Source organism: Ictidomys tridecemlineatus, chromosome X (assembly GCF_052094955.1).
Source record: "Ictidomys tridecemlineatus isolate mIctTri1 chromosome X, mIctTri1.hap1, whole genome shotgun sequence".
In the NCBI taxonomy this organism is placed as follows: domain Eukaryota; kingdom Metazoa; phylum Chordata; class Mammalia; order Rodentia; family Sciuridae; genus Ictidomys; species Ictidomys tridecemlineatus.
In genome coordinates this window covers 76,040,250-76,112,338 of record NC_135493.1, presented here as the reverse complement: position 1 = coordinate 76,112,338, position 72,089 = coordinate 76,040,250, and the positions used below count along the sequence as shown (strand labels likewise).

The following is a 72,089-nucleotide window of genomic DNA, read 5'->3' as shown; positions in this document are numbered from 1 at the left end:
CTGTAGTTTTCATTGTATAAATCTTTCACCTCTTTTGTTAGGTTGATTCCCAAGTATTTTATTTATTTTTTTTTTTTAGGATATTGTGAATGGAGTGTTTTTCCTCATTTCCGTTTCAGAAGTTTTGTCGCTGATATACAGAAATGCCTTTGATTTATGCATGTTGATTTTATATTCTGCCACTTTGCTGAATTCATTTATTAGTTCTAGTAGTTTTTTTTGTAGACCCTTTTGGGTCTTCTAGGTATAGAATCATGTGGTCCGCAAATAGTGATAATTTAAGTTCTTCTTTTCCTATTTTTATGCCTTTAATTTCTTTCGTCTGTCTAATTGCTCTGGCCAGTGTTTCGAGAACCATATTGAATAGAAGTGGTGATAGAGGGCATCCTTGTCTTGTTCTAGATTTTAGAGGGAATGCCTTCAATTTTTCTCCATTCAGAATGATGCTAGCCTGAGGCTTAGCATAAATAGCTTTTACAAATGTCAAGGTAAGTTCCTGTTATCCCTAGTTTTTCTAATGTTTTGAACATAAAGGGATGCTGTACTTTGTCGAATGCTTTTTCTGCATCTATCGAGATGATCATATGGTTCTTATCTTTAAGTCTATTGATGTGGTAAATAACATTTATTGATTTCCATATATTGAACCATCCTTGCATCCCTGGGATGAATCCTACTTGATCATGGTGCACAATTTTTTTGATGTGCCTTTGTATCCGATTCGCCAGAATTTTATTGAGTATTTTTGCATCTAGGTTCATCAGAGATATTGGTCTGTAGTTTTCTTTCTTTGAGGTGTCTTTGGTTTCGGAATCAGGGTGATGTTGGCCTCATAGAATGAATTTGGAAGAGCTCCCTCTTTTTCTGTTTTCTGAAATAACTTGAAAAGTATTGGTATTAATTCTTCTTTAAAGGTTTTGTAAAACTCCGCTGTATACCCATCCGGTCCTGGGCTTTTCTTGGTTGGTAGTCTTTTGATTGCTTTTTCTATTTCATCCATTGATATTGGTCTGTTCAAATTGTGTGTATCCTCCTGACTCAGTCTGGGAAAATCATATGACTTAAGAAATTTATCGATGTCTTCACTATCTTCTATTTTATTGGAATATAGGTTTTCAAAATAATTTCTAATTGTCTTCTGTATTTCTGTAGCATCTGTTGTGATATTGCCTTTTTCATCCCATATGTTAGTAATTTGAGTTCTCTCTCCTCTTTGTTAGTATGGCTAAGGGTCTATCGATCTTATTTATATTTTCGAAGAACCAACTTTTAGTTTTGTTAATTTTTTCAATAATTTCTTTTGTTTCCATTTCGTTGATTTCTGCTCTGATTTTAATTATTTCTTGCCTTGTGCTACATTTGCTGTTGTTTTGCTCTTCCTTTTCTAGGGCTTTGAGATGAAGTGTGAGCTCATTTATTTGTTGCTTTTTCCTTTTTTTGAGGAATGACCTCCAGGCGATGAATTTCCCTCTTAAAACTGCTTTCATTGTGTCCCATAGATTCCGATATGTTGTGTCTGTATTTTCATTTATCTCTAAGAATTTTTTCCCACGTGATATTTAGAAGTGAATTGTTTAACTGTCAGATATTCTTGAATTCTCTGATTATCTTTCCATTATTAATTTATATATTAATTTCATTGTGGTCAGAAAGCCTATTTTCTTATTTTAAATTTATCAAGATATGTTTTATTGTCTATTATTATTGTCCACTTTTGTGAATACAAATTTGAGAAGAATGTATATTTGGCTATTCTTGAATGATGTATTTCATATATGTGAATTGTTACTTGTTTATTGATGGTGCTATTCAGGTCAGTTGTATCTTCTTGACTTTCTGCCTGTTGGATCAGTCATTAACTGAAAGAGGGGTGTTTAAATCTCCAACTATAATAGTAGATTTATTTATTTCTCTTTGTAGTTCTTCCAGTTTTTACTTCATGTATTTTGATGCTCTCTTTTTTAGGAGCATGCACATTGAATATTGTTATCTCTTCCTGGAGAATTTAACTCATTTTTTATCATCTAAAGTCCACTTTCTCTAAGATTAATATAGACACTGCACTCTTCTTCAATGAGTACTAATGTTGTATATCATTCATTTTTTATGTTTCCATTTTTATTTAATGTTTCCAAATATAAAAAGTCAAGATTCTTATCCCATTTATCTCAAATAAGACCATGCCCAGCAATTCAGTGTGTACAGCTGTCACTCCTCCCCTTCAGTTTTGCTGCTTTATACAATGGTGTGATCAATAGGAAATTGGATGGTTGGAAAAAATATCATGTCTTTACAAAAACAACTACATGCAGGCAAGTTTCTACTTTGTGAGTCAATTTAAAATAATGACTTGTTTTTCATGAGGAACATGGAGTTGAAAAATCTAGCCACCCAATTTTATTCAATTACCCCACAAATAAACACTAATGACAGTCTCAACACTGAAAACTTTGGAGGGTTCAGATAGTAGACATTATTTGTTATCTTTAGTATATTCAAGTATTTAACCTGAAAACGTATTTTTCTCTTAAGTAAATCTCCTTGGAGCTTTCCTCTAATGTTGCTAGATTGAGTTCCAGAAGAACAGGAACGAAATTTAACAATGAGAACTATAAAGTACTTTGTAGTATTATAAATAATAATTATAAATAAAAATAAATAATACATTTATAATACAAATTTATAAATTTATAATACTAATATTGATAGTGTTATTAATAAATTTATAAATTTGTATTAAACAAATTTTTGCTAGTTACCTAAAGACAGTTGGTTTGCTAAATGGCACTGAAGAAAATCATGATGGCACTACTTAGACCAAAATGTTTCTGAAAAGAAAATTATACAACAATATTTATAAGCTGACTTTTAAGAGATGGTTGCCATTAATACTGTAAATGTTTACATGTCATAGTCCAAGAGCTTATAAATTCATACATTGCTACCTCTAATATCATGTACAAGATAAATCCCCCCAAGTATCTGTGACAGAATTTCACATAGAAGTAGTCTTATATATAAAAACAATACAGTTTGCCTGGTATGTTACATAAATAATTTAAAGAAATTTCAAAGATTACTGGGGAAAAAATCTTCCTTCTTTGGTGATTGATATAAAGTGTCAGTTTGTAGGATTTTAAATGTTTCCTTTTAAAAAAATACCCAGAATATATAACCTCTGTACAAAGAAAACTATACAAATTCCGGATAATCACATTTGATTATACTACATAATTTAGAACATGTCACTGGTTAAGTTTTTCTACCTTACTCATCCTATTGACAGCATATAATGTTTTTATTTAGTTCTGGCACAATATCTCATTTTCAATATGGCACCAATTTTCCTGTAGTAGAAGAACTCTATTTTTAGCAGTATTATATTTTAAAGGTTAACAGTTTTATAAAGCAAATATTTTAAATATACATTTTCCACTTTATACTCACCAGTTATTGTATTTTAAAAAGGCTAATATCTACATAAAAAGTGATATTTCACTCTCCCAACCCACATCTTGGTCAGTGGTTTTCCTTGCTCCACTCATTTCTGACCTCCTGTGGGGAAGTGCTGGAGTTTTAGACTGGGTACTTATATATTTTGGATGGGATGCCTGATTTGAAGTGAGTATAAAGGACAACATGAAGTAATTCTCAGTTCATATGTGTTCCAGTGCCCAAAAAGTTTTGTGGCAAACAGTACTTATGGACAATCTATAAAAGATGAGACATTCAAAAGTACACTAACAATCTTAAGCTCTGAACAGCTGAATAGCAAGGTGGACATTATACTCCACTATGGTACATCCATCACTGACTGGCCCTGATGGGAGACTCCAATCTTGTGGTCTCTAGTAAACCTGCAAGTTTAACAGAAGATGGAACACTAAATTAGAAAAACTTAAATGCTTTAAGAGCAATTTACATTGAGGGAAACATGGTTCCATGGTATTCTATGTAAAGAGAGATTGTAGATACATATAAAGGAAATTGGCAACTGAGCGTACTAAATAAATTCCATGTAGTCTTCATGATAAGATATAGTTATACAGTTATACATGATAAGATATAGTTATATAGTTATACATGCAGTTTTCTAACAATATTTCCATAAAAATCACCAACTCTATAGAATAATATTTCATGTTAAATTACTATTGAATTTTAGGAGAAATAGCCATATCAGTTGACAGTGACATAATACCAGTTATGAAAACTCAGACAATGAGCTGAAAAATTCCCAAAGTAGCAAACTGAAGTCCTCTGCCAAAATAGTTACTGGACATACAAATATAAGCCAAGTATGCAGTTTATGAATTTAAATTCTCATCCTATGAAACAAGTTTTGGAATGGATGTAATGTTTTAATACAAAGAATATTTTTCACCAATTCTCACCACAGAAAGATTTGTTGAATATGAATTGGGAGGGAAAGGGAGAAAAAAGGGAAATTGCATGGAAATGGAGTGAGACCCTCATTGTTATACAAAATTACATATAAGAGGTTGTGAGGGGAATGGGATAATAAACAAGGAGGGAAATGAATTACAGTAGATGGGGTAAGAGAGAGAAGATGGGAGGGGAGGGGAGGGGGGATAGTAGAGGATAGGAAAGGTAGCAGAATACAACAGTTACTAATATGGCAGTATGTAAAAATGTGGATGTGTAACCGATGTGATTCTGCAATCTGTATTTGGGGTAAAAATGGGAGTTCATAACCCACTTGATTCTAATGTATGAAATATGATATGTCAAGAGCTTTGTAATGTTGTGAACAACCAATAAAAAATAATGCTGCAAATGAGAAAACAATTTAGAGGGAATACACCCACAAGTAACTTAATCTGACAAAAAAATGGATGTCAAATTGCCTAAACCGAACAACAACAACAAACTAAACAAAAAAAATAAGCTGTGAAAAAATACCAATAACATGAGGGAGCACAGTTTAGGCATCTAAAAAAGTTCACATGGCTTTAGCTTATTAAATATGTTATACTAATTTTTTAAAAGAAGTTTTGAAAGTATCTAAAAACCATGCAAATTATTTGAAGTCCCTGCATGGCAAATTCAAATAGTATTTGAACATCATTCAGATGTTTGCCAAATAAAGTGTGGAAAACTCTCCCATGAGATCACACACAGTGGAGAAGGTCCTCCCAATTCTTTTTGTCTTATAATGGACAGCAACCCTACTGTCTGTGTGGCAATAACAAACAAGTTATCATTTGGAAGAGAAGGGGCTGTGGAATTTCTACTGGTTGGGGAACAACCCAGTTTTTATTTTACCAGATAATCTGCATGTACAGGTTTATGACACTGGAGAACTTTGCTTAAATCTTCTCCTTTGAATCACTTTCTTCTTAAGAAAATTTTCCAAGTCTTCTAATAATTTAGTGACTGTAAGAACGTAAACATTTGTTCTGTGCTTTCAGTCTTAGTTCTCAAATATGACCAAGAGTATTCCTAGTTTTCCTTTTCCTCCTCATAAACGTCCCCCACAGCAGTACTGCCAGGCTCCTCCTCGGCTCCATTCCTCCTCCTGGTCCAATCCACTAGTCTGGGTACTGACTGCTACTCACCAATAGCACTTATCCTCCTGCTAGCTTCAGAAGCAAAAGCACACCGCTGATTCTTGAAGCCCTCGTGGTCATAGGTCCACATCTGCTGGGCTTCAACTTCATCATAGAAGCCTCCTCTTGCCGCCTGAGGCTGTTCCTGCTGCCACCACCCCAGGTTGCAAGTTGGTGGCAAGGAGCGCTGATAGGAGAGGCAGAGGTTCCAGGCTGGTCAATCAGGGGTCCTATGGCCACTCCAACGCAGTGCAGGACCGAATGTAGGTCACTGTAACCGGGATGCCAGGATGGACGCGCCCCTGCCCGGGTGTCCGCCATCTTCTTGGAGCCCTCTGCCACTAGCCAGGGCTCCTCCCGCTGCAGCTCTCAGGGGAGAATGGTGCAGACTAGACGGCAGCCCCATGGCTTAACATTGTATCTCTCTTGATCTCTTTACTTTCAATCTATTTCAATCTTTTATTTGAAGTTGTCATATACAACATAGGATTGGGTCTTGTTTTTTTTTTTTCTTGTAACCCAGTTTAAGAGTTTTTAAATAGTATATTTAGAATGTTCATTTAAAAAATGTTTACTGATATTATTAGATTACTATGTACCACATATATAATTGATTTCCATTCTTTATCCCTTTTTTGTCCTTTTTTTGGTTTTCCACTGTTTTCACCCTATCTTGTTTTAACTGAGCACTTTGTATGATTTCATATTTTCTCCTCTGAGCATAAGTGCCATAGTTGTTGTTCTTTAAATATGGATTACCCTATAGTTTGTAATATACATTTACAACTAATTTAAGTCCACCTTCAAATACACTATACTGCCTCATGTGTAGGTACTTGGAGTATTCCTAATTTCTCCCTTTCATCCCATATTATATTAATTTCATTCATTTTACTCAACCATAAATGTGTAATGACCCATACATTGCTTCTATTATTATTTTAAAGAAATAGTTATGTTAAATTGATCAAGAATAATAAGAAAAAATATTTCATTTCACTTGTATTATTTCTCTGTAACATTTCTTTTCTCTGTATAAATCCCATTTTCTGATCCACATCATTGTCATTCTAAGAACATTTTCTAGGTTTTCTTGCAAGGCAAATGTAATGGGTGACAAATTCCCTTGATTTTGTTTGTCTTAAAAAGTGTTTATTTCTTATTCAATGAAGAGAATGATAGTTTAAATGGTAATTTTGTTAGATACAAAATTCTAGGTTGGTGGCTTTTTTGTGTGCTTCTTAATATTTAATTAACTCTTTTCTTCGTTGAATGGTTTATGAAGAGAAGTTCAATTTAATTCTTCTCCCTGTTCCTCTGTATTTCCCCCTGATTTCTTTCAATATTTTCATTTTGTTTTTATTTTCTGCATTTTAGATATAATATATGTAGATTATGGATTTATTTATTTATTCTACTGAAGGATCTCTAAATTTCCTTTATCTGGGACTTAGTGTCTGTCATTAAATTTGGAAACTTCTCAAATATTTCTTTTCCTTCTCTTTTTTCTTTTTTAATTCTCATTTTGCGGATATGACACATTTTCTAATTCTCCTATAGTTCTTAGATATTCATTATCTTTTCTCTTTGTTTTGTAGTTTAGGAAGTTTCTAAAGATATATATTCAAGCTCACTGATTCTTTTCTCAGCCACGAACAGTCCACTGAAGTACCCATCAAAGGTATTCTTCGTTTCTGTTAATGTTTTATAACTTTAGCATTTCCTTGTGGTTATTTTTTAGTTTCCAGTTTTCTCCTTGTATCACCCGTGTGTTCTTGTATGCTGTCACTGTTTCCATTAAAAATATTAGGTGAGACAGGAAAAATATGGTGTTCTGGTGTGAATGTTGCCATTTGCCAAATTGATTAGGCTCTGCCAAATTGATTAGACTCTTGGTAAAGCCTAATCAATTATCTTGAGGATAGGCCTTTGTTAAGTATAATAGAGTCCTCTAGGCTAATTTCAAAATGGTTAGTTTCTCATCAACCAAGAGAAGCACAGGGGAATTTTTCTCAAGTCTTTATCCTGAGAACATGAAAGTAAAAGTCACAAAAAATATGAGGCGCCATATAACAATTAGTCACCATTATTTTTTTTAGTCTCTCAAGCTTGTCTAGTCTCAGGCTCTAGCACTTGGTCAATTACTCTTTAATTGTTTTTTTACCAGACTACAACAACTGCATCTGTTTTGGTGAACTGTGATTCCTTATAATCATGTCTCTCCAGTTTTTCAGTGACAGTTTGCCCTGTGACTTCAACTGTCTCATGGATCTAAGATGAATGTTTGATTTTCAGTTTCATCAGCATTTTCTTGTTGTGAGGATAAGAATGATAGAAACTATTTTTTTTAAATATCAAATCAGTCTTACATTCCTGAAATAAACTTCACTTGGTCAGGTATATTATTATTTTTATTAATTTCTATATTTAATTTGTTAATATTTTATTTGAAAGTTTTGTATGAGTTCATAAGAAAGATTGATCCTTTAAATTTCCCAGTCCATTTCAGGAATGAACTGTCTTTGTTTGGTTCAGGAATGAACATAATATTGGCCTCATAAATTAGTTTTGAGGTGGTCTTTCTTCTATTTTTTTGGGAAAAAGATTGTGTAAATTTGGTGTTCTTATTTTAACATTTGTTAGGATTTCCCAATATAACCATATGGGCCTAAAGTTTTTTTCATGGAAGAATTTGAAATGTGGGTTTGTTTGTTGTTGGTTTTTTTTAAAAAAATTTATTTTCAGATAAGATTTCACTAAGTTGCTAAGGCTAGCCTTGAACTTGTGATCCTCCTGCTTCAGCCTCCTGAGTTGGTGGGATTATAGGTGTGTGCCATCACACTCAGCATGCTTTATTCTGATAGTTATAAGAATAGTCTTTCTTTAAACTTTTTTTTTTTATGTGGTGCTTAGGATTGAACCCAGTACCTCACATGTGCTAGGCAAGTGTTCTACCACTGAGTGACACCCCCAGCCCAAGAATATTCTTATTGTATGAATTTTGATAATTTATGTTGAAGAATCAATCCATTTCATTCAAGTTGTCAGATTTATGTATGTAGAATTTTTCATAGTATTTCCTCATTATTTTATTAGTGTATCCAAAATCTTGGATGATACACATTATTTCATTTTTGGTATTGGTAAATGGATATATTTTTTGAAGGTTTGTCAGTCTCAATAGAGGTTTATCAATCTTGTGAATCTTTTGAAAGTATCAGGTTTTACACTCATTGATTTTCCTATTAGTTATTGATTGATTTATGCTTTTTATTTCTTTTCTTCCTCTGTACTGAATTTCTTTTTCTCTTGTTGTTTTACTATTGTTGTTTTTTTTTTTTTGTACCCAGGATTGAACTCAGGAGTGCTTAACCACTGAGCCATGTCCCTAGCCCTTTTTATTTTTATTTGAGACATGATCTTGGTAAGTTGCTTAGGGACTTGTGAAGTTTCTGAGGCTGGCTTTGAACTCTCAATTCTCCTGCCTCAACCTCCCACATTGTTGAGATTACAGGCGTGGGCCACCATGCCCAACCTGTTTTACTGTTTTTCAGGTAGAAGCCTAGATTATGATTTTAGTTCTTTTGCTCTTGCCTAATATAACCTATGTATAAACTTGCCTTTAAGTCATGTTTTACATGAATCCAATGTATTTTTATATAATATATTTTCATTTATTTCTATATTTAAAAGAAAATTCCTTTGACACTTAATATTTGACTCATGAATCATTTAAAATTGTGTTGTTTAATGTTCAAGTGTTTGGAGTTTTTCTTATTATTTAAATTTTTATTGCCAGTATAATTCCATTGTGACCAGAATGACTTCTATATGGCTTTAATTCCTTTAATTTGTTTAGACTTGTTCTGATACAGGTTATAGCCTGTCTTAATGATGTCTTCATCTTTGGATTAATTATTTCTTAGTCCAACCTTTTGGTTGATGTTGTTTATATATATGTATGTGTGTGTGTGTGTGTGTGTGTATGTGTGTGTGTGTATATATATATATATATATAAAATATACATAACATATGTATATTATATATACATATATTTGTATGTATAATATATAATTATGTACATATTATTCATAGTATTTATATATAAGTATAGATAATATATTTATATACAAATATAAAATAAATTTATATATGTAGATAATGTCTACATAATTAGTCATATTATATAACCATTTTTAAGTGCACAACTCTGTGATATTGATTGTGCTCACAATGTTGGATAACATCATCACTATATATTTCCAATATTTTTCATCATACCAAATAAATTCTATAACCATTAAATAGAATTCTACATTCCACTTTTTTCCCTCAATCCCTAATAATCTACTTCCTGTCTCCATGAATTTGCCTCTTCTAAATATTTCATTTGAGTGAAACTATAGGGTATTTACACTTCAAAGAACATAAAATGCTGACATTTAAAGCAAAATAGATGGAATTATAGGATATTTTGTTAAGTGAAACAAGCCAGACATAGGAAAACAAGTGTCACATGTTTTCTCGCATGCTTGTCTGGAATATTTCAATGAACACAATGTTTTAAATGTACATCCATGTTACAGCATCTATTAAATCTTCATTCACTTTTGTGGCTAGATATTCCACTTTGTGAATATACCACAGTTTTTTATCCATTATTAGTTGATGGACATTTGGGTTATTTTTACTTTTTGGCTCTTGTAAATAATGCTACAATAAACATTAGTAATTTGTTATCTTTTGAGTCCTTATCTTAATTCTTTCTGGTATATGCCTAGGAGTAGAAATTGCTGAGTCAAATGGTAATTCTATGTTCATTTTTAAAAAATTATTTTTTAGTTGTAGTTAAACACAATACCTTTATTTTATTTATTTTTATGTGGTGCTGAGGATTGAACCCAGGGCCTCACATGTGCTAGGCAAGCACTCCACCACTGACCCACAACCCCAGTCCCCTTCTATGTTCATTTTTTTTTGATGAACCAGTGAAGTGTTTTCTGCAGTGACTGCACCATTTTATATTCTCATGAGAAATGCCTAACAGTCAATACTTGCTTTTTTTCCATTTTTTAAAAAATTATATTCTTTCCACTAGATATGAAGTGGTATCTCATAGTGGTTTAGATTGGTATTTCCCTAATGAATAACAATGTGGAGCACTTTTCATGCATTTATTGTCCATTTGTATTTCTTCTTTAGAGAAATGTCTACTTACATCTTTTGTCTTTGCTGTTGAATTGGAAGAGTTTTTCAGATGTCTTAGATATTAAATCCCTATTATATACATAGTTGAAAATATTTTCTCTGATTCTATATATTTTTTCATGTTTTTGATATTCTTCCAAGGAAAAAATTTTCATTTTGATTAAGTCCAAATTATCTTTTTTTTTCTTTGTTTGTGTGTGATCTTAATATATTACCTAAGAATACACTGTCAAATGCAAATTTATGAAGATTAATTTTTTTCTAAGAATCTTAAGATTTTTAGCTTTTATGTTTAAGTCATTGGTCATGTTGAGTTTATTTTTGTACATGTTTAAAGTAGAGGTCCAACGTCATTCTTTTGCATATAGAAATCCAGTTTTAGCACAATTTTTTTAGAGAGAGAGAAGAGAGAGAGAGAGAAGAGAGAGAAATTTTTTTAATGTTTATTTTTCAGTTTTTGGTGGACAAAAAATCTTTATTTTATTTTATGTGGTACCGAGGATTGAACCCAGCGCCCCGCACATGCCAGGCAAGCATGTTACTGCTTGAGCCACATCCCCAGCCCTAGCACAATTTTTAAAAGAGACTGTCCTTTCCATATTAAATGGTCTTGGCTCACTCATCAAAACTTAATTTGATATAGATATATATAGTGCCATGGTTTTATTTGTGGACTTTCAGTTTTTTTCTTTTGCTCTCTATATATGTCATTATATCAGTGTAATTACTGTAGCTTTGTCATAAGTTCTATAATCAAGAAGTGTAGGTATTTTGACTTTGATTTCATTTTTCAATATTGTTATTGCTATTCAGGGCCTTTTTCAATTTCATGCAAATTTGAGGATTGGCTTTTTTTCATTTATGCAAACAAAAGCAGTTGGAGTTTTGATGGCTATTTCATTTAATTTTTATATCAACTTGGGTAGTGTTAATCTCCTAATGTTAAGTCTTCCTCCAACAAATATGGGATGTCTTTCTCTTTATTAGGATCTTATTTAACTTTGTTTTAACATTATTTAAACTTATTATTTTAACTTATTTAACATTGTTTTATAATTTTCAGTGTATAAATCTTTTATATTATTGCTTAGATTTATGCCTATCTATTTAGTTTTTCTTTTTTTTTTTTTTTGAGAGAGAGAGAGAGAGAGAGAGAGAATTCTTTAATATTTATTTTTTAGTTTTTGGCAGACACAACATCTTTGTTTGTATGTGATGCTGAGGATCGAACCGGGCCACACGCATGCAAGGCGAGCGTGCTACCGCTTGAGCCACATCCCCAGCCCTATTTAGTTTTTCTTGTAGTAGGCAGAGCAAGAGAGTAGTCAAGATCCTTCATCTATCATCTCTTCACAGAAACATTAATTTGAACAGCTATTTATGCACCTAACTACCTTCACAAGAACTAAGAAGGTCAGATGTGAGACCATAGTTCCTGGTCTTATAAGAAGAAAAGACATTAAAGAAGGTAGGAAGAGTTGCCTGCATTACTCATCCCTAAACTCCGAACAGCTTGGAGAAATATGCTTCCTACTTGGGGAAGGGAGAAAGAATTAAGCCCAGGCTTTTTTAGAATTGTAAATGAGTACCAAGGCTACCACAGTAAAACCTAGTCTTGGGCATAGTCATATGATCCCAATCAGCCTTGGAGTGTGGCTGGTACAAAATTTCTCCCCCTCCCCTGACATTCCATAGGTCTCTTTAGCCATGAGATTTCTATATGACCCAGATTAGCATCAGCCTTGCTGGCCATAGAACTATCTCCACAGGACTAGCCCCACTACCCATCCCCCAACTTTGAGCAGCATAGATCAACCCAGGCCAGTGTTCACTGACAGAGCATCTAGATTTACCCAGCACCAGGCAGAAATCTGAATCCCAGTGGGAAGATTTATGTTTCAGTCTGTGTCAGTGCTGGCTATGATGGGTCTCAATGCACCCATGAGACTGCATAGGTTCTTGCATCTATAAGGCTCAGATATGATCCATCTTAGTGTCAGCCTTGTTGGCCAAGGGAATGTTTTCAGTGATGGAGCAGCAGAGTGTAGATCAAGACTCCATTCTGTGTAGTAACACAGAATATCAAGGACAGGTCTTCGTCTTGGAACTCAGTGGCAGGCTGGTGAAACTTAACACTGGAAGATCCTAACAGTCTCTATCTTCAGGCCAGTGCCCATGGAATGAGCCTCTGGAACTTCCTCAGTGTCAGGTGGAGACATGGGGGCTCTAGTCTTTTAAACTTTTATTCTGGCCCTGATGGTCTATGACTGGACCATATAATGGTCTGTGACTGGACCATTATTTCACCTCATCCCACAGAATCGTGGGCCTTCATTCTACCCACTTCTGTGCTGATCTTGGTGGGATGTGGAAATCAAGGTGTGACACAACATTACAGCATTAGTGGCCAAGATGTGGCATAGTATCTTGAGGCTGGACTGTTCATGGTGATTCTGCCTAGAGACATACAGAATGCTGTAGTTCCTGACCACAAGCTGCGGACTGTGGTAAAGAGGCTGGGCCTGCCCTGGCCCTGAATGAGAGCCTTAAAGAGACAAGATGCCATTTTTAGACACTCTTTCAGTTCATGATAAACAACCAAGCTGTGAATTTGATACAAAGTTGGGCTTGGAATGCCTGCTACTATTGAAACAGCAACAGTACACTAAGAGTAGACTAGTGGTACATCCAGATTTAGGGCACCATCTAATGCTGACATACTGAAAGTGACTACAGGCTCAGAGAAAGTAAGCAGCTGTCTGAAAAGAGAGGCTTGTACAAGACTGTCTTACCAAAACTGGAAAAAATCCAACTTCTTCAATGTGCAGATGGCATTACACAACAAGCATTAAGAACTTTTAGGGAATCATGTCCTTACCTCATAGTTAAAAACTTAACCAGAAATTGACCAGATAGTAATGAATATGTGAAAATTCTAAGATGGAGAATTTAAAATAGCTGTAGAAAACACAATAAGATTTTTGAAGAATGCAGAGAGAAGACTGAGTAATCTAATAGAATTTTTTTACAGAGACCTGAAAGTAAAAAAGAAATAAACAGAAATCCTCCAGCTGAAAACAAAACTAAGTAATATAAAAATATGATAGAAGGCATATATAGGATCAAATAGAAGAAATAATTGGTGAGATCAAAGACAGGCGATTTGAAAATACAGTGTTGGAGGATAAAAAAAATGAAGAGGAATGAAGAAAGTTTACGTGAACTTTGAGTCAGTATTAAAAGAACAAATATTTGGGTTATTGGGTTCAAGAGGAACTTGAGAACACCAAAATGTTAGAAAGCTTATTCAAAAAATATTAATTTATATCTTAGAGAAGGATACAAATATCCAGGTATATAGGAAAGTAAAAGGTTACCTCAACCTAGTCTCCCCCAAGACATAATTAAGCTATCAAAAGTGAAAGATCAATATAAGATTCTCTTGGTAGTAAAAGAAAATAAATAATACATAATGGTGTCCCAATTCACCTGATTGCAGACTTCTTAGTGGAAATCTCACAGGGTAAGTGATACTAGCATGAGATTTTCACAGAACTGAAGGCAAAAAGTATTACTTCCCCCCACATCCTCACTAGCATTTATTATATCTATATTTTTGATGAATGTTATTCTATCCAGAGTAAATCTCAGCATAGTTCTGATTTGCATTTCCCTGATTGGTAAGAATCTGAATATTTTTTCATATATTTGGTGGCCATTTATATTTCTGCTGTTGAGTAATGTTTGTTTTGTTCATTTGCCCATATATTGATTGAGTTTTTGTTTATTTGTGTGTTAGGCTTTATTGAGTTTTTTTTTATATATTCCAGATATGAATCCACTACTAGTAGACTGGGTGGCAAAGATTTTCTCCTGTTATGTAGGCTATCTATTTGTGCTTGAAATTATTTCAAGCTTTTTAATTTAGTTTCATCCCATTTATTAATTGTTGGTTTTATTTCCTGAGCTTATTTTTTCTTCTATTGAGAAAGTTGTTGCCTGTGCCTATTTGTTGGGATATCAATCCTGGTTTCTTCTAGCAAAGTTTCTGGCCTAATTTCTAAGTCTTTGATACAACTTAAGTTGACTTTTGTGTAAGGTAAGAGATAGGGATCTAATCTAATTTCATTGTACATATGGATATCCAGCTTTCCTAGCACAATTTGTTAAAAAGCTGCCTTTTAATTTCCCAGTAAATAGATGGAACTGGAGAACTTAATGCTGAGTGAAATAAGCCAGACCCAGAACATGAAAGGTCAACTCTTTTCTTTCAAAGCTAGAAGCTAGAGCAAAGCAAGGGGGAAAGGGGAGGGGGAGCCAAAGATAGAGGGAAGATCAGTGGAACAGATGAAGGAGATTGAAGGAGATGGAGGAGGAAAAAGGAAAGGGAAGAAAAGGCTGATTAGATTTGACAAAATTATACTATATATGTGTATAAATATACCACAGTGAGTTCCACCTGCATGCATATTTAGAAAGCACCAATTAAAGAAATACTAAGTAAGTAGAAGGAATACCAGAAGAGTAGAGGATAAGGAATAGGGGGAGGGAGGAAGGGTAGAAAATGGCTGCCTTTGCTCCAACATAGATTTTTGGTGCCTTTGTCAAGGATCATATGACTGTGTGGGTTTGTCTTTGGGTCTTCTAACGAATTGGTCTATGTATCTGTTTTTTTAAAGAGAGAGATAGATAGATAGATAGATAGATAGATAGATAGATAGATAGATAGATAGATAGAATCTTTTTTGTAGATGGACACAACACAATGCCTTTATTTTTATGTGGTGTTGAGAATCGAACCCGGGTCCCGCCCGTGCTAGGGGAGCGCTCTACCACTGAGCCACAATCCCAGCCCCTATGTATCTGTTTTAATGCCAATACCATGAAGTTTTTGTTACTTTAGTTCTATAGTAATCAGATATTTTGATGCCTCCAGCATTATTCTTTTTGCTCAGAATTTCTTTGGCTATTATGGGTCTTTTATTCTTCCATATGCATTTTAGGACTTTCCCCCCCTAGTTTTATAAAGAATATCATTGGTATTTTGTTGGGGATTACATTAAATATGCAGATTGCACTATGCTATTTTAACTATATTAATTCTGCCTAAGAACATGGAAGGTCTTTATGTACTCTAGTGTCTTCTTCAATTTCTTTTTTTTCAATACTTCATGAGTTTAATATAGAGGTCTTTCATCTCCTTAGTTAGGCTTATTCCTAGGTATTTTATTTTTTGAGAACCATTGTGAATGGGGTTGTTTTCCTGATTTCTTTTCCAGTAAAGTCATTATTGATGTTTAGTAAAGCTTTTAATTTTTGTATGTTGATTTTGAAAGCCTACTACTTTGTTGCATTTTTCATCAGTTCTAGAAGTTTTCTGGTAGAGTTTTTTGATCTTCTAAGTATGGGATCATATCATCTGCAATGAAAATCTAACTTCTTCCTTTTCTATTTGTATCCCTTTTATGTCCTTCTCTTATATAATTTCTGTAGATAAAAATTTGAGTACTGTATCGAATAGGTGAGAAAAGAGCGAACATCCTTGTTTTGTTCCTGATTTTATGGAAACAATTCCAGTTTACCCCCATTAAGTACAATTTTGGCTTTGGGTTTATCATGTATAGCCTTTATGTTGTTGAAGTAAGTTATTTCTATCCTTAATTTCTAGTGTTTTGACATGAATATGTACCAAATTTTGTTGAAGGTTTTTTCTGTGTCTGTTGTGATGATTGTGTGATTTTTTCCTTTAATTCTGCTCATGTGATGTATTATATTTTTTGATTTGTATATATTGTACCAACCTTTCATCACTGTGATGAAACCAACTCGATCATGCTGCATAATATTCTTAATGTGTTTCTGAATATAAATTTGTAATATTTTATTAAGAATTTTAACATCTAGGGCTGGGGATGTGGCTGGAGTGGTAGTGTGCTCGCCTAGCATGCATGAAGCACTGGGTTCGATTCTCAGCACCACATACAAATAGAATAAATATATTGTGTCCACCTAAAGCTAAAAAAATTAATATTTAAAAAAGAATTTTAACATCTAAATTCATTAAGGATACTGGTCCACAGTTTTTCTTCCTTGAAATTTCCTTATCTTTTTTTGATATAATGGTAATATTGACTTCATTTAATGGATTTGTGAGTGTTGTCCACTTTCTTTTTCTTGGTATAATCTGAGAAGATTGGATTTAGTTCTTTAAATTTCTGGTAGAATTCAGCTGGGAATCTATCTGGTCCCAGGCTTTTCTTAATGATAGCCTTTTATTATTGATTTAATCTCATTGCTTGTCACCAGTCTGTTTGTTACAACAATAAAAATATATGTAACAGTAGCTATAATTGAGTTTTTAAAATATTTTTTGTAATTGTAGATGGACAGAATGCCTTTATTTTGTTTACTTTTACGTGGTGCTGAGGATCGAACCCAGTGCCTCATGCATGATAGGCAAGAGCTGTGACACTGACCTACAGCCCCAGCCCCTAAGTTATCTTTTAATAGGATCATTTTGGCCTTCAACCATTCCCTCCCCACTCCCTTCTCTCTAACTTCAGTCCATTGGATAAGTATAGGCATATGTAATGCTTAAAGATGGTTAAAAAAATTCATATCCAAAAATCATTTACAGAGGACAAACTTTCCTATGAATTTCAACACAAAATGTATAAAATGTGCTATTTTACTACTTTGTCATACATTGACAGTCTCTTTAACATGTAGAGACTAGATGTTGCAAAATTGGAACTCATTTGTTTATTACAGACACATCAACACAAAATGAACAAAACATAAAAAAATGATGTCTGGGGGTTGGGTTATATGTAGCTCAGTGGTAGAACACTTGCCTAGCACGTGTGAGGCCCTGAGTTCGATCCTCAGCACCACATAAAGGTAAATAAAATAAAGGTATTGTGTCCAACTGCAACTAAAAAATAAATATTTTAAAAATTATGTCTGAAAATGTCCAAATATGAACACACTAACATATTCCCTTTTGCAACTGCTTTCCTCACACCTCCTCATTATTGAACAAGTGTAGATGATATTATACTGCTCAGAGAAATAGTTTAATAGTTCCATTACCAAAATACAATATTTCATATGAATTTTAGCAAAAAGATATTTACAAACTGACATTTGACCATCTCTACATTTAACATACATTGGACACTTCTAAACATCTAGACAGACAAGATGTTTCAAGTAAGGACTTAATTTGTGCACTGTGTACACAATATTCTTGAAACTGCACACATATAACAATAGTTCTAATTTGAAAATTTCATTTCTCTAAAATGAAAGCATTCTGATAAAACTCAACTCAAAGTGGATCAAGGACCCAGGAATTAGACCAGAGACCCTGTGCCTACTAGAAGAAAAAGTAGGTCCAAATCTTTATGTCAGTTTAGGGCCTGACTTTCTTAACAAAACTCCTAAAGTGTAAGAAATGAAATCAAGAATCAATAAATGGTATATATTCAAACTAAAAAGCATCTTCTCAGCAAAGTAAACCATCAATATTGTGAAGAGAGTACCTACAGAATGGGAGAAAATCTTCACCATTTACATATCAGATAGAGCACTAATTTCCAAGATATATGAAGAACTCAAAAAACTTAGCACCAAGAAAAAAACAAATAACCCAATCAATAAATGGGCTAAGGAGCCAAACAGACACTTCACATAAGAAGATATATAATTGATCAACAAATATATGAAAAATGTTCAACATCTCTAGCAATTAGAGAAATGCAAGTCAAAACTATTCAAGATTTCATTTTACTCCAGTCAGGATGGCAATTATCAAGAAAATAATAAATGTTGGCAAGAATGTGGGGGGAAAGGTACACTCATTCATTCATTGCTGGTAGGACTAAAATTGGTGCAACCATTTTGGAAAGCAGTATGAAAGCAGTTTGAAAGGACTTAAAATTAGCATACCACAGTGATGCAGTCAATGTTTATAGCAGCTCAATTCACAATAGCTAAACTGTGTAACCAACCCAGATGCCCTTCAATAAATGAATGAATAAACTATGGTATATATAACCAATGGAATATTACTCAGCTTTAAAAAATACAATTATGGCATTTGCAGATATATTGATGGAGCTGGGGAATATCATGTTAAGTGAAACAAGCCAATCACCCCAAAACAAGAGGTCAAATATTTTCTTCAATGTGGATATTGATCCATAAGTGAGGGACAAGGGAAGAATGGAGGAACTTTGATTATGCAGAGGGGAGACGTATGGGGGTAGGAAGGATGGTGGAATGAGATGGACATTATTAATCTATGTACATGTATGATTGCACAAATGATGTGACTCTGCATTGTGTACAGCCAGAGAAATGAAAAGTTGTGCTCCATTTGTGCACAATGAGTTGAAATGCATTCTGCTTTTATATATAGCTAATTAGAAGAAATTTTAAAAAATGAAAGCATTCTGGACCTTCATCAACCCAGTAGGGTATAATGCTAAAATTTTCAGAAGAAAATCTTTCTTAGGAATTTAACATAAAACATACAAAATTGTTTACTAATTCTACTTTTGTCAGACACTGGCAACCTCTTTTAATATCTAGAAAGACTAGGTGTAGATTTAGACTCATTTGTCCTTTATAAACCTTATGTACACAGTAAAGTGAAACAAAATGCATAGACATAAGGAACTATGGTTTCTCTTGCCTCATTATATGTACATCAGTATGGTGTTCTTTCCCTTTCCTTCTCTGGAGAACTAGCACACAATGTGTACTACTCAATAGGGGTTTGGGCTACTCCCCTAAAAAAATTTCATAAGAATTTTAACAAAATGAAATTTACAAAATGTGTTATATTTTATCACTTTTAATTTTGACATGTATTAGGCTCTTTAGAATAAAAACTAGATATTTCAAAAAAATACTTAGCATTGTCATCTGTACATACAATAATGGGGAATAAAATAGACACTCAAAATAATGGTTATAATACGAAAAATATCTTTTACATCTGACCAGCCTGGCACAGGACCTCTCTTCCTTTTCACAATCTTCTGCTCCATGTCCTCTAACCCACTAAACAAACATGATGTGGCTGCTAGAGGTGGTCTACCTAACAACTCCAAAGTCTCTTCCAGAATGTGTTTCTGATTTTTTAAAACAAATGGGCATTTATAAAACACGTTATTTTCTCTCTCTACTTTATCATGTTTTGTCAACGTCTTTACATCTAGACTGTCCAGATGGAGCAGTTTTCTTTTAAGGGTTGGGGAAAGTTGAGAGCAGTGTTCTCATTCTGCAGAAACACGCCTTCTACAAGGGCCAGTGAACCTTCCCCAAGGCGGTGGCCACTGAGCCCAACGTGGTGCCTTCCTCGGCTGTTTCTCTCTTGGCCAGAACTCACACCAGCAGAACAGGGTCTGCTAACCCTTGCACCCCATGGCTGCTAACCACCCTTCCCCCACCTGGACCCCCAAGTTCGCCCTGATGGCTGCTATCCGTCCCCACCCCTGCCCTGTCCCAACTCACTGGCCTCTAACCCGTCCCTGCCACTAACGGTTCCACCCAAACACTGCCAACCGTCTGTGGGCCACTAAGTGCCACCCCAAGCCCCTAACGGTCCCCGCCATGGACCCCAACAGGCCACCACCAAGGCCTGGTTTCCGCACCTGCCAAACATCCCCAGTGAACCGCTCGGTACCCCCAGCCTCTAACCGTTCCCCCATGGACCCCTAACAGCCCCCACCCTCTGACAGCCTCTAACGGTCCCCCCAAGCTGCTAACTGTTCCCTGATGGCTGCGAACAGCCTCCCCCACCGCCCTCTAACCCCCACCGCCCTCTAACGGTTTTCCCAACGGCAAATCAGTCCACCGCTGGCCTCTAGCCGTTCCCCCGCCTGGTCAGCCTCTAACAGTCCCCCAGGGACCGCTAACCGTTCCGGCCTCCCTTATGTTCTCCCCGTTGGCCACTAACTGGTCCCTCACCGACCGCCAAGTCCCTGCCGCCCCCACCGGCCCTCGACGGCCTTAAACTCCCCTTGTCGTCGACGGGGACTTTACTCACCTTCCTGAACAGGTGTTAGGTAACGCCTTTTCCTCATCAGGACGATGTGAGGTCTCGTTGAAAACCACAGTGGTCACCCACGGCCCTGATCTGGGCGGCCCCAGGTCTAACGCCTGGCCGAGCTTTCCAGCGTCCACCCACCCTCTCAGGACCTTGAGGGCCCTGCCAGCCTCTATGGCGTTCTGGCGGGGGCCATTCTTCTTGCTACGCCACGCCACGCCACACCACGCCACGCCACGCTACGCCACGCCACGCCACACCACACTACACCAAAGGCACCACATCCACAATGCGGCCTTCGCCAGGGCTGGACAGGGGTGGACCATGAGATCTGGCAGTCCATGGGGTTCTGACCTGAAACAGGCCAGCGAAGTGGGGCGATGAGAGAGGGTGACGCATCAGTCCTTCATATCCTGGGCCCTGCATAGCCGCAGTCGCGGCTCCAAGTGTTTATAGGGCAGAGGCCAAGGCCAGTCCCTGTGGGCCCTCCAACTGTCCTGCCAACTTGGGGCTAGAGACACCCAGCAAGCCACGCTCCTTTTCTCACCACACTCCTACTGTTGATTATTTGAAGCAAGTCTCTCCAGTGTGTTTTCTTTGGACACGTTTTGATATCATTTTGATCATATGATATATATAATGTAGTGTTTTTTATAATGACATATGTCATAAGTGTGTTTACATGTTTTTTAAATTCTTTTTAAAAGGCTTTATTAAAAGATTTAAAATATTTTGTTAGATCATTTTAATAACTGGAATAATCTACCATATGGATGTGCTGTAAGTTATGATTTCCTTTGAAATGAGGTATTAACATTGTTTCAAATACTGTTATTTTAAATAATATTTCTACTAACTGAGTAAACTAGGTGATTCTGGGGATCCCACAGGACACAGCTGCCTTCAAGTCATCTACACAGCAGGAGAGGCTCGCCTGCCCTTCACAGCCTGGTTCAGGCCAGTGTGCAGCCTCAGAAGGGGCTCCGGATGTGTGCAGGGAAAAGGTCCCCTGTTCCCTGTTCCCTGGGGGCCCTCCAGTTTAGCAGCCCGGGTTGAACCCTGTTGGAATTTCAAACTTGAAATTCCTTATAATTTCCTTTTATAAGGAAATTACTCCAACAAGGTGGGAGGTGTAGGTAGTTCTTTCTCTAGGGGATTGAAGAGTTAACTGAGATGAGATAGTTGCCTCCTAGGGAAAACAGTAATATCTTTTAATTTTTATAATGACACAGATAACGGTAACTGCTATCAGATTTCCCTTCAGGCATGGGACTATAGAGAGCAATGAACATTGAAGGATCATGGGCTAAGCAGACAGTGAGCTTAGGAAACATAAAATCTCTAATATTGAAGGAAAGCAAAGAAATGTATTGGGTCCAATTTGTCAGTGAGGAATAGAAGTCACTGATACTGCTGGGCTAGAGCTTTTAGTGTCCAGAGTGTAGTTATCTCCATCACAGCGTTTAAGAGCCACTTCAAGTAATAATATCTTGGGCTGAGGTAAAGTCATCTGATAGAATATCATCTCTATCAGTGAAAACCTGGACCAGGATAAAGTCATCTGAGGTGGGACTAAGATATCTTTTCCAGGTCAATACCCACTTGGCTTTAATGTGAATGCTTATAACACACCAGAGGGTGTCACTGTGGTATTATAACAAGGCTGGGTTGCTTGTGTAACTTGAAGGCAATATTGGGCCTGGAAATTTGACCTGTAAATATATGTTAAGTCAAGAAGTTTGTGTGTACACAGCTAGTAAAAGCAATGTTGGAATTGGTGATGGTGTTGTAACTGAAAAAAGCACCAGGACATGTGTGGCACAAAAGATTCCATTAAATGTAGCTGAATCTAAAGTTTTCAATAGTCCAAGATTTTTTCCCAGTTGCATAATGACAGGAGTTCTGTTGTAAATAGGTTTTAAATTATATGGTTCCCTGATTTGGGTATATGATATTGATAGAATATCAAGTTGTTTTCTAATTATTGTATCTGTGGCTAATGTTGGGGCTTTAGCCTTAGCCTACAGGCAGGCCATCTAATTTGGCCAATTACAATGAGCCCTCTGCCTCCATTTGGTCTGGTCCATGACAGGCAAACCAGTGAATTCTTTGAGTGTGGGGTTTGTATTAGTCAAACTTAATGGCATGTGGGCTTCAGTATTTACCATGTTTGGTTGAAACAATGGCTTGCTCAGAGGGATTGGGCCTCTACATCATAAACTAATGAAAAACACCCAGACCTATTATGAGACCTATAATTATCAGAATGTTGACTGTATATTCAGCTGTATAGTCAGGCTATACAGCTATACTTGACAGGCTTTTGTTGTCTAATTTTTATTTTCTTCTAGCATGTTTTATTATATGCTTTATATGGTTTTCTCATAATGGGGTATGGTAATGATTTTATTATTATCTCTGAATGTGTTTTTTATATACTAAGTAGAGTTTTCTATTTCTTTTTAGGTAGTCCACACTGTGGGAATGGCTCTGAGGTACTAATTTTAATTTCTTGAAAGGGGTAAGATAAAGCCTAGATTTATTGTCCACCCCTTAAACATGAACATTTTGGAAGCTTTTTTTAGGAAGTGAAAGTTTAGACTTAAGTGGGCTTCATATCAGATAGACAGCTGTGTGGTTTGTACGGTAATTTATGGTTAATGGATTCCAGGAGAGTACATGTCCTTGATCTGGCATCAAGACCTTGTAGGATTATGGCATGATTGAAATTATGTAAATATAGAGGCATATATTACTAAAAGACCTCATATATAATGATTTTTTTACATATTTGTAGGTGAAATATATCCCCCTTTAAATATAGGAATGGGCCTTAGGAAACGTTTTTAAAGTTGGTATGAGATTCAAGTCACCAAGGGATCTTGAATTAAAGGAGATTAAGTTCTAGAGTGAGAGAGAAATCCATTTGTAGTTCAATTTACCAGACTGCATGGAATTTGAATAGGTATTGAGGAGACCATTATATCTCTTAATTAAATTGGTTGTCTGGGACTTCTCAGTGACATGAACATTTTCTTGAATGTCTTTTCTGAGGAGGCAGCATTGTGTATTTTAAGAAGTAAAATACATGCCTTGGTTACTATCAGTGATGTTTATAACTCCAAAGAAGATAAGGAGTATTCTGTCGAGGCTTTGTACTGTGGCCTTACTTGGTATAGAGACAAGTGATTGTGACTTATATTTTGGGTATCTGTGAGGCAAGATATTCCTAGAGTTCTTCACCCTGAATGGGAGAATTCTAATGCAGTGGACCAACCTTTGTAACAAATGTGAACATGAAACCACTTTAGACCAATACATTCTGTGCTAAGGTAAACGCCCAAAATATGGGCAATTGTGCTGTCCTTTGGGTATCATCCATTATCATAGAAGATAGATGCTAGAAGCTAGAAAGATAGAAGATAGAAAGCAGGAACATTCAATTGAGCTCCATAATTTAGGATAGTGATAATGTTATTCCTATAGTATACAAAATCCCATTACTGTTTATTTTATTAATTCCAAGGAATTGTCCAGGGGGCCAAAGGATATAGGGCAGGGGTGACATCTTCCAGTATTATGGCATGTGGCAAGGGACTGAAGACAGAGAGGCCATCCCCTCCTGCAAATGGAGTGTGTCAGAAGGCCCAGGTTTGTCTCCATCTTGTATTAAGGAGGCCTTGATAATGCCAAGCTTGCAGGGTGATATTTCTGGGGCCCAGAGAATAATGGGCAGCTGGATATAGAGAGTCAGAGGCTCAGGGTTTGTGAAAGTCTCTATTTCTAGAAGAACCCAGAATATAGTTGACATTTCTGTTTTAAAGGTGTTTAGCATGGAGATAAGGGTGGCATTTTTCCATTAGAAGCCCTTGGGCAAATTATAATTGACCTAAGTGGCCAAGGACTCTGAGAGACGTGGGAAGAATTTTTGAAAGCCTCAACAATGAAGGAATCCTCAAAAGTGCTATGGGAATGTCTATTGATTTTAATTTGGAAAGATGATAGAACCTTTTATTAGAGGGGGTTCAATTTGGGATAGACTGATTTGAAACCATTGGCATCAGTGAAGCTAAATAAAATTTGTATGTTCTTAATGAGTGTATCAAATGAATCTCCTTGGAAGAGAATGTCTTATTAATGTAATGACATATGTGTTCTGGAGAAAGGCAGAAACAGTTAAATTCTTGCGTGCAAAGATTTTGTACTAAGGCAGAGCTGTGGAGGTACCCCATGGATAACATAGAAAATGTGTGTTGTCTCCTTTTGGAGTTGGAGGCAAATTGCAACCAAGAGGCTGTTAAAATAGGCACTAAATAGGGTATATCCAAATCTATAATAGCAAAAAATTACCAGTTATTACTTGGGTAGAACTTTAATAATATTTGGGTATGGTGGACTTTTGAATATGGTGAACCATCAGTAAGGTGGTAGTAATCTTATTTTTTCTAGGTTTAAGACCAGGAAAAAGTGGGCAATTGAAATGGAGAAGTAGTGGGAATCATTACCCCTTTAGGTTTTATGTACCAATTTTTAATCCCCAAGGCCTTGCTTTTTTGTTTTAAATTTTATTGACATATAATATTTGTTCATATTAATGGGATACAGTGGGATAATTTGATACCTATATGCAAAAATGTGCAATGATGAAATCAGGAAAATTAACATTTTCATCTTTTTAAACACTTATCATTTCTTTTTTAAAATATTCTTTTTTAAAATATTTATTTTGTAGATGAACACACAGTATCTTTATTTATTTTTATGTGGTGCTGAGGATCGAACCCAGTGCCTCACACATGTGAGGCAAGCAGTTTACCACTGAGCTTCAGTCCCAGCCCCATCATTTATCATTTCTTTCTCTTAAGAAACTACAAATTCCACTCCTCTAGTTCTTTATGTAATGTATAGTAAATCACTGTGCATTATCATTACCCTACTGTGCTGTAGAACATTAGAATTTACTCCTCACATATAACTAACTGTATTTTGGTACACATTAACAAACTTCCTTCTATCTTCTTATAATGCTACCCTTCCTGATCTCTAGCTACCACTATTCTACTCTCTACTTCTATGAAATCAACTTTTTTGCTTTAACATATATGAAAGAATATATAGTATTTATCTTTCTGTTCCTGACCTATTTTACTTAACAGAATGTTCTCCAGTTCCATCCATGTTGCTTCAGATGGCAGGATTTCATTCTTTTTTGTGGCTATATAATATTCCATCATATGTATTTTGGTATATGTGTGCATGTGCATATAACATTTTATTTATAAGTTAATTCACTGATGGACACTTCAGATGATTCCATATTCTGTCTATTGTGAATTTGCTTCACAATATGAAAATGTAGGTACTTCTTTGACTTCATTTCCATTAGATATATACCCAGCAGTACGATAGTTTTCTGAAACAACTCCAAATTATTTTCGATAATGTCATTACTAATTTATCATCCTACCAATAGTACATGAATTTTCCCTTTGCATCCTCACCAATATTTGTTATTGCCTTTTTAATTATAGCCATTCTCTCTCACTGGGATGAGATGATAACTTATTTTGTTTTTTTTATTTGCATTTTCTTGTTTATCAGTGACATTGAGCATTTTTAAATATACTTGTTGGCCATTTGTATACCTTGAGAAATGTTTTTTCAAATCATTTGCCCATTTTAAATCAGATTATTATTTTACCATTACGTTTTGAGTTCCTTATAGATTGTGAATATTAATCCTTTGTCAGATTAATAGTTTGAAAATATTTTCTCACATTTTATACATTATTTATTCTGTTGTTTCCTTTGCTTTGGAGAAGTTTCTTAGTTTGCTTTAACCCCATTTGTATTTTTGCTTCTGTTTCCTTATCAAAAAAATTACCTATACAGATGTCTTAAAGTGTTTACTTTAAATTTTCTTACAATAATTTCAGTTTCAAGTATGAAATTAAGATCTTTCATCCACTTTGAGTTAATTTTTGTATGTGGTGAAAGGTAGGGATCCTGTTTCATTTTCCTGCATATGCATATCCTATTTTCCCAGTACTATGTATTAAAGAGACTATCTTTTATACACTGTGTTTTTGGCATCTTTGTCAAAGATTGGTTGGCTCTATCTATAGAATGGGAGTAAATCTTGGCCAGCTACTCCTCTGGTAAATGATTAATATACAAAAGGTATAAAGATCTCAAAATCCTTAACACCAAAATAACAAATAACCCAATCAATAAATGGGCAAAAGAACGAAACAGAAATTTCTCAAAAGAAGAAACACAAATGACCAACAAATATATGAAAAAAAATTCAACATCTCTAATAATCAGGGAAAGGGAAATCAAAACTACACTAAGATTTCATCTCACTCCATTTTTTAAACAATGATTTAAAATATGAATGTAATATGAATACAATAAATACTGGCTCTGAAGGAAAATGTACACTTGTACACTGTTGATAGGACTGTAGACTAGTACAACCACTATGGAAAGCAGTATGGAGATTCCTCAAAGAAATAGGGATGGAGTCTTACTGACTTCTGTGGAGCCCAGGCAGGCCCAGGACAGTCTTGCTGACCAGCTCAGAGCCCAAGCCCAGGCCCAGGACCACCCCTTCAGCTCGTGAGGAGCCCAGGCACAGGCGCTGGCACAGGACTGCTCATGGCACTGAGGACCATGCCTATACACCATAGCACTGCATCTCCAAGAGACTGCTCAAAGACATCTTTCAGCTTGCCCATTCAGCCATATCTCCAAAAGTGGTCACTGCCATCTTGGGATACCTCCAACACCCTCTCCAGTGACCTCCACTGCTGCTATCATCATCTTTAGTTGTAGCAGCTTCTATCTTGGGACACTGGTCCACGGCTGGAAGCCCAACACTAAGGTACTTATAGGATTGACACTACCCTGCCATCAAGTACAGATGTGGCTGCTTTCATCTAGGGATAACAGCCAGGATCCAGAATACCATCCCCAAGGTACCTGCAGGATTAGGTAAACTAGTGGTATCTCTGGTAGGTGTGTTAACAGCTACCATTTTGTTGCAGAGGCAGAAGAGAGCCTTGCACTTGGCCACCTCCTTCTATCTTTTCTCCTATTAAGAGCCAACTTTTTTTTGATTCATCTTTCACTCTTTCTATGATCTAGTACTTCTATATTCTTATCTCCTAATTCATGAACATCACACACTACACCCCCCCCCCACATTTCTCCCAATGTCCACCATTAGAATCTGTAGACACTTTTGTAAACCTGTTGTTTATATTGCAGATAATAATTGAACACATAATTCCTGTTTATTGTGATAAAACTGTAATTATCTAAATAGGAGCTATTTGGTTTAAGGCTGTATATTGTTTGCATTGGGTGCTGTTAATATTGATCTCCCTCTTAAAGGTGAGACATTGGAACCTCCAGAGACACTATAAGATTATACGGTACAAACTGTAATACCAGAGATCTACACTGCTAGAAGGGAAGACACATGGAAAACATGAAAAACAAGGGAAGAAGAAAGTGCCCCAAACAAACCAAGATGATATGATAATAGAATCCATTGAGAGCATATTAGATGAAATGTCTGAGGACTTTAGAATGTACATAATTAAATGATCTGAAAATCAAACAATGACAAAAGAGAGCAAATCCAGGCAATAATTAATCATCCAACAAAGAGATGAGAAAGCAAATACAGGTAGCAAAAGATTACTTCAAGAAAGAGAGATTCTGGGAAAAAAAACATAAATCATTGAAATGAAGGAAACAATAAACAAATAAACAAACAGAAAACCTCAATAGAAAGCATCACCAACAGACTAGATCACTTGGAAGACAGAACCTCAGACAATGAAGACAAAATATACACTCTTGAAAATAAAGTTGACCACACACTGAAGATGATAAGAATCCATGAACAGAAACTTCAAGAATTATGGGATAACATCATAATGCCAAATCTAAGAATTATTGGGATAGAGGAAGGCACAGAGATACAAACCACAGGAATGCACAATCTCTTCAATAAAATAATATCAGAAAAATTCCCAAACATGAAGAATAAATTGGAAATCAAATACAAGAGGCTTACAGGACACCAAATATACAAAATTACAACAAATCCACACCAAGGCACATTGTAATGAAAATGCATAGCATACAGAATAAGGATAGCATTTTAAAAGCCACAAGAGAAAAGCTTTGATTACATACAGAGGAAAACCAATTTGGATCTCAGCATATTTCTCAACCCAAAGCCTCAAAGCTAGGTGATCCTGGAAAAACATAAAAAGCTCTGAAAGAAAATGGATGTTAACCAAGAATCTTCTATCCAGCAAAATTAAGCTTCAGATTTTATTTCAGATTTGATGATGAAATAAAAATCTTCTATGAGAAACAAAAGTTAAAAGAATTTACAGTGATAAACTCTGCACTATAGAACCTCCTCAGAAAAATATTCCATGAGGAGGAAATGAAAGACAACAATGAAAATCAGCTAAGGGAGGAACTACATTAAAGGAAAAACCAATCAAAGGAGAAATCAAATCAAGTAAAAAACCAAAACAAACCAAAATGACTGGGAACGCAAAACATATTTCAATAATAATCCTGAATGCTAATGGCCTAAACTCATCAATCAAAAGACATAGGCAGATTGGATTAAAAGGAAAGACTCAACAATATGATGCCTTCAAGAGTCTCATATTCTTGGAATGACATGTCATACTGCTTAAGGGAATCATACATCAACAAGACATAACAATCCTAAATATTTATGCCCAAAACAATGGAGCATCTATATACATTACACAAACCCTTCTCAATTTCAAGAATCAAATAGAGGGGCTGGGCTTGTAACTCAATGGTAGAGCACTTATCTAGCATGTGTGAGGCCCTGAGTTTGATCCTCAGAACCACATAAAGGTAAATAAATAAAATAAAGTAATTGTATCCATCTGCAACTACAAAAAATATTTTTAAAAAGTGAACCAAATAGATCACAATGCAATAATACTGGATGACTTGAACACACCACTCTCACCATGGGATAGATCTTCCAAACCAAAACTAAACAAAGAAATTATAGAACTCAATAATAAAATCAATAATTTAGACATAACAGACTTATATAGAATATTTCATCCACCAATAAGTGAATACACTTTTTTCTCAGCAACACATGGATCTTTCTCTAAAACTGACCATGTGTTATGCCACAAAGCAACTCTTAGCAAATACAAAAAAATAGAGATGCTACCCTGCATTCTATCAGACCAAAATGGAATGAAATTAGAAATCAATGATAAAATAGAAGCTACTCCAACACCTGGAGACCAAATTATACACTATTGAATGATGCATAGATAGAAGAAATCAGGGAGGAGATATAAAAAAATTCTCAGAGGTAAATGAGAATAATAAACAAAATTGATAAACTCCTAGACATGCTAATGAAGAGAAGGAGAGAGAAAACTCAAATTACTAAAATTTGTGATGAAAAAGGGACTATCACAACAGATACCCCTGAAATACAGAGGATAACTAGAAACTATTTTTAAAATTTATACTCCAATAAAATAGAAAATATCAAAGACACCAACAAATTTCTAGAGAAATATGAATTGCCCAAACTGAGTCAAGAGGACATACACAATTTAAACAGATCTATTTCAAGCAATGAGATAGTAGGTCCCATCAAAAGCCTACCAACCAAGAAAAGCCCAAGACCAGACGAATTCTCAGCTGAGTTCTACAAGAACTATAAGAAAGAATTAATACCAATACTCCTCAAATAATTCCATGAAATAGAAAAGGAGGGAACCCTTCCAAACTCATTCTATGAGGCTAGTGTCACCGTGATACCTAAGCCACACAAAGGCACATCAAGGAAAGAAAACTTCAGAACAATATCCCTGATGAACATAGATGCAAAAATTCTCATTAAAATTCTGAAAAATTACATAAAAAAGCATATTAAAAAATAGTGCACCATGATCAAGTGGGGTTCATCCCAGGGATGAAAGGATGGTTCAACATATGGAAATCAATATATGTAATTCATCACATCAGTAGACTTAAAGATAAAAATCATATGATCATCTCAATAGATGCAGCAAAAGCATTTGATAAAATACAACACACTTTTATGTTCAGAACACTAGAAAAACTAGAGATAGAAGGAATATACCTCAACATTGTAAAAGCTATTTATGCTAAAGTCCAAGGTCAACATTACTCTAAATGGAGAAAAATAAGAGATATTCCCTCTATGAACTGGAACAAGACAGGGATGCCCTCTCTCTCCACTCCTATTCAACATAGTTCTTAAAACTCTAGCCAGAGCAATTAGACAGACAAAAGAAATTAAAGGGATACAAATAGGAAAAGAAAAACACAAACTATCACTATTTGCAGATGACATGATTCTATACTTAAAGGATCCAAAAAACTTTACCAGAAAACTTCTAGAATTAATAAATGAATTCAGAAAAATAGCATGATATAATATCAACACCCATAAATCAAATGCATTTCTATACTTCAGTAATGAACCCTCAGAAAGTGAAATTAGAAAACTACCCCATTCACAATAGCTTCAAAGAAATTGGGGAATCAATCTAAGAAAAAGAGTGAAAGACCTATACAATGAAAACTACAGAACACTAAAGAAAGACATTGAGGAAGAAATTAGAAAATGGAAGGATCTTCCATGTTCTCGGATAGAAAGAATTAATATTGTCAAAATGTCCATACTACCAAAATCAGTATACAGATTTAATGCAATTCCAACTAAAGTCCTGACAATATTCCTCATAGAAATATAAAAACCAATCATGGAATTCATTTGGAAAAATAAAAGACCCAGAATAGCCAAAGCAATCCTTAGCAAGAAGAGTAAAGCAGGAGGTATCACAATACCAGACCTTAAACTATACTACAGAGCTTTATAATAACAACGGCATGGTATTGATACCAAAATAGACATGTAGACAATGGTACAGAATAGAGGACACAGAGCCAAACCCACATAAATACATTTATCTCATACTAGATAAAGGTGCTTAAAACATTCATTGGCAAAAGAGAGCCTCTTCAACAAATGGTGCTGGGAAAACTTCCATTATGTATATATGCCACATTTTGTGGATTCATTTATCTGTTGACAGGCACCTGGGTTGGTTCTGTAATTTGGCTGTTGTGAGAATTGTACTGTTATAAAAATTGTAGTGGCTGTATCACTATAGTATGCTGATTTTAGTTCGTTTGGATAAATACTGAGGAGTGAGATAACTGGGTCATATGGTGGTTCCATCCTCAGTTTTTGAGGAATCTCCTATTGCTTTCCAAATTTGTTGTACTAATTTCCCACCAAAAATGTATGAATGTACCTTTTCTCCTACATCCTCACCAGCATTTATAATTATTCATATTCATGGTAATTGCCACTCTGACTGGAGTGAGATGAGTGGTTTGCATTTTCCTGATTGCTAGAGAATTTGAACAGTTTTTCATATATTTTTTGGCCATTTGTGTTTCTTTTTTTTGAGAATTTTTTTAGTTCTTTTGCCCATTTATTGATTAATTTGTTTTTTGACATTGAGACTTTGAGTCTCAATCCCTGTCAGAGGAGTAGCTGGCAAAGATTCTATCTCATTCTATTGGTTCTCTCTTCACTCTATTGTTTTCTTTGATGTCCAAAAGCATTCCACTTGTTTTTTTTTTTTAATTTTCTTAGTTGTTGATAGATCTTTATTTTATTTATTTACATGTGGTGTTGAGAATTGAACCCAGTGCCTCACTCACACCAGGCAAGTGCGCTAATGCTGAGCCCCAGTCCCAGCCCCAGACCTGACAGCATTCCACTTATTGATTATTGATTTTATTTCTTAAGCTTTAGAGGTCTTGTTGAGGAAGTTTGTCCCTGCACATATATGATGGAGTATTGATAGTGCAGAATTTTTTGGACAAGACCCTAAATGCATAGGAAACAAAAGCAACCATAGACAAAAGGGATTACATCAAATGAAAATATTCGGTATTGTTGTTGTGCACAGTTGCACAACACCTGTAGTCTCGGCATCTTGGGAGGCAGAGGCAGGAGGACAGGGAGTTCAAAGCCAGCCTTGGCAACTTAGCAACTGAGGCAGGAGAATCACAAGATTGAGGCTAGCCTCAGCAATTTTGCAAGGCCCTAAACAACTTAGTGAGACCTTGTCTCAAATTTTAAAATTAAAAGATCTGGGGATGTTGCTCAGTGGTTAAGCACCCCTGAGTTCAATTCAATCCCTGGTACAAAAAAAAAAATTATGCATTGCAAAGGACACTGAAGAGAGTGAAGAGACAGCCTACAGGGTGGAGAAAATATTTGCAATGTATCCATCTGGCAAGAGTTGAAATCCAGATATACAGAGTATATAAGGAACTCTAAAGATTCAATATCAAAAAATAATAAAAACTGGGCAATAGATATAACACATTTTGGAAAGGATGTGGAGAAAAGGGAACACTTGCACACCACTGATGGAAATTTAAATTAGTGCAGCCATTATGAAAAATAGTATGAACTTTCCTTTAAAAGTTAAAAATAGAACTACCAAAGATCCATCAATCTTCACCTGGATATATACCCAAAGGAAATGATGTCAGTATGTTGAAGAGACATCTGCATTACCATGGTTATTGCAGTACTATTTACAATAGCCAAGAAATGGAAACAACCTAAATGTCTATCATTTGATGAATGATAAAAAAATATGGTACATATGCAAAGAAATAGTATGTAGCCATGAAAAGGGTGAAATCCAGTCATCTGAGATAACATATTTATTATGAGATTATTATGTTAAGTTATTATGAAATAAGCTTGTCAAAGAGAGATAAGTACCACCTGATTTTATATATGGAATCTAAAAATATTGATTTTACAGACGTTGAGAGTACATTGGTCATTAGCAAAAGCCAGGACAGTGGTAGAGGAGAAAAGGATGGGAAAAGTCTGATCAATGGGTACAAAGTTATAGTTAGATAGAAGCAAGAAGCTCTTAGATACCATTTCACAGTATGTGGATTATACGTAACAATTATGTACTGTCCATGTCAAAAAGCTAGAAGAAATGATTTTGAAAGTTTTGAGCATAAACAAATGATAAATATTTGAGGACATAGATATGTTTAACCTGATTTTAACATTATGCAATACACACATGTATTAAACATTACATGGTCCTCCACAAATATATAACTACTTCTATATTTTTTGTATTAGTTTAAAATTTTAAAAAATGAGAAAAAATCACCTTTCCACATTGTTGTTTATTATATGTGGAAGCATAATGAAAGTTAACATAAAATTTAAATGCTTGTGGGCTGGGTGGCTCAGTGGTAGAGTGCTTGACTAGTATGTGTGAGGCACTGGGTTCAATTCTCAGTAATGCATATAAATTAAAAAATAAAATAAAGGTCCTTCAGCAACAAAAAGATATATAAAAATAATTTTTTAAATGTATATGCATTTAATTTCATAAATTGTGGCAGGATGATCATGATCAGGGAAATCTACAAAGTTTAATGCAACATAATTCCCTTGCTTTTACCTGATGGTGGGCAGATTAGTACTTAAACTCTCAGCATAAGGAAGAGAACAAATTTATGTAACTCATGATCTTTGGTATGACTATTCCTTATTACAGCCTTTATACAAAGAGATATAGACATTGTGAGAAGATAGGCAAATCCAGATGAAGATATACCATTAGAATATTTAAAAAATACTTTTTAGCTTGTTAATAAGACCATGTTGAAGGGCTGTGGCTGTGGCTCAGTGGTAGAGCACTTGCCTAGAATGCGTGAGACACTGGGTTCGATCCTCAGCACCACATAAAAATAAAATAATAAAATAAAGATATTGTGCCCACCTATAACTAAAAAATAAATATTAAAAAATATAAGCTCATGTTGAAGTGAAATGTTTCTCCACCATAGCCTATTGATTGTTTTGTCCTGATGTGCATATGGTTGAAGTCAATTTGGATTCTAATGATAAGGTAAAAAGAGCTTAGGAAAACCTGGCTTGGTACTTGAACTTGAAACACAGCTGGTCCTTCAAGGTATCTCCTTTGCTGATGACTAAGAAAAGCCTCTGACTTGGCTGAACTTCTGTATTTGCAGTTGCTAATTGCCTATGCCTGACTCTAATCTGAAACCTGATGCTGTTTTCTGTATGCCATTTGAGCCTCAACACTAACTGTTCGGAATTGAAACTGGATAAAATTGTTCCTCCACTTGAAAAGCAGAACACAGGGCTGGGGATGTGGCTCAAGCGGTATCGCGCTCGCCTGGCATGCGTGCGGCCCGGGTTCGATCCTCAGCACCACATACAAACGAAGATGTTGTGTCTGCTGAGAATTAAGAAAAAATAAATAAATGTTAAAATTCTCTCTCTCTCTGTCCCCCTCTCTCTCACTCTCTCTTAAAAAAAAGAAAAAAACCCAACAACAAAACCAAAAAAAAAAAGCAGAACACAAATCAAGACTTGCAAATTTAAGACATTCCTCTTTGTGAAAATATATACTGTGAAAGCATCCTGGATGTTGACTAAACTATCTGGGTTACATATGGCTGCTCAGGGATTTTTCTAATGTGACCTTTTAACAGAATTTTTGAAGAACTTTTGAGTAGTTCATTTCCAATACAGAGATTAATTGTATTCTGAACTTGTAATTCTAGCTGAAAGTTACAAGTAAGAGAAGCATAGCACAGGGCTGTGACATGTCTACCTACTTAGGACAAATTAGACACTTGACTCTTTAAGGATGGCTGGATATTGTTGACTTGTTCTATTTGACTCTGGATTAGCTGCAGTTTGTGATTGTGGATTGGTTGCCAAAGTCTACTTTCCTTGCCTTTCTCCTGTTAAACACACCTTAGTAACATAGTTTAAATATTCAATATGGATATTTTCAGAAAGAAATGATTCTTTTTTTGACTGTCATTGGATAAATGACCAGGACAAAAGAGGTAGGGACTGTATAAACACATTTTGAACATTTTTGAAAATCTAGGCTTTGATCAAAACAATTGTTTTTCCATGAAAATACTTTGGTCCTTCTTGAATAAAATTTATCCAGATGAATCATCCAGGTGAGACCAAAAAAATGATTGGGAAAAATGTAAATTATGATTACTGAATGAGACAACTGTTTCAGTTGTAACAACTGAAAAAACAACAGAGAACAGACTCCCAGAGAGGCAGGTAAGGAGGGATAAGGTGCACCAGAGACCTTGGTTTGTCAGAACTGCTCCTAGAAGCTTTCTCCTCCTCCCCAGTGAAAGCATAAGTATTATCTTCAAGCTACTGAGAGTGCTTTGAATTCAAACTGACTGCTGAGCCTAAGATCATATCTGACAATGCTGATTATAAGACAGTATGGGTGGTCCCAGATCCTGCATTTTCTATGAAGATCACATCTGAATTATGTATCGACACAAGACAGATATACTGACATCATGGACAAACAAAATTTTGGGGAACTGACTGCCTTCAGGCAGTCTGTCTAAAACTAAGGGCTACAATGAATTAATTAGACTAGACTGAAAATCCTGGGAAGATGTGCCTTTGGGGGAAGTCACTTTGAAGGTCCTGTTAATCTGTACATTCTGAGTTATGTGTGCTTTCCTTGGGATGAACTAACAATTGCCTAATACCAGAGGGCACAGGGGTAACATTCATGCCCTCTGATATTGTTCTTCTCTCATGTGTGCTCTGTTTTTATGTTGCCATAGCCTTGGAAGGCATTCAAGTCAGCTTTGACTTACTGGTCAGAGTTGTGCTATACTTTATTGGTTGACTCATGCTCTAAAAATTGTTAATACAAAAACTCATGTAGGAAGACACTTAGCTGTCTAAAGTAGATCTCTGTGGTTAATGGATTTTTTTTTTTTGGACTGGCTAAATGCAGGACCCCTAAAGGGCATAAACTGAGATCAATACTACAGATTTATTTTTGTCCTGCTGACTGGGATCTTACTGATGAAGACACCCTGTCCAAGAACCAAGGTTGGGGGTGAATTGTGGAAAAGAGAATTAACATAGCGGGTCCAAGGCTGCTACACACAGAAAAACCTGCTTACAATTTGTATTCTTGGTCTGGGGATTTGTTGGGTAACCAATTTCCTGCCCTAATTGTAAACTTTCCTAGTTGACACACACACTTGCTATGCCTAAATATTTTGTAAAAACAGTATGGTTTGTGCTGAGTTACCTGCTTTTCTTCTGGGAGTGTGAAATTTTGTATGTGCTGGGAAGACGGTGCATATGTGATTAACCCCTAGTGAAAACCTTGGGAAACAGTATGTTATGTGCTTCCACTAGACAACACTTCACAGGAGTTGTCACAACTCATTGTTGGAGGAATTGTGTATAGTATGATACCACTCAAAGAGGAATCTGACCTTTACCCAATGAGCCCTTCTCCTCTGCTGATTTTGCTTTGTATCCTTTCACTAAAATAAAACTTAGCAATTAGTCTATGACATGCCAAGTTCTGTGATTAGTAGTGATCTTTGAATTTAGGGATGGTCTCAGGCACTCACATAACAATGGCTGTTTAAAAGGATTTATTATTGGGGGGGGCTGGGGTTGTGGCTCAGCAGTAGAGTGCTTGCTTAGCACATGCGAGGCACTTGGTTCAATCCTCAGCACCACATAAAAATAAATAAGTAAAATAAAGGTATTGTGTCCAACGACAAATAATTTTTTTTAAAAAAGATTTATTATTGGATTTTTATTTGCATTAGGCAATTCAGGTGAGTGCGTAAGCAAGCTAAGTCTATATGATTAAAGAGCAAACTATAATCAGTAATGTAGAAGCAGTTACTCCTACTGGCCAAGATAAGGGAGTGTTTTGCTCATTTTTGTGCTTTGAACACTGTCCATGTATTTTTCTACAGAGGTTTGTTTTTTTTTTTTTTTAATCTTGATCCATCATTGTCAGTGGCTTTTTTCTTATATTGGTGTTGTTAGATTGTTTATGTAAGGCAGAAGAGTACTGTGAGTACTAGATTACCTGCCTGTTCTCTTTCTCAAGACTATTATCATTCACCAAATTTTGAGAAGTTTTCCTGGATGAGTTTTGTAAATTTAACTAGTCTTTATAAAGCATGAGGAGGGACTTGGGAAATTTGTGATTTATTCCCAACATTATATGACTCAGGGCTTCATTTTCTGATGAAGAAGCTGAGTGGGGAAAATATGTGGTGAGGATTTCATAATAAGTCATGGACTCATAATAAATCTCTCAGGTTCCAAATAAAAAGGCATTTATAAAACACATTTTGAAAAAGATTGGGAATACTTGTTGGATTTAAGCAATTTCTTTTTTTTAAAACAGGAATACAAAGTTTTATTTACAATAATTTTATAGTTTTTTATCTTTACTAAACAAATTAAAGTTGTATATATTTATCACATACATCATGGGAATTTTTTAATAGTTGTAGGTGGACAGCATGCTTTTTGTTGTTTAGTTTTTTATGGGTGCTAAGGATCAAATGCAGTGCCTCACACATGCTAAGCAAGTGCTCTGCCACAGAGCTACAGCCCCATATGTTTTGAAAACATATATATTGTGTAGAATGAATAGAGCTAGTTAACGTATGTAATACCTCACATATTTATCTTTTTTTGTGGTGAGAACACTTAAAGTCTGAAAATAAGGTATTTCTCTACCTATAAACTCATATATAAGTCATTTGTTTTCCAAAAGTTTATTTTGAGTTCATATACAGCAAAGCCATGAAGGAGAGGGAATTTATAATGTGAAAAAATAACTAAAGTTATATATAGGATTTAATTTTTGTTATTTAGTCCTATGTGGTTAATAATAACGACAACATGTAAACATAAACTATGTAAGATGTAGAAATGGTGTGATTTCGTCTATGGAAAAAAAATGTCTGTGCATTTATTTTGGGGAGGTTCATAGAGATGGTGTTTTTGATGGCAAAGTGGTATGAGTATATTGGGGATTTAAAAGCCCAGCAAAACCCCTTGACCACTATGCATAAAGAATTCAAATCCAGACTCACATTAATTTGTTATTTTCTTCATTCTACTATAAATATATTCCAAGGGGGACGCTTTTCTTTTCTTTCTTTCTTTCTTTCTTTCTTTCTTTCTTTCTTTCTTTCTTTCTTTCTTTTCTTTTCTTTTCTTTTCTTTTCTTTTCTTTTTTTTTTTGTATTAGCTATGCTGTCTTTAGAAGATAGCCCAATTGATTCATTGGAGATTTTGTTTTTCTTGAAGCCCACACATTGTTCCATAAACTTAATATCTTAAACCTAGACCATAGTATTTAAGTTGCCCTTTTTTTGGTAAGGTATATTTCCATATACCACCTACTGAAGGATGTTTCTGAAATCAATCATTCAATCAATCAATCAAATTGACCAGCAAGTGTATATTTGATATTACTGTCACTGTTCTTAGTGTGAATTAGAGTGTTGATCTGGTTTTCTGTTTTTATTCCATCATTTTAGAATTAGAATTATTACAGTGTTATATAGGACTTCCATTTTCAGCTAATTAAAGTTCTATAAGAGGGCAAAGATAAAGAATTTTCATCGTTAAATGAAGGATGAACTAGATAAAACAAGCTGCACTATACAAAACAAATCTTTTGCAAAGTAGGAGTTAGCAGTAGTTACTGAATTATTACTGTATGCCAATCAAAGCTTCCTAAAACATTCTGGAATTATAATGTGTGTAAATCACATTTACTTGAATGATAATATATAAAAAGCAACCCAAATGTAAGTTTAAACAGAAGGAGTATAGTAGTGTTACTTGTGTTCTGCTATTGTACTTGGGTATCATGAGGATTTGTATTAAACTTCTTGATCCTCTGAAAACTACTTTTGTTTCTCAAAGTACATGAAAAAACAAAGAGTAATTTTAAAGACAATTATACGATTATAAAAGAAAATATAAATGCATATTTTCCTCTCCTGATGGTTAATAAATCTTTTATCTATTTATCTGATCTATCTTATTGGTTCTATTTCTCTGGAGAACCCTGACTAATACAGTAACATATTTCTAGGTTGATAAGAGTTCCAAAAATTTTAGCCTGCTGTTATTTAGAAAATAAATTATGGAATTAAAGTGTTTTGAAATGCCTGGAGCATGCAAGGCATATATTTAAAGAAAACATATAAATGGGGCAGAAGACACTAAAAGTAGTGAATTAGTGTTTCCCATGACCAAATCCATATTTGAGTTGGGCTCCTTCTGAAGGGAGGTGGGTTATTTTCTGTTGAAAAGGCTGGGACTCCATTCTTTTCTCCTCATCATTAGCAAAACTAATAGGTCAGAAATACTGACAAGCATACAAAAGACAAAATTTAAATTATCCCAAATTCTGCATCTCCAGATATAGCATTCTGATACTTGTTAAAACAGCACAGAAGTCTTGATTTAGCACTAATGCAGCAAGTGTCAAGATTATTGAGGTGGTGAGAGAAATTATTGTTTAATTTCATGAACTTAAGAACAAGATTTATAGCCAAAGTTGCTAGTTGATAAGGGTGAATCCTAGTATATGTTGATTACTTCTCCTTAACAATGTTTAATTTCATGTACTGTTAAAGATGTTTTCCTTTTGACTTTAAGACTGCTTGTGACTATAAGGAGAAATTTACAATTTTGAAGTCATGTAAATGAATGTATTCTTCATTTGATTTCATTTGTTATTTACTAAACAATTTTAATTACTTAAATACCAATAGATAATCTTTTAAATCATAATTTTGAAGAGTGCAATGTGTTTTAATTGAACATGTGCAAGCACACACAGAGAGTAGTTGATTATTGATATGATAGTTTTTGAGGAAAACAACAACTTTTTTTCATATTCTATTTAAGCAATACCTACCAACTTTATGACTCCCTAACATGGACCATTTACCCTAGTGGGAATAATCTCATTCTTGTCCTCTTTTTCTTCTACAAATCTCATTTCTTCTCCTCTTCCTCCTTCTCATCAAGATTGTTTGTTTAATGAAAATCTGGATGTACAGAAAATGGCATAAGGCAACACCTCAAATATAAAACCACCAATCACCTTAGAAACCCATCACCTAAAAGGGAGGCTGTGAGATAAAGTGAGGAGAAACACTGAAACAATACTGTAATTATACTTTTCTAAATCTAAAACACATTCACACATATCTAAAAATCTGGAAATAAATACACTGACATCCTAACTATTACAACACTAATGAATAAACTGTTAAATCAGAAATAAATCTTCTGGGGCTGGGGATGTGGCTCAAGCGGTAGCGCGCTCACCTGGCATGCGTGCGGCCCGGGTTCGATCCTCAGCACCACATACCAACAAAGATGTTGTGTCCGCCAAGAACTAAAAAATAAATATTAAAAATTCTCTCTCTCACTGTCTCTCCTCTCTCACTCTCTCTTTAAAAAAAAAAAAGAAATAAATCTTCTTAGGGGATAGGAAAGGTAGCAGAATACAACAATTACTAATTGGGCATTATGTAAAATTGTGGATGTATAACCGTCGTGATTCTGCAATCTGCATTTGGGGTAAAACTGGGAGTTCATAACCCACTTCAATCTAATGTATGAAATATGATATGTCAAGAGCTTTGTAATGTTGTGAACAACCAATAAAAATAAATAAAAAATTTAAAATAAAAAAAAGAAATAAATCTTCTTTAACAATTAAAATCTTTGTTATACCTGATCTGTATTGATGTATCACACACCCCCCAACGCCCCCAAAAAGCCACCCTGTTTTCTTTACCTTAGGGAATTTGTAATGGGATATTTTCCAAGTTATGTCATCTTCTGAACACATGATCATGTGTTTAACCTTTTCCCTAGTGCTGGGTCATTAAATATTTACAAGCTATTCAGAATTTCAAGGCAAATGTTTTCATTTTCCTTAACATCACATTGGAGCATCCTTTTATTTTGACTCCAAAATAACCATCATGGACAAAACATAATTGGCAATTCAGCAGGAATACTCTGGGATGTTGATAACCCAGAGGTAAAGTATTAACTAGTCATATATACATTTGACTGTGGGCACCAGTCACCATAGGTCTTCTCTTTCTTCCATCCTCATTCCATCTCACCCACTCCTCTCCAGGAAATAATATTAGTTTGGCTCAAATCTAAAAAGAATGCACACCTTCAAAGAAATTTTGAAAAATCAAAATTCGAAAATTAAAAATCCCTGGGGAATCACATCACCTAAAGATTTCCACTCTTAATATTTTGGTGTTTCTCTCCCTTCTCTTTGTTCATGTATTTGAACAGAAGACTTTTGAGTCACCTTTCTGGTCTCCTTTCTTGTTGGTTAATTTTCTCAGGCTTTCTTGAAACTACTGTTCAAGCAGTTTCAACCAGCTCCTCCCCTCCCGAATTTTCTTCAGTAAATCCCCCTCCCGTCTTGGAGCTGCTACCTCTGGGAAGGTGGGTGGCGCTAGAGATGTGCTGGATCTAGTCACTAATTGGACGAGACCTTGTCAATCACCATCATTCAGCAAATAGGGTGAGCTGTGAAGCCAAAAGAGGAGTTCAGAGGGTTCTCTGTGCAGTCGGTTTACGGCACCTCCTCTTTTTGCCACGGCAGCTAGTGGAAAAGGTCTTCAGTGGGCTGTTTCTGCCTTCGCCCTACGCCTGCTTTCTTATAGCGCCCGCCTCGTCCTCCGTGGCGTGCTCCACCTTACGCCAGCTTCTCCACAGCCGTTACCTCTTCCGCCTCTGTGTTGGCCCCCGCTGGTGCCTACGGACCAAGCTAAGCCGTCTTCTTCACTTTGGTGAGTCTTTTCCCGTCGAAAAGCTGAAGATGGAAGGGCTCGGAGAACAAGGCGCAGCCGGTGCAGTGGGTCCATTACTGGGCGCTGTGGCAGCCCCAGCCTCTCCGCAGCTTTTGCTGGGGTACTCCTTAGACGCGGACTTTATTGAGAGTCTGCCTCTGGCAGTTAAGTGCCGAGTGTACGCTCTCAAAAAGCTTCAGGCTAAATCCGCCGGCCTGGAGGCAAAGTACCTTAAGGAATTTCATTCCATCGAGAGGAAATTTGCCAAGATCTATGGGCCTTTACTGGAAAAGAGACGTCAGATCATCAATGCATTGTATGAGCCCACGAAAGAGGAATGTGAGGTGAAATCCACGGTCGCAGACTGTAACTATAAGGTGGCAGAGAACTCTGAGGCTCAGGTGGATGGTCCAGAAGAGAATTCGGAGTATGAGGACTTGGAGGAGTATTGTGAGGAGGGTTTTGAGGACGTTGAGGAGGTATTTGGGGAGTATGGAGGAGGAGAGGGACATAATATGGACGCAGAGAAAGAAGATCCTAAAGGGATCCCTGATTTCTGGCTCACGGTTTTAAAGAATGTACAGGAGATCACTCCCCTGATTCAGAAATATGATGAGCCTATTCTGAAGCTCTTGCAAGATGTGAAAGTCAAGTATTCAAAACCTGATGAGCCTCTCACCTTCACGCTGGAATTTCACTTTGAACCCAATGACTACTTTACGAATGAGGTGCTAACCAAAACATACATGCTCAAGTCTAAGCTTGATTACTCAGATCCCCACCCCTTTAGGGGTTCTGCGGTGGAGCATTGCATTGGCTGCAAAATAGACTGGAAGGAGGGAAAGAATGTCACTGTGCAAAGGGTCCTGAAGAAGCAGAAGCACAGGTTTTGGGGACTGATGCGTACCACGACCCAGGTATTTCCCCGAGAATCCTTCTTCAATTTCTTCAATGCTCTCCGATGGGGCCTAGATGCCGATGAGGATGAGGAAGATGTTTTCATTGCTCACACTTTGCGCACCTTTGTCATCCCAAGAGCTGTGTTATACTTCACAGGAGAAGCTCTTGAGGCTGAGCAAGAAGGGATGTTCAGAGAATGTAATAACCTGACTTCTGACAGAATCACACAGGAGATCCAGGTGGCTGCAGTTGATGGTGCAAAAGTCCAAGACCTGGTCTCCCAGGCAGAAGACATCGATCGCTGAAGTAGAATGGTTGGAATTTGTGAGCCCTCTGTTTAATAACTGGCAGTTAAAATAACCAACACTTAATCATAAATCACCTGCAATCTTAGTGTCTGTATCTCTTCTTGGTACTTTCATATAAAATAATGTTTATATATATTTAGCAATGCATTTCACCTAACACTACAGTGGTTTAAACTTTGTCAAGAAATGTAGAAGGAGGTGAGCTCTCTAAGCATGTGAATAACTTGCTATTGTAAATTCATGGCTTTTGTCAGGTTACTATTAGTCTCCAGCTATGGAAAATTACCAGAATTTATAGCAGATTTATATGTTTGGTTTTTCCTCTCCTTTGAATCAATAAAACCTGATAGCCTCCTTTCCCCAAGCCCTCTCAAGAGGCTTTAATCTGTTGTGCTAGCTGTGCCTTCATCTCTTTGTTATAGATATGTAGCAAGTAATACTAACTAAATTACACTTGATTTATAATTTGAGAAATTGCTAGTATAAGAATAATTTGCAGCATATCCACATTTAAACTGTCACTTTGTTTATAGGCTCCTGTGTTTATGTGATATAGTTATCTGCTCAAAACCTAGTTTTATTATTGCTTAATAATAAATTAAATGCATTATGCTTAAAACCATTTCTCCTAAGGCGTGCCATAAATTGTACCATGTACTTCTTCTAGATGGGTTAAAGTATACATTTTCATTTCTGGATTGTTTTCATCTTTCTTGTAAATGGATTACCTTACATTGTTAGTTAAGCTTTATTGCCTCATGTTTGCTCATTCCAGAATAAAATTATTATAAATGTTAAGCACTGTGTTTCTAAGGATTTTGGAGTGACATGCTCCTCCAAATGCCAAATGAAGGATTTGGTTGAGAGGTTTCAGTAAGTCAGACTTATCTATGGGACATAACAAGCACTGTGCCTACAGTCTAATTTACTTTTCACAGCCCACAAAATATTTTAATTTTTTTTTTAATTATAAGAAAAATGAAGTGGAGCATGGTGTTGCATGCCTGTGATCCCAGTAGCTCAGGAGGCTGAGACAGGAGTCATGAGTTCAAAGTCAACCTCAGCATGGGTGAGGCACTAAGCAACTCAGTGAGACCCTGACTCTAGATAAAATACAAAATAGGGCTGGGGATGTGGCTCAGTGGTCTAGTGCCCCTGAGTTCAATCCCTGGTACAAAAAACAAGGAAAAGAAAAAAATGAATATAATAGTACATAATAATAATCTAGCTTGGATCATATATGTCTTATACCAACACAGATATAAATATTATTTATGTATTTCTATATAAATATCATCATGGAAAGGGTCCAGACAAGCATAACTGGCTGAATTCCATGAAAATCTTGGGTTCCAGCTTAAAAAAGAGGAGGAAAATGGAGAACATGGAATGGTTGACAGGGATGATGATGTGACAAAGGAGAGAGGAGGGGGAAGGAGAAAAGAAAAAAAAACCAAGCAGAGTAGGGGTCCTTGGGAGAAAGGAATATGTGGATCTTGGAGAGGTCAGGAAGGCCTGACTGACCAGAGGGAAGAGGGTTGACAGGGTGGGGCCAGATCTGCATTGGGCCCTGGCCAGCGATAAATTGGAGGGGCTTTTGCAAAGGAAAAAGAAAGAGAGGAATAAAAATAGAGGAGGCAGAAGCGGAATTGAGGAGGTAGGAGAAGTCTGGAGAGCAGAGAAGCAGGGAATGAAAGGGTGAACCTTATGAGAGATAGGAGAGCATTCCTTAGTTTGAGGTTATAGAAATCTGGCTTTGTGATTTTGATACCTTTGCAGAAACATCAGTACTTTGTTTCAGAAAAGGAGTCCAAGCCAAAGAGGAACTAGAAGAGTCTTGGCCTATTATATCCAAACTTTAATCATGTTTTCATTGCCAAAGTACATGTACACATGAATTAATTGTTAATTTATTCAATGAACACTTTATATTGCATTGTTTATATGTGCCAGACATTGTTCAGAGCACTTTATAAGTATTAACATCTGTAATATCTGTTTTATAAATGAAAAAAATGGTAGTTGTCCCCTTTTTTATAAAAGTAATAAATGCAAGAGTGGAAGCTATAGCTGGAAAGAATTAGTGCCAATGAATAGGCCACTCTTAACCTCACTTTAACTAATGAGCATATAATTTTGTATCCTGCTTATAAATAAACTTATCATCATAGCATTAGTATTTTCCTGTATTAATATATTTTGAAATCATGATTATTAACAATCATGTAGTATTGTATGTACATGGGAACATAATCTTACCATTATTTTAATGTTGGTCATTGCTTTCTGATTTACATAATGCAGTTTAGCAAATGTTCTGCTTTTTTTTTAAAAATGGACACAACATCTTTATTTATTTTATGTATTTATTTTTTATGTGGTGCTGAGGGTCGAACCCAATACCTCACAAGTGCGAGGCAAGTACTTTACTGCTGAGCTATAACCCCAGCCCCGAATGTTCTGCTTTTTAATATCAAGACTTTTCATTTCAGTTCCCTTTTTAAGCTTTAAATTCCAATACATTTGTAAGCTCTACAAAGTGCTAAATGGCAAGTGAGATATAGGATTCATATCATTGATGAGCTGGGGATTCAACAAGAAATACAATTACTAGAATATATATAACTTGATCATTCCCATATGTAGGTACAAACCTTGGCAATACTAATTGCCTACTCAACATGTACTCCTTTGCCTTCTCACAGCACAAAAAATGTGTGAATAATACGATTTTGAGAAATATGACACATCATGTTTTTCACACATTTTCTACACAATATGTAAGAACTTGAGAAGCAGAGTTCTCTTGAGCCTTTGTAGGAGAAACAAACTTTAGGGTATCAAGAAATGAATGGAGGATCCAGGGCAAAAGTGCCAATGGTAAGCATGAAATCAATTGAACTATAAGACTAAGACCAGAATAATGTAACAAAAATAAAACACACCTAGACAATAACTTGCTATACTAACACTACCAATATAGATGCAACTAGCAAAAGTTAGATCTGCAAGGGATTTATTTTCTAGCTGGGGATAAAAAAAATCTGATAAGTAATAGACACATAAATATATAATTATAAATGTTTTGAGAAAAAAATATAATAAATGAAAATTACTGTTTTTCCCCTATTATTTCTTATGGCATATCAAGATAGTAGATATTTTATAAGGAAATCACTAAGCATTAAATAAAATTGTAGTTGGGAATGTAATAACTAGAAAAACAGACAAGCTTTCCAAATTATAAGAAGAAAGATTCAAGCCAGGCACAGTAGCCACATGCCTGTAATCCCAGCAGTTTGGGAAGCTGAGACAGGAAGACTCCAAGTTCTAGGCCAGACTCAGCAATTTATCGAAGTCCTAACAAAATTAGTGAGACCCTGTCTTAAAATAAAAAATAAAAAGTGATGGGAGATTTAGGAAAAAGTGCTTCTGGGTTCAATCCCCAGAATCCCCTCCCCAATAATATAAAATAAATATAGTTTTAAAAAGTCAGGTGTGGTGATACATACCTGTAATCCCAGCAACTGTGGAGGCTGAGGTCATAGGATTGCAAGTTCAAAGCCATCCTTGGCAATTTAGTGAGGCCAGCTTCAGCAACTTAGGGAGACCCTGTGTGGGAAAAAAAAAGAAAAAAAATGGCTAGGTATGTGGCTTAGTGGTTAAATGCCCTGGGATTCACAGTACAAAAACAAAAAAGATTCAAAACTAAACTAAGAAAATATAGACTATTTAGTAAATAAAGAGAAACAAAGAGAAGCACAAAGCCTAACAGATAGGTAATTTATTTCACTCCTCTTTCCCTAGCAGAATTCAATGAGTTTTGTAGTGAGGAATAAATGAAATAAAATGTGACATTTGACTTTACCCTGTGTCCATGAAACTCCTCCTTAGATATCCTCATGGATATCTCACCTCTTTCAAATCTTTGCTCAAATGTCACCGTCTCAATGATACTTACCCCATCATTGTTTTAAGTTATATGTGTCTCACACACATAATTTCCCCTTACCCAGCTTGGATTTCCTTCATAGAAAAAGTATCACCTTTTAACTCACTATGCAATTTGCTTATTTGTTGTTCATCAGGTTGCTTGTCCTCCCACATTAAATTTAAGTTCTGTGAGAAAAAAGATCTTTGTTTATTGTTGTGCATTGATCTTTGATCCTAGTTTATTAACGCAGCCCAAGCACCTGTGTTTGGTATAGAATAGCAATAAATTTGTTGAATAATCAATATCTGTCTCAGTAAGTGCAAATGAGATAATGTATCTAAAACGAAAACAGGGCTAAACCCGATATTATGCTATCATTTTTTTAAATCAGAAAAGAATATAAAGAAATCTGGTCATGTATCAATCATGTATTTATCCTGTACTCTTGGACATTAGTAATGGTGACACACTAGTAATAATTGTTGCCTCTGTGGAAGGGAATGGAAAGATAAGGGTAGGAGGGAGACATTCTTTGTGGTTTTCTTCCTTTTGAATTTATGTAATTGTCACAGGCATGAAAAACTAGGCTCCTATGAAAGTTTTGGAAAAATTGCTTTATTAGAATTAAATTATTTATCTGAAATATTGGGAGAACTTCTTCTCTGGTTGCTCTATTAATACTTTTTGCTTTTGATTACTACTTGCTTCTAAGAGACAAATGAAAAATAGGGCACATTAACATGAAAAGAGACTGGAGCCTGAGGTGGCAGAAATGTTTGAGAAAATTTTAAAAACAGGAATGTTTAATATTCAATTATGTTTTTATTGTTGTAGGGTACATTTATCTCATCTTTTGCAAAATATGTTTTATATATGAAGAACTTTCTATATGTTCTGGGCCATCAAGTATGGGATAGCAAAAGTGTGTACCAACTTAACATATTCAGCAAATCTGTAGCTAGGAGCCAGAAGAATGGAATGTCAAAAGCTATTATCCTTTACAATTGACTATCTTTAAATATTGGTTGGTCTAGTTTCAATCTGTAATTCTCAGAAGAGTGTCTATGTGTATATTCCTTTAAAATGCAGTACTGGTATATAATTTATTTAATTCCTCCTTCCCTAGCAGAATTCAATAAGCTTTATAGTGAGGAAAAAACAAAATAAAACAAAAATACTGTGCTTGATTCTTTCCTCACTCCATTCCTTAGTGTGTGATTTCTTTGTTAAGTACTTGAATCACTGAGTCCTGGTTTCCCCATGTGTAAAGTAGATATAACAATACCCATCTTAATGGACATATGTTTTGTATTCCTATGACATCACCCTCCTGCCAAATATCCTTCTCTTTTGAAAGGCTTTTCCCTTTTCTACTCCTAGAATATTGGTTCTAGTGGAGTTTGTGTCTCTAGGCACAAACATGCTTATGTGGCTCAAGCTAGTACAATTTGAGTCCATCCCTAGAATTTCTTTTAGCTGTTTCTAAGAAGGACAATGTCACTGTCTCAAGTGGTAAGGCTATGATGAAACTTGAACAGTGTGTGCAGCTAAGCATAGTCTTATCATCAAGATAATGATGTCCAGATTGCATCTCTGGTGTCTGCTTTTCCAGACCTTTGATATTTACCAGTTCTTTCTTTCATTTGGTAAATATCTTTCCAACTCTATGTGGGAGTTCTTATATGGAGTTAATTTTCTATCATATGTAAGTAAATTATATCTACCTCACTAAATTACATCTGTGCTCACAGGGTGTCAAATGCTATTAAATGAGATAATATGGTAAAATGCTTATCCTAATGTACTACCATGGTTAAAGTTAGACGTATGTACCTAATTTAGTAGGGAAAAGGGAGAAAGTTGAAAGGTTCTTATGGAAAGAATAAACAGATTTCTTTAAGAAAGTCAAAGGGGCTTTTAGGAGAAATGTGGGATAAGAAAGTTTGTGCATGTATGAGTGGTCTTTTTCATGGCCATAAGGAGACTTATGGTAGACTTACTTCCCAGAAGTTGCTGCTTTTGAACAAATAAAGGAAGGTTTCTTACTGCATCTGTTGAATCTCAAAGGTTCTCAGCTTAAAATAATCTTTCTACCAGCTCTGGGGTTGCCAGAGGATCACTATAATGTTCATTGAGGGTAATAATAGGAAATGTGTTTTAAGCACTTTATACCTGTCAATTTACTAAGCATCTTGGATGTAACAAGTCTTTTAATGCATACAAAAAGTGGGCAACATTACCATTTTTGCTCTACAGGGGGAAAAATTAAACATGTAACTTTCCAAAGGTTTCAGAGCTGGTGAATGACATATCTGAGATTTGAACATGGTATCTAATTTGGTCCATTACACATTATAGAGTACAAAGGCAGTTTTCAAATATTATAATAGCTATCATGACTATCAACCAAAGATTGTACCAATGATTTAGGTAAGGCTGAATTGTCACATAATTTAAAAAATTGATATAAAACATGAATATATTTTTTTAAAATTCACTTTTTAAATTTGTTCTAATTAGTTATATATAACAGCAGAATGCATTTCAATTCATTATATACAAATGGACCACAATTTTTCATTTCTCTGGTTGTACACAATGCAGAGTCACACCATTTGTGCAATCATACCTGTACCTAGGGTAAGTATGTCCATCTCATTTCACCCTCTTTCTTACCCCCATATCCCATCCCCTCTCTTCCCTCCCCTTTACCCAATCCAGAGTTCCTCCATTCTTCCCACACCCCCCCACCCATTATGGATCAGCATCCACTTATCGGAGAGAACATTTGGCCTTTGGTTCTTGGGGATTGTCTTGCTTCGCTTAGCATGATATTCTCCAACTCTATCCATTTACATGCAAATGCTAAGATTTTGTTCCCTTTTAATGCTGAGTAATATTCCATTGTAATATTCCAGTGTGTGTGTGTGTGTGCGTGTGTGTGTGTGTGTGTGTGTATACACACAGTTTCTTTATCCAATGAATGTACTTTTTTGCGGATATTGAAACCTTATGTTTATTGATAGTTAAAACCATTCACATAATCGAGTAATCTAAATTTTAGTAACTCAGAAGCTTTATATGGTAAGAAAAAAGAACAAAAATCACAAATTTCTATTATATATTAATCGAGTGTGTAATAATCTCTAAAAGGGAACTTTAAAATAACTATGAATTATCTGCAAATTACATATTTATAATAACAGGTGTTTATGGGAAGGAATCAGTTTATAAATAAGATGATGATAATTTGAAACTTAGGTTTTTTTTTAAATTAAAGTTTACAAAAAATATTCCTGATGCAAGACCTGATGTTATACAGAACACGGTTTTGTTCCAGAGCAGGGTTAGGGTACATAGGGAAGCATTCTAGAGAAATGACTGAGCTAGTCCAAAAACTTTAAATAGATGGATCAATGATTTAAGAATGCCAAGGTTTTAATAGCCTGATGATGAAATAATGGGTTTTACTGATTTTATCTTACTTTATCCAGCTATGTTCCAAGATGCATATCCCCAGGCTACCCATTTAGTAATACTATGCAGTTATCAAAACTCCCATTATTCCTTGGGGAACATAATTTGTGGTATATACTCTCTCAAAACATCTTTGAAAAAGACAACAGTAAGAGGAGTACTGCTTAACATTTGAATATAATATACTCAGTGATCCTGTTCAGATTGTAAACAAAAGAAATAGTAAAGTTAGGAAGCTTAGAGCAAAACTTGGCTATGATTTCATTTAATGGTAGATTTATATTAAGTCTATTTACAAACATTAATCTCACTGCCAGAGACACTTAGACCCCATTACTAAGAAAAAATACAAATATTCTGTCATCTTTTGGGACATTATGGGGGAATTTAGTTCTTTTTGTATATGATATTATACAACACAAATTGATTATCAACCATTATAGGACATCTTTGAAATAACACTTTAGCTTGAAAGAAGCGTGATTTTGTGAAGATCCTGATTTTTGACAAGCCTCCCTATGTGCCAGTGAGTAAATGGTCTCTCAGCATCATAATGATATGTAAATATATCAAAAATATTATATATTATCCCCATAAATATGTACAAGGATATGTCAATCAAAAATAGGATTGAACAAAAACAAACCAGGATATAAGTGGCACATTCTATTTCTAAAAGTTCACCAGCATTTTTGGTATTTGTTAACAGAAAAAATTGATTCTCCAAAAAAAGAATATGGGAACCCAAAGTGGTACTAAGATTATTGTAGACCTCAGGCTGGATATGGATAAATAAGAATTCAAGGGACTCTATGATATATGGAATAGCTTTAGGGACCTATGTCAAGGCTAATTTCAAAAAACTAGACTTCTTTTGGAGAGTTAATCTTTTTTTAAATTTATATATGACAACGAAATGCATTATAATTCTTGAATACATATATAGCACAATTTTTCATATCTCTGGTTGTATACATGGAGAGTTAATCTTTTATAAACTATTTTAACTTTTGAAATAATTATAGATTTAAATAAAAGTTGCAAAGAAATGAATAGGTAGGTCTCCACTGTTATCCAGCCTCTACCAATGTTGGCATGTTGCATAACAATGACAGGACATTAACAGTGGTACAATCCACAGAGCTCTTTCAAATTTCAGTAGTACTGCATGCATTCTCTGTCTAGACCTATGTAATTTTGTCATATGTGAGCTTCATTTTCACTATCAAGACACAAAACTATTCAGTTACTCCAAAGCCCCTTCTTATTACTATTTTATAGCTATATCACCATTTTACCCATCCCAATTTTTAATCCCTGACAAACAGTGTTTTTCTTCATATATATAATTCTGTTATGTAAATGAACTCATATAATATTTGACATTTTGAGATTGGCTTTTTTTTCACTCATCATAGTTCCCTTGATGTCCATCCAAGTTGCCATGTGTAGCATTGCTGAGTAATATTCTATTGTATGGATTTGCCATGTTTTATTTAATTAATCCAATGAAATCAGTTCCATTGTTTCTAGTTGTAAGCTATTGAAAACATACTAGCATGAACATCTATGTACAGATTTTGTGTTAATATAAAATTTAATTTCTTTGGAGATAATTACCCATTAAAGCAATTGCTGGACCACATGGTAAACACATTTTTAGCATTTTTTTTTTTTTTTTACAATGCCAAGGATTGAACTCTGGACCTCACACATGCTGGGAAAATGCTCTTCTACTGAGCTACATCCTAAGCCTTGGAAATAACATTTTTAGATTAAAAATTTGCCAAACTATTCTTGAGAATGACTGTACTGTAACAGTGGTCTGTTCATTTTCTGAATGCAGCCCTCATTCCTCTAAGGTTTATTTTTTAAAAATGTTTTTTTCTCTCTTCTCCCCTCTCCCCCTCCCTAACAAGATTTGGGAGACAGTGTTATCTTTTTCTTCCCTAGTAAACTGACCCTTGAACACACCCAGGACAGGAAGGGGATGCCTGCTGAGGATCTGGGAGTGATTATCTCCTAAATTAACAAGTGAATCCTAACACATCTAGGGCGCTCTGGGACTCCCTATCAGAGCAGACTTGGAATGTAACTCTTGAAGAGTTCCTTTAAACCCTCCTATTACTCCAGATCTAGAGAGAGTCACAACCTTTGGGACAGGAGCCCCTGTGTTTCTCCTTTGCTAACAAAGCAACAAACCTTCTTTTCCCCTTTTTTCAAACCTCTGTTAAATCGGCATTGATTGGCATTGGGAACAGGGACTGAGCTTTCTGTTACAGTACCATTTATATCCCCATTAATGTATGTAAATTATCAAGTTTACTTACATCTTTGCAGTTATAGTATTTTTAAATTTAGGCCTTTTGATAAATGTGAAGTAGTAACACATTGTGGTTTTGATTTATATTTACCTAATGCCTAATAATGGTAAAATATTTTCATATGTATATTTTCCATCTGCATTTCTTCTATATAAAATATTTTCCAATGGGTTTGAAGTGATATTTTAGAGTGTCTCTTTATTGAAGTGATCTTTCACTTTCTGTATTTTCTTTCATTTCATCCCTTACATTTTTCTTTTAGCTTATAGACCAGTTTAACTATGAACTTTCCATATTCCTTCTCTGACATTTCCTCTATTGTGTGTCAGTGATGTCTGTTGTTGAAGCATCATGAATTGTTTGGGATGGTTTGTTCCCTTGGTTCTTCATATTACTTGTCTACCCATATATTGGTAGAGTTTTCACATCTTCTTTTATGTAAGGGTTACTTTGTGAGTCTTTTTTTTTTTTCTGTTAAGAGCCCTGGATTGGGTGAATGTCCAGATCATAATATTTTAGGTCAATGTGTGACCTTGTTGATACCATTATCATTACCACTTTAAGAGATGCCACTGAGACCTATTTACTATAGTCACTTAAGTGCCAAGCTTTGTTCTATTCAACCTTGTAAGAAACAAAAACTTGTTGCAATTGTTCTCCATAGTTCCTCAATTCAGGCATAAATCTATAATAAATTTTTGGAATAAGTAAAAAAAATAGTTGTTAAATTTTGTAACCTTAAGTGGGGGCTAAAGGAGGGGAGGAAGAAAGATTGGCAAAAAGATGAGGGAAAAGAGAAAGAAAGAAGGAAAGATAGATATAAAATAATTTATATCTAATTTATATCTATATCAAAGGTATAAAGGAGAAATAGATGAATGGTTGGTATTCAAAGGAGTAGCAGATACTGCAAGAGAATAAATAGAGGTAAGAGAAGCAGATATAAACTAGAGCTAGGAAAACAAAGAAAGATTGATTCCAATTAATACTTTAAACCATTAGATGAAATACATTCAAATGGGTTAAAGATATGATATTGACTATTGGTTTAACAATTATTGCTCAAGTTGAAGAGTTATTTATAGGATCAAAGTGGACATTAGAATTTTTTTATAGTATACCATGTCAAGATGAAGAAAATTCTTGTTGAATCTTAGTTTAGAATTTGGACATTTAGCATATATCTTTCAGTCTTTGGCTGTGGATCTCTCCCAAGTTGCAAGGAGCCAATTCCCTAGTTTCTATGAACCTCATATCAGCAGCTTCTTGTCTGTCAGCTCAGAAGCTTGCAGTTGACTGCTAACTGCTGGGAGGGTGCAGTGTTATGGGTTGTCCATTACTACTGTGTGCATTAGTTCAAGATGGAGGCTCTGCATTATCCCTGTGATTGATGTGGGTCACCGTATATCTGATCCACTGTACAGGATCTTTTTTTTGCAGTAGTGAAGATCCTGGTGGCTATCTGTGAGCAGAAGAACTCTGGCTATGGGTTTTCCACTGGTGTTCTTTGGTGCAGAAGTATACTCCCAGCCCATGCTACTTTCTGAGGTACTATAGTAAAGGGTCTTGAGTGGTTCACTTGAACTCTAGTTTCCACTGCCCCAGGTTGTGAATGGTTGGCATTGATTGCCTGTGTTTACTAAGTTTGATGCAAGGTCCTGCACATATCCAAAAAATACCCTGCCACTCACTAGTTGTGATCATAGGCCAGGCTGTATCAACCCCTTCCTGCTGTGTAGACTCTGGTAATTTTCTGCAGGGTCCTTATGTCACTAGATGTTCAGGCAGTTTCCCCATGATCCCAAGGACTATCCCTAGGTATTCCATTATGCCTCCCTCCAGTGTCAGTGGGTGGGGTATTGTGCATCTGCTTTTCTCTGTTTGGGGCCAAAGTTGCTATCTTGCTGTCTCCATCTGAGTTGAGCAAGTGGAAACTGTGCAGAGCTTTCTGCCCTTTTTGGGTCATATTGAGCAAGGTTAACTGCACTTCCTGGTATAGTTCCCTACCATCCTGTTTCCCTTGTTTGTGGTAAGGGGAAGATAGAAGGGGTTTCAGCAAGTTCAGCTAGTAAAGGTCATTCTAGAAGTTCTTTCTGGTCAAATTATTAAGGCGTTCTCAGGGGATTTCTTAAGTTGGCTGGTTTAATTTGCAGCTGTCTGGACCTGGGAAGACACTGTGTTGATTTATGGGGATGACTGGTTGGCTGAGGGCTCCACAAAATGGCTGCAGACTTCTGGCTCAGCTTTCTTTTCATGATTTGGTTTTAAGCTGTTTGCTCTGCTTTAAAGATTCTTTCTGTTACAGTTGTACTTTAAAGTTTGTCCGTCTTTCAAAAAAAAATATATATATATTTTGGTGCCAGGGATTGAACCCGGGGTGCTTAACCACTGAGCCACATCCCCAGCCCTATTTTGTATTTTATTTAGAGACAGGGTCTCACTGAGTTGCTTAGCACTTGCTGTTGCTGAGACTGGCTTTAAACTCATGATTCTCCTGCTTCAGCCTCCTGAGCTGTTGGGATTTCAGGCGTGATCCGTCACACCCAGCTTTCCAAATGCTTTAAAATGCATGAGTTTAAGAGACATTTTGCCCTCCCCATCTCTCTGTTGCCTCTTCCCCTTCTCATTCTCAGGTTTGGGTTTGGGGTTAATGGACTCTGAGTTTATTTTCTACCCTGGTACCCTATCTTGCAGTATCTCCAGGTCTCAGACTTTGTGATATTTAGTTTTAGAGCATTTATTTTGTCACCCATCTCTCAATTCTGCTTTTCCTTCACTGCCTCCTTTCTGAATTGTGAAGAGAGTGGAACTTACTGCTTAGCTCTCTTCCACCCTCTTCCTGGCTCTTCTTCAATACAATTTTAGAACATTTTATTTCCTTCAAAGAGAAACCTCATATCTATTAGAATTCAATCCCTATTTACACTTAACCTACCTCCTTCCTAGGCCTAAGTGAACACAAAAAAATCTCATTCTATATTTGCCTATTCTGGACATTTATACCAGAATAATCATGTTGAAAGTTGTATTTTTTGTCTTTCTTTTTTTAATTTTAGTGTTTTTATTTTGCATTAAAATTAAACATAGTATTGGGGCTCATTGTGGTGTATTCATACAGGCAACTAATTTCCTCCATTAAATTCAACAGGACCCCCCTTTTTCCCTCCCCCTGAGCTCCTTCCTATACTCTAGTGATTTACCTTCTGTATATTTACTTTTAATTGATGCATTATGATTATACATAAAAGTGGAATCCATTGTGTCATATTCATACATGTACATAACTACATCCCAGCCCTTGCCATCTGTCACTTAGCATAATGTTTTCAATATTTGCCCATGTTGTAGGATGTATCAGAACATTAGCCCTTTTTATGGCTGAATAATATTTCATTATATGAATATAACCACAATGTACCTATATATTTATCAGTTGGAGGGCTTTTTGGTAGTCATGTTTTGGATAGTATGAAAAATTGCTGCTATGAGCATTCAGGTATCAGTTTTTGTATGGATGTGTGTTTTTATTTACCTATATAAATATAGCAATATAGTTTCTAAGTTATATGGCAACCCTATCCTTAACATTTCAAAAAATTGCCAACTGTTTTCCAAAGCAGCTGTACAGTTTTACTCTTCCACCAGGAATATTTATGAAGGTTCATATTTAATCACACTATCACTGGTATTTTGTTTAAATCCTTTGCCTATTTTTAAAAATTTTTATTATTAAATTATTGGACTTCTTAATCTACTCTTGAACCAACTCTTTATTAAAGACTTGAAAAATTTTCTCCAATTCTGTGTATTGTCTCTTTACTTTTTGATAGTATTATTTGCAACACAAATAATTTTTATGTTGATGCTATCAAATTCATTTAAGTTTTTTCTTCAGTCACTTGTGATTTTGGTGTCATATCCAAGAAACCATTACTCAACCCAATTTACAATGATTTACCTGTGTTTTCTCCTAATGATTTTATACTTTTGCTTTCACATTTAGATCTATGACCTACTACTTTATGTTGATTTTTCTGCATTTTGTATACTTTTCAATGCACAAGTCCTATTTATAACTAAGTATGTTAGGTTTTTATTACTGATTCAATCTCTTTACCAGTTCTAGGTCTGTTCATATATTTCCATTCTTCATGGTTCACCCCCCGTGCCCCCCCCTGCCCCCTGCCCCCCCCTGCCCCCTGCCCCAAGACAGAATGTTACTATGTTGCTCAAGCTGGACTCAAGCAATCCTCCACTTCAGACTCCAGGAATTCTGGGACTGCAGCTGCACACCTCTACATCCAGTATGAATCAGTTTTGATAGATTCTGTGTTTCTAGGAACCTGTTCATTTCATTGATATGATCTAATTTTTTGGCATGCAAATTGCTCAGAGATTATTCGTATAATACTTTTTATTTCTGTACAATTGGTAGTAATATTGCTACTTCCATTTATGATTTTAGTAATTTAAGTTTTCGCTCCTTTTTCTTAGTCAATGTGGCTAATAGTTTGTCAATTTTATCCAACATTTCAAAGAAAATATTTTATTTTGTTAATTTTCTCTATTGTATTTCTATTCTCTATTTTGTTTTTATTCCAATCAAATCTTTATTATTTTCTTTCTTTTGCAACTTTTGAATTGAGTTACTTTTTTTTCTAGTTCTTCAAGGTGTAAAGTTAGGCTTTTGTTATGAGATCTTTTCTTTTTTTTTAATGTGTTTATAGCTATAAATATTCCTCTTAGTACTTCTTTTGTTTTATCACCTGTTTTGGTATATTGTGTGTTCATTTTCATTTGTGTTGAGGTATATTCTAATTTTCCTTGTGATTTCTTCTTTGACCCACGTGTTGTTTAAGAGTGTGTTGCTAAATTTCCACATATTTGTGGCTTTCCAGTTTTCTCTCTATTATTGATTTCTAGTTCCATTCCATTGTGCTTATAAAAATACTTTATAGTTCAATTTTAAATTTACTAAAGCTATTTTGGGCTGGGGCTGTAGCTAGAGTGCTTGCCTAGTGTGTGCAAGGCCCTGAGGTCAATCCTCAGCACTGCAAAATGAAAGAAAACAAAAAAACCTTACTTCATGGCCTAATATATGACACAACCTAGAGAATGTCCCATGTGCACTTGAGAAAAGTATGTATTATGTTGTTTAGGGTGATTTGTTCTAAATATGAATATTAGGTCCAATTAATTTATATCATTTTAAAGTACTTTATTTCCTTTTTGATCTATCAGTATTTTCTATTATTGAAAGTACTGTCATGAAGTCTCCAATTATTTTTTGCAGAACACTCTCCTCTTGATTCTATAAATATTCGCTTCATATATTTTGGGTTTCTGATATTTGACTCTTTTATCTATGTATAATGTTCTTTGTCTCATGAAAAAATTTGACTTAATGTCTATTTTATGTGATATTAGTATAGACACCCCAGATTTCTTTTAGAATATATTTCCCATCCTTTCCCTTTCAAATTGCCTGTGTATATATACAAAGGGAGTCTCTCATAAATAGCATGAAGGTAGATCATTTTAATACATTTTTTGCCAACTCATGTCTTTTGATTGGACAATTTAATCCATTTGCATTTGAGTAATTCCTGATAAAGGACTTACTTCTGTCACTTTGCTATTTGTTTTCTGGGTTTTGTCCTTCAATATCTCTATTAATTTCTTTTTTATTTTTATTTATTTATTGTTTTTTGGTGCTAGGGATTGAACGCAGGGTCTTGTGCATGCAAGGCAAGCACTCTATAACTGAGCTATATGCCCAGCCCCCTAATCTCTTTTTTATATTTAATATTTTTGTTTAGTAGTGATATTTTGATTTCTTTCATTGTATAAATTCTATAGATGTTTTCTTTGTCTTTACATGAACATTATATAACATACTAAAGTTATAATTAATTTGAATTGATGCCACCTTAACTTCATTGCATACAAAACCCCCACACTTATAAAACTGTTCTCCCTCTTATGCTATTGAAGCCTAAAATTTTCTCTCTATATATTATGTGCCCAATAACATAGTTTCATCTTTATTTTTATACACTAGTCTTTTAATTTCTTTAGATAATAAAGAGTGAAACTACAAAAGAAAATACAAAAATATACTGGAACTTACATTTGCATATGTATTTATTCTTATCAGAAATCTTCATAAATTCATATGCTTCAATTTACTTTCTAGGATCCTTTCATTCCAACACCAAAGCACTTCCATTAGTTTTGTGTGTTGCAATTATAGTGTTATTTTCCTTAGCATTTGTTTATCTGGTGGTAATGTTTAAATATTTATCTCGTTTTGAAGAATAGAATTCTTGGTTGATAGTTCTTTTTCCCTTTTAGTATTTTTAATATATCATCCAACTGCCTTCTGATCTTCAAGGTTTCTGATGATAAATTGGTTCATAATCTCAATGAAGTTTCTTTGTACATGATGAGTCATCTGTGGTATTTTAAAAATTCTCTCTTTGTCTTTGGTTTATAACAATTTCATTATAATATTCTGCATGTGGGTCTCTCAGGAGTATCCTCCTTGGAGCTCACTGAGCTTTTCTGATTTAGAGGTTTATATTTTTTCTCAAATTTGGGGAGTTGTGGGTGATTATTACTTCATATATTTTTTTACTCTGCACCTTTTAACACTTTCTTCTTCTGGCACGCAAATATATTTTTTTCTTTGTTGGGGATTGTACCCAAGACCTTGTGCATTCTAGGCAATTGCTGTCTACTGAACTATATACCCAGACTCATAATTTGTAATTCAATCTGTTTAATGGTGTTCCATAAATCCCTTAGGCTTCTGTTCACTCTTCTGCATTCTTTCTTCCTTTTCCTCTGACTCAGTAGTTTCTCTTGTTCTTTATGCAAGTCCACAGATTCTGTATTCTTTCTGTTTGAATCTGCTGTTAAATTCTTGTAGTGAAATTTTCATTTTAGTTATTAAACTTTTCAGTCCCAGAATTTATTTTTTGTTTCTTTAATAATTTCTCTCTTTTTGATGGTGGTCTCACTTTATGTATATATTGTTTTTCATTAGTTATTTATATATAATTTCACATAGCTCTTGAACATATTAAAGCAGTTGTTTTAAAGTATTTTCTATTATATATGATAGTTTTTGTCAATATACTCTTTCCTTTGGACCACATTTCCTGTTTTTTTTTTTAATCATGATTTTTTTTGTGGAAAATTGCCCATTTGATTATTGTACTTTGGTAACACTGGAAAACAGATTCATCTCCCATTTTCCAGTGCTGCTGTGTTTTTTTTTTTGTAATTACTGAAGGTTAAAATAGAGTTTGTGTTTTGAGACTTTTCCAAATGATTATTTCAAAGACTAATTCTTGTGTGTACTCTCTGAAAAATTCTATTTCTTTAACCTATGTATAGCTTATATCCTGACAGAGATTTTCTTGAATGCTAGGAGCTGAAACTAACCAACCCCAACAACAAAAAATCATAATAAAAAAGAGAATAAACATAACTTCTAGTCTTTGTAGATTGGCTCTATACTTAGGCACTCCTTTACCAATTATTTAGGCTTGCTCTCACCCTAGGGTAAAAGCTTTAGGTTTTCATAGGACTTTTCTGAGTTTGTATCTTACCTGGGCATGTGTGTGGTTTTCAAAATTCCTTGAGGCTATGGACTGAATTCTAACCCACCCTCAAAATTATATGTTTATGCCATAACCCATAATACCATCATATTTAGAGATATGATCCTTAGGAAGTAAATAAGATTAAATGAAGTTATAAGAGTAGACCTCTAACCTTACATGACTTTTACCGTATAAAAAGAGGAATCTTTCAATCTCAATCTCTCTCCCTTTCTCTCTCTTTTCCTCTGTGGTCCCAGAGTGCACAGGTTCAGATGTAAGGGCAGCACCTCACGGAGCCAAAGAGGCAAGCCATTCCACGGAGCTGTAAATGGGAATGATGATTTCACTCCGTGGACCTGAACAGCCAAGTGTCTAAGAGGACTAGTTTTGGATCTTAATGTCTAATAGAATTTGCCTTACTAGGTTTTGGACATGTTTGAGACCTATCACCCTTTCCTTCTTCCCTATTTTTTTTTGAATGGGAATATCTATTCTATCCCTGTCCCTCCATTTTATTTTATAAACACATAATGTGGCTGGTTTTACAAGTTCAGAACTGGAGGAGAAATTTTCCTTAGGATGAATCATTCCTCACTTTTCACCCATATCTTATTTAGATACTATTTAGATAAAACTTAAGAGTTCAAATATTAGAGTAGTGCTGCGATTACTTTAGACTTTGGGGGCTGTTGGGGTGGAATTAATGTATTTTATGTTCAAGAAGGTCATAAATTTGCGAGGGGCCAGGGAATAATACTATGGAGTGAATCATGGCCACTAAAAGTTTACGTGTTGAAACTTTAACCTTAAATGTGACAGTATGTGCACATAGGATCTTTAGGTGGTAAATAAGGTTAAATGAGATGGGACTATGGTCATATGAAAAGAGGAATAGATTCTGTCTTCCTCTCTCTCTCATCCTAACCTTAGACTGCCAAACTCCAAAACTATGAGAAAATGAATTCTATTGTTTAATCTACCTAGTCTATGGTATATTGTTACAACAGCTCAAGTGGATTAATAGACCTTACAAATGTGGCTGATTTTGAATGTCTTCATTTCCCAAAGAGTTTCACCCAGATTTTCCTCCATGTCTTAGATGACCCATTCATTGTAAGTCTCCACCCAGAATCCCTAAGTCTGTGGGTTTGTAGTCACCTTTAATTTTTACTACTTATCACTTTTGTGTGTTTGTGGTACTGGAGATCAAACCTAGGGCATGCTAGGCAAATACTCTATCACCAAGCTACATTCCCAGCTTTTATCACTTGTATTAAAGTAATGCCAAACAGGAACTGGCTTCTTGTTTCATTCTTTCAGGTATTTCTCAGACAATGGACAACAGACATACACAATAATTTAATAATAGTCTGCTCTTGTCCCTCCAGTTTGAGGTGTGGAGACTGGGAACCAAGCTGCTGCCTATTAAACCCAGGATCATTGCTGTGGGAAGAATGTGGGGTAAGGCAAATAAAAAATGCCATAAAACTTTATTACTTTTTTGAAGAGGGCTTTTAAAAAAATCGGACATTTACTTGGTTGCTACAAAAATTTTATTATTTTCCAAAGACCCTACAGAGGAGTTTCAGAAAGGTTCTGGTTGTTTTTGATATTTTTGTTGGGGGGAAGAAGAGCCTTGAATTTCCTAGCTTGCCCTTTTCTTTAGATCACACCCATGCTACCTTTTCTCAGTCTTTGCTGGATTATTTTTCTCACTCTAAATATGGAACTCTACCCTGGGCCCACTTTACCTCTTTATTTACAAGCTAGTTAACCTTATCCAGTCCATGATTTAAGTGGTGAATTGTATTCACAAAGATGGATGCAAGAATAGCTTGCATCTCACATGCCCAATTAAGAGACGTAGTCTTTTCATTACCATTTGAACTTGGAGAGGATTTCCATCAATAACAATATATCAATATTGGTTCTTTTTTTAAACCAATGACTATCTTTTTATTGTTGTTGTTGACAGACCTTTATTTTATTCATAGGTGGTGCTGAGAATTGAACCCGTACTTCACACATGTGAGGCAAGTTAGTTGTAATAAGTGCAACATACTGAACTAAGATTTAATAATAGTGCAATGACACATATGTTATATGTCTTGAAAGATTTGCTCTTGGAATCTAGTATCTGTATTATGTGGAAACCCAAAGTCCTATCCTGACCAATGTAATGAAATGGGCATAATGATGTATGACTTTAATGTCTAGGTCATGAAAATATCATCCAGTTTCTGCCTATTTCTCGGAATTCTTGCTCTAAGGATCCTGTTCCCATGCTGTGAGGAAGCCTAGAAAGCTATTCCCACTGCCTTGTCCAAACAAGTGCAAATGATGCTTTGTGACATGAAGTCATTCAGCTTCTTTTTGGAACATAAATAGGAAATGTGACTAAAACTAATAAAATCTGAGTAAAGAATAGACTTTACAACAATGTAGCAAGATTGGCACAGGCCTATAAACCCAGTGGCTCAGGAAACTGAGTGAGGAGGATAGCAAGTTCAAAGTCAGCTTCAGCAATTTAGCAAGGCCCTAAACAATTTAGCAAGATCCTGTCTCAAAATTTTAAAAATAAAATAAGAAGGACTGGGGATGTGGCTCAGGGGTAAAGTGCTTCAGTTCAATCCCTGGTATCAAAAAACAAATGAACAAACAAACAAAAAATGAACAAAAACAAGAAAAGATTGGTTTAAGATGTAACAGTAGTGCAGTATTAAAATGTTTGCTCTTTAAAAAAAATAAAATAAAATATTTGCTCTTGGAATCCAGTAACTATACTATATGGAAACCAAAGCAGCCTGTGAAGATGCACAAATGAACAGGAGCAAAGGCCCTTGGTCTACTTCCCTGATGAGTCCCTAGCCAACAGCCAGTACCAACTTACTAACTATGTTATTATCTTGAAAGTAGATACTCTTGCCTTCAGTTCATGCCAAGGCCTGTCAATGTGCAGAATTCCAAATAAAATAATTAATTGTTGTTATTTAAGAAATTAAGTTGCAAGGTGATTTTGAATGAATGTAGCAATCAAACACAATTTTCTTAAGGAAAAGGAAAGATGATTAAGAATTAAAACCAAGAGCACACAGAGTGGAACCAAGGGCCTTGAAAAACAACTTTTGGTGAATTACAGTAGATGGGATAGAAAGAGAAGATGCGGGGGGAGGGGGATAGTAGAGGATAGGAAAGGTAGCTGAATACAACATTTACTAGTATGGCATTATGTAAAAATGTGAATGTGTAACCGATGTGATTCTGCAATCTGTATTTGGGGTAAAAATGGGAGTTCATAACTCACTTGAAACTAACGTTTGAAATATGATATGTCAAGAGCTCTGTAAGGTTTTGAACAACCAATAAAAAAATTTAAAAAAAAGAAAAAAAATACATTTTTGCTCTAAAATTTTAGATATATACTTAAAAATATTCCTTAACTTCATGAACTTGATTATACTTTCTATGTACTGTTCAACATTTGATCTTTATGAGCCTTTATTGAGTATTATTTTGTAGGAGGCACTCTAAGGCAAATGAGATACTTTCTAGCAGCTCAACATCTAGTTTGGGAAAAGAGGGACAATAGTCAGATGTGGTGATACTGTGGGGTAAGAATCACAATGGGAACATGTGGCATAAAAGCCCACAGTATTTGCTATGGGGACACGGAGAAAGAAACACTGGGCCTGGGTTTTGTGGTGGTCTTGGTATTTTTGGAGCCAGTGAAAGCAAACTTGCTTCGAGATAGTAATCAAAAGTCAGCCAAGTGGTGGAGATGGTGAGTTACAGGCAGAAAGGTTCAGAAGGCACTAAAAGGAAGACAGTCTAGGCAAAGGCCCAGAGTACGGAATCCTGGATTATGTGTCAAAACAGAGGAAGTAGCCATTCTTGGTAATCCAGTGGAAGTATGACTAGAGGTGGGATACTGGGAAGAAGAGGGTTGTTGAATTTCTAACCTGTCTGGCATTAGATGTAAAGAAAAATACTCCTAAAATCAGGGAAAGCCCAACTTGGAAACCTTAACTGCATGTAAAACACAGTATGCTTAGTACCCAGAATTAGGAGATCTTATAATTGTGCTGTTCTGGTCTGTATCTTTTCAGTAGCCTAATATTCAGAATCAACAATAAACAAGACCCAATTCCAATCCAGATAGAATCTACCCAATTTCATCACATTCAAAATATTGTTTTTTCTTTTCCCCAAATGATACTATGGGTCTAGAGTTGTACTGTCCTTTGGTAACTACTAGCCACATATGGCTGTTAAGCTCTTGAAATATGGTTTGTCCAAACTGAGTTGTACATGTACTCTAGATTTTAAAGACATATTGTGAAAAAATGTAATATATCGTACGTACTTATTAATTTATTGCAATACAGAGGATCAAAACCTCAATTTTCAGATTGATTACTTACCAAAAGAATTCTTTAGATACTTTGTAGGGTTAAATAAAATATGTGTTAGTTTAAAATGTTTACTTTTTCAGTGTATCTAGTAGAAAATTTAAAATTATATTTTTTGGCTCACATTGTATTTTTGTGGGCAGAACTGAACTAGGCCATTTAAACCTGAAAATGTGACCAAAACATTGCCTTTCCTTTCCACCCTGGAAATTCAAAGTTCCCAGTAGTTTTAGCTTTTCAATGATTGTGTCAAATTGGGGTAAAGTTAAATGAATAACAGGTAAAATTTTGCCTTTATAAAATATTTAAAAATTTTTTTTATTATAGTATGCCTCTTACACATCTCTGCAGATATTTTTATTTCATGGTCATATAGGTTTATGACTTGTCCAACTCTTTCCCTCTAAAGCCTGAATAAAATGCTATTGTCAAATAAAAAAAAAAAGAAAAACAACTTTTAAGGACTAGGGATAAGCCAATCCAAGGAATAAGCAACCTGTGACCAAAAGGTTTTGGTGTACCAGTGATAATTACATATGTCTTGTTTCCCCTCAATTCAAATAGAATTGTCTATAAACATTATCTCATATTTCTGAACATTGTTTATAGGTTGACTGGGTGGCAAATAACTTGTCTCTTTTGTTCAGAATTCTTCATATTGAGAGGAACCAGACCAGAAGAACCACATTAAGCTGCCTCATTCTAATCTGTACTTGATTTAGATAACATTCACTTTTCCCTGTGAGAGCTTTATATTTTTCATGTGAGAGAATGTAAATTTTGACCAAATAGCAGACTGTTACAGATCATATTTTCTAAAAATGGCTGCAATATCTTCCATCCACCATGGTTTTTACAATGTAACTGTGACACCCTTCCATTGAGAAATAAGGCTTGCATCCCTTCTCCTTTGAATGTGGATTAACTTATGACTACAGCAGAAGTGATGCTACACAACTTCTGAAGGTGGGTCATAAGAGATGATGCAAGAGTGATATCACAGAAATAATGGAACACAGAGTTCTGAGAATAAGTCTCTCCTCTAAAGCTGAAAAAAAAAAACCAGAATTAACAGAATTGATCTTTTGGGGGACTTGGAGTTGAATAAAAAAAAGCTTGCACTAACCAGGGGAATGTTTAATGAAGAAATATACTTTTGAAGTTTAGTAAGAAAGTTTTGGTTATTTAATGTATCTACCTATCATTTCTCTTACTTCAGATCAGAGATAACCATGAGGGTTGAAGCCTATATTACTAGTGTCACCTGCATGGTCAAACTGAGGAGGTCAATAATTGTGGCTTTGTGTTTTAAACTGTCTTGCAGTTTGCTGAGGAACTAGCATGGAGGTTGACCTTTCTTTTGCCCTCATTGGGCCAGAACAGCTTTCTGGGTGGAATCTCTCAAAGGCATTTGTGTGTGTGTGTGTGTGTGTGTGTGTGTGTGTGTGTGTGTGTATCTGGTAACCTGAGGAGAAACAGCATATTAGACTGGGAAAACATCAGATGGATTAAAAAAGCAGGTAGGTGTAGGCTGAGCAGGAAGTTATTTAAGAGAGTAAGCGTTTTGAAGGATCATCATATATTACAGGTGTTCCAAAGTACACATGCTTAGAAAAAAAAAAACTTTAAAGAACCCTAGGTTCTATCTCTGGCTGATCTTGAATCTATGTAAGGAGGAAGTGGAGGCTTAGATAGAATTGTAGGTGGCTGAGTTTACTTTGAAGAGGTGTCATAGCTCAATCAATCTGCAAAGATCAAGAGAGTTTAGGGTTTTTATTTGCTTGTTTTGTTTTCTGCCTAGGCACTTATGTTGGAATCTCTGTCAAGTAACAAACTAACCAATGATACTGACACTGACATAATAGAGATTTCATTGACAATATATGATGAGGAATAGCTCATAAAAAAACATTTGGAAAAATCACTAAATAAATGAGTGACTGCAGCCCTCAATAATCAACAATAGCAAGTTCTGAGGAGGGAGAGGAATTTTATTTAACACATTATAATATTAAAAATGCCTAATTTTTGTTCTGAAAATTATAAGGCATGAAAAGAAACAAATGTATAGCCTGTACAAAAGAAAAAAAATCTGACAGAAACTCCCTGGGTAAGCCCAAACATTGAACTTACTGGGAAAATACTTTAATTCAACTGTATTAAATATATTCAAAAAGCTAAAAAAGCCAGAGAGAAAGAACTAAAGAAAATTATGAGAACAATGTCTCAATAAGGAACGCCAATAAGGAGTCCAAATATAAAAAGGAATCAAATGAAAATTGTGGAGTCAAAGTGCACAATAACTCAAGTGAAAATGCAATGGGAGGGTTCAATAGCATATTTGAGCATGCAGAATAAAGAATCAGAAAATTTGAAAATAGGATCATTGAAATTATCCAGAATAAGGAGCAGAAAGAAAGAAGAATGAAGAGAGCTGAAGGGGCCCATCAAGCATACCCACTTGCATTGTCAGTGTTGTAGAAGGAGAAGATAGAAAGGGGAAAAAGAATATTTTTAAATGTCTGAAAACATCCCAAATTTGCTGAATTATATAGACATTAAAGAATATCAACAAACTGTAGGCAGGATAGGCTCAAGTAATTTAAATAGAAAAGAATTATAGTCAAGTTATTGAAAGTCAGGGCTGGGGTTGGGACTCAGTGGTAGCACACTTGCCTGGCATCTATGAGGCACTGGGTTTGATTCTCAGCACCACATATAAATAAATAAAAATAACGATCTATCAACAACTAAAAAAATATTTAAAAAAATATTGAAAGCCAAAGATAAAATTTATCTTGAAAGTAGCAAGAAAGAAACAGATTATCATGTCAATAAGATTATGAGTTGATTTCTTATTAGAAACCATGGAGATCAGAAGGTAGTAGGAGGATGATTTAAGTGCTGAAAGATAGAATTTTAAATGAAGGATTCTCTATCCAGCAAAATTGTCTTTCAATGAAAAGAGAAAAATTAAAACATCTTCAGAAAATAAAAGTTAAGTGAAGTCATTACTACTAGAACTTCCCTGTTAGGTTGAAAGAAAAAGACATTAGATTGAATTGAAATTCACAAGAAAAAATAAAGAACACTGGTAAAGGAAACTACATAGTTAAATATAAAGATCCTATTGTTATATTTTTTGTTTATAAATCTTCCTTGTTTTCCTATATCACTTAAAAGACAAAAGCATAATTTTTTGAAGGGTTAGGAAAAAAGAAATAAAACTCTCCCTTTATTCAGAGACGTTGGAATATGTAGAAAATCTCAGAGAATTAAAGGCAAAAGCAAACAAGCAAGCAACACAAAACACACATACCACTTCTGGACCATTAATTGAATATATCAAGGTTGCAGGTTATAAGGTTTATATACAAAGTTCATTGCTTAAATTTATATATCAGCAATGAACAACTGGACATTTGAAATTGAATACACATTATAATTTATATTAACACCAAAAATGAAATGTAACAAAATAGGTATAATGTTTATATGAAGAAAACTACAAATTTTCAATGAAAGAAATCTAAGGAGATCTATAAAATTTAAATGAAAGAAATCAAAGGAGATATGAAACATTGGAACAAAATTCCATATTCTTGGATAGGAAGATGCAATATTGTCAAGATGTTCTTCTCAGATCTATTTATTGAACCGAATTTTAATATATATTTCAACAAGTTATTTTATGGATTTGATAAACTTACTAAAGTTTATGTAAGCCAGGAATAGATCCAGAATATCCAACACCATATTGAGTGAAAACAGTCAGAAGGTTGTCATTATTCAACTGCAACACTTATAGGACTACAATATGCATTGTAATATTGCCAAAAGAATAGTCAAATAGATCAATAAGTCAGAAGGCTCAAAATTATACACACAAATATGTAGTTCACTGATCTTTGATGAAGGAGTAGAGGTAATTCACTGGGGAAAAGGTTGTCTTTTCAATAGATGGTGTTGGAATAACTATATATCCTTGCCAAAAAAAAAAATGCTTCAAGATACAGACCTCATGGATTCTAAACATGAAGCCAAAATGGATCATAGATCTAAATGTAGAACTCAAAACTATAAAACTCTCAGAAAATGTCATAGGAAAAAGAATCAGATCACATTGGGTTTGGTGATAACTTTTTAGATACAATACCAAGAAGCACAAAAGTTGATAAATTTAAACATAAAAATTAAAGCCATTTGCCCTGTGATAATACCATTCAGAAAATGAAATGATAAGACACAGGCTGGTAGATAAATATCTGTAAAACACATATCTGATAAAGAACTGATATTCAAAATACACAAAACATTTGAAACTCAATAATAAGAAAACAACAGCATTTAGACATGGGCAAAGTATCTGAACAGACACCTAAGAAAAGAAGATATACAGATGTTGAATATGTACGTGAAAATTTGCTCAACATCATACATTATTAGGAAATTGCAAGTTTAACAATAAGATACCACTACATTCCTATTAGAATGGCAAAAATCCAGTGAAAGGAATACTTATTTACTGTAAGTTGGAATGCAAAATGGTACAGCTCCTGGAAGAGAATTTGTCAGATTTTATAAATCTAAACATACTCTGACTATATGACTTGCATTGTTACCCCTGATAACATCTCATGTGAGATGAAAAGTTAGTTTCACAAAACACCTGTACACAAATGATTATAGTATATTCATTTTTAATTACCAGAACTTGGAAGCAATGAAAATGTCTTTCTATAGGTGAATGGTGTGGTTCATCCATGCAATGGGATATTATGCAAAAATTTGTAAAAATTGAGCTATCAAGCCATGAGAAGACTGGAAGAAACTTAAATGGTAATAAGGAAGTGAAAGAAGTCAATTGGAAAAGGCTAGATAGTGTTATCATTTCAAATATATAACTTTCTGGGAAAGATGAGACTGTGATGACAGTAAAAGAGTTCCATGAGTTTAGGGACAGGAAAAGAAGGATGAATAGATGAGTTACAGGGAGTTTTTAGGGTGAAAGTATTCTGTATGATGTTATGGTAGATACATATCACTATGTATTTGTCTAAACCCACAGGATATACAACTTAAGGAGCGAAACTAATGTAAACTATGGAATTAAGTTAAAATTGTATCAATATGAACTCACCAATTTTTACACATATACCACATTAATGAGGAAAAATAACATGGAAGAGGACTTGGAAGATGGAAGAAGGGAGCTGGGCAATAATTCTTTATCTCCTTATAGCACAGAGAGGAGGCAATGAAAGAAAAACAGAATTGAGAGGTGGGTGACAAAATAAATGCTCAAAGACTCAATATTATAAAGTCTGAGACATAGAGAGACTTGAAGATTGGTTACCAGAGTAGAAAATAAGCACAGAATTCCCTTACCCCCAACACAAACCAGGGTGGGGAAAGGGAGGAAGGGGCAACCGAGTAGAAAATATCTTAGGCTCACTCATTTAAAAGCACTTATAAAGACAGACAAAATTTAAAGTATAATAGGAAAAGCAGGGTTCTTAAAGCAGACCAGCTTAGAACCAAATCCTTAAAAAAAACTGACTTGGTCGTCTGCAGCCAACTTGTGGAGCCCTCAGACAACTAGTAAGCTGGAATGGGTATACTAATATCAGAAAAAAAGTCAAAAATTGTTATAAGACACAAAGGAGGTTATTGCATCATTATATTTTGATCAAATAGTCAAATGAACTAAGATATTGTTATGGTTTGGATGTGGAATTTCCCCTAAAGGCTCTTATGTTGAAGGCTTTGTTCCCAATGCAACAATGTTCAGAGGTGGAGATTTTGGGAGGTTATTGAATCATGAGAGCTCTAATCTCATCAGTGGATTGACTATTGGGAAATGGTGGAAACTGTAGTAGGTGGGACCTATTTAAATGGAATGAGTCCTCAGGGACATTTTCTTGGGGATTACATCTTGTTCTAATCTCTCTCTCTCTCTCTCTCTCTCTCTCTCTCTCTCTCTCTCTCTCTCTCTCTCCCTCCTTTTTCTGTTTGCTTGCTGCATTAAATTGAACAGCTTTGCTGTGCCACATTCTCTCTACCATGTTGTTCTGCCTCACCTTAAGCTCACAGCAAAGGGATTGAGGGACTGTAGACTAAAACGTCTAAAATTGCGAGCCAAAATAAATCTTTCTTCCTTTAAGTTGTCTTTCTCAGGTATTTTTTCATAGAAAAAAACTGATACAGATAACATGGAATTAGAAAAAAAGTTTGAAAATCATAAATTTAATAATGAATTAATATTCAGAGTATATAGGGATATTTAGATAACTTAGTTTGCTGACAAGAAAATTGCTTTTCCTGGGAATTAAATTATTCTGTATTGTTGAAGGTAATGACTGCTATGTTACTCTAATATTTGAAAGTCCAAATAAAATACTTGATGCAGAAGATTAAAACATATTTTAAGAAAAAAAAGAATATATAG

General features: G+C 35.1%; 1 protein-coding gene and 1 pseudogene across 1 annotated transcript; one reads left to right on the top strand and one right to left on the bottom strand.

Moving 5' to 3' along the window:
* Positions 1 to 5,085: 5,085 nt before the first annotated feature.
* On the bottom strand, positions 5,086 to 5,684 carry LOC101969422 (diphosphoinositol polyphosphate phosphohydrolase 2 pseudogene; annotated as a pseudogene).
* A 21,636-nt stretch (positions 5,685 to 27,320) lies between these two features.
* Positions 27,321 to 44,685, top strand: LOC101969149 (nucleosome assembly protein 1-like 2). Its single transcript, XM_078033939.1, has 3 exons — positions 27,321 to 27,457; positions 27,581 to 27,722; positions 42,364 to 44,685. The coding sequence occupies exons 1-3, from the start codon at positions 27,321 to 27,323 to the stop codon at positions 43,882 to 43,884; spliced, it is 1,800 nt and encodes a 599-aa protein (XP_077890065.1). The 3' UTR covers positions 43,885 to 44,685.
* The last annotated feature ends 27,404 nt before the right edge of the window (positions 44,686 to 72,089 follow it).

Excerpts from the sequence above, each read along its gene's own strand:
- LOC101969149 (XM_078033939.1), top strand. The coding sequence starts at position 27,321 with ATGGAAAGCAGTATGGAGATTCCTCAAAGAAATAGGGATGGAGTCTTA. Across the intron at positions 27,458-27,580 it reads CAGGACCACCCCTTCAGCTC|CCATATCTCCAAAAGTGGTC; the intron begins GTGAGGAGCCCA and ends TTGCCCATTCAG. Across the intron at positions 27,723-42,363 it reads GCTGGAAGCCCAACACTAAG|TCACTAATTGGACGAGACCT; the intron begins GTACTTATAGGA and ends TGCTGGATCTAG.